A 72,089-nucleotide genomic window follows, 5' to 3' on the forward strand; every position below is an offset into this window, starting at 1 on the left:
CCTAGCTCAAGCATCTAAGTAGAAGTGATAGTTGAGTCAAATAGCAAATATGAATAGGAGTTAACTAGGCAGAAGGGATGGGATGTAATTAAGGAGGTAGAACCTTCCAAACAATAAGTGTTTAGGATCTGGAATGGAAAGGAAAGCATTTCTTTGGATGAACTTAGAAAGCAGGTCATCGTGGCTGGAGTGCAAAGAGCAAACTTCAGAGCAGCCTGAAGAAAGGGTGGGCAAGCAAAGGCTCACTGTACGAAGCCTTCCAGCGCAGGGGAAGGACTTGCTTTCTGTCTTCAGAGCCATACAGGATTTTAAGTAGGTCATTTTAGTTGTAGGTCCGGAAAGGAGGGAAATGGTATTGATGGTAACTTGTTAGGAGAACAATAGATTTACTATGCAAGAGATGATGGCATGATTGTAGGTTCTGGCAGTGAAGATAGAGAGAAGTGGACAGATTCAAGGAGTACTTAGGAAGTAAAGCTATTAGGATTTGAATATTGAATGCATATAGGGATAAAGGAGAAAAATCATCACAGTCATCAAATTTGTAAAACTAGGTATTTGATGAGGCTGTTACTTAAAAATAATAGGGGAAGAATAGATATATCAAGAAGACCATGAATTTAATTCTGGATACACCATCCATGGAGTGACAATAAGTCACTAGGGGAGACATCAAATAAATGTTTGGATTTGTGTGTCTGGAGCTCAGAGCAAGATGAGCGACAGAGAAAATTTTGCGAGTCGTCAGGGCAACTGGAACCACAGGTAGGAGGGAAATTGCCTTGGTAGAGAGATTAGGCTGAGAAGAAAAAGTACTTTGGAGTAAACTTTGATTGGAGCACTCTAATATTTAGTGGTGGGTAGATGAGAACAATCCAGCAAAGACAGAGAATAAAGAGTTACAGAGCTAGGAGGGAGAGGGTATGGTATTGTACAACTGAACTGAAGAGAGCAATTGAAAATGAGGTGTAGTCTTCAGTATTGAATGTTACTTTGTAGTCTTGGAGTATGAAAACTACTTACCAGCAAGAAAAGTCTTAGAGCAGAGTGATCAGAAGCCATATTAATATTGACTATAAAGTTTGTGGGGAACGTGGGATTGGAAGAAAAGCCTTGAGACATCTTATTTAGGAAGCTTGGCTGGAGGGCAGGTGAATAATGGTAACCAGGTGGAGAGGTTAGTGAAGAGAGGATTTATTCCCATTCATGGAAGAAGATGTGAGAATATTTAGAAGCCAACTAGGAGGCTTTAACAAGAAAAAATGGTCAGGAGGCAGAAGTGAGTAGGGAATATTCCTAGTGACAGAGCTGAGACAGTGGTAGCGAGCAGTTTTCAGAGCTCAGAGAGAGGACTGTCCCCACCACCTCCTACCTGGGAGGGACATCTCCTCTAATTTCAACAAGAAGCAACTGAGTCATGAAACAGGCCACCAGTTTTTATTTTTGGTGTCCTAAAATTGAGGGAGAAGTCCCCATCTAAATGGCTACAGCTATGGGACTACATCAAGCTATAAAGCTTCTGCACAGCAAGGGAAACTATCAACAAAATTTTTAAAAGGCAGCTTAATGGAAGAAAATATATTTGCAAGTAATTTATCTGATAAGGGATAATGTCCAAAATGCAAAAAGAAATCCACAACTCAAGAGCAAAAAACACAAACAATCCAGTTAAAAAATGGGCAGAGGATCTGAATAGGCATTTTTTTCCAAAGAAGACGTACAGATGGCCAATAGGTACATGAAAAAGATTTATCAGGGAAATGCAAATCAAAGCCACATGGGGTATCACCTTATACCTGTTAGAATAGCTATTATTGAAAAAAAGAGAGATAATAATTATTATAATAATAATGTGTCAGTGAGGGTATGGAAAAAACAAACAGGAATCCTCACACACTGTTGGTAGGCATGTGAACTGGTGCAGTTACTATGGGAAACAGTATAGAGGTCCCTCAAAAAATTGAAAACAGAAATACCATATGATCCAGCAATTCTATTTCTGTGTATGTATCCAAATGAAACAAAATCACTATCTCAAAAAAGTATCTGGAGCCCCATATTCATTGCAGCATTATTTACAGTAGCCAAGATATGGAAATAATCTTTGTTGATCAATGGATGAATGGATAAAGAAAATGCAGAATGGAATATTTTTCAGCCATAATAAAGGAAATCCTGCCATTTGTGACATGGATGGATCTTGAGGGCATTATGCTGAATGAAATAAGTCAGACAAAGAAAGACAAGTTCTGTATGATTTCACATATATGTGGAATCAAAACAAAACAAAACAAAATAAACTAATACAGAGAACAGGTGTTTGCCAGAGGTGGGGCATACATGGTGGGTGAAATGGGTGAAGGTGGTCAAAAAGTACAAACTGCCAGTTGTCAGATAAATAAATCATAGGAATATAATGTACAGCATGATGAATACAGCTACCAACACTGCACTGTAGATTTGAAAGTTACTAAGAGTAAATCTTAGAAGCGCTCATCACAAGAAAAAAAATTAAGTATGTGAGGTGATGCTAAGGGTGGTGATCATTTTGCAATATATGCATTTATCAAGTCATTATACTGTGCACTTAAAACTAGTACAATCTATACATCAGTTATAGCTCAAGAAAACTAGACAAAGATGAAAAAAATAAAATATTTTTAAAAATTTAAAAGGGCTTTGGTTTCGGTTTCCCCATTGGAAAGATCATATCCGAGAACAAGGGAAGATCAGGTGGTTGTTTGAGAAACACAAAGAGCGTTTGGAACAAACTTTGCAGATGGTAGGAGAATAAGATACTATTATGACTGACACCAGACCATGGGCTTTATTTTTGGTACCGTCTTGGTCAGGTTTTTGTCTCAGAATTATGTTGGGCACAAAAAATAAATTGAAAGCTGTCTGCCTTTTTCTCTGCTCAGGAATGAGGGAAGCAACCTAGGGAAGACTGAATTGTTGAAGATTTTGTAACAATCACCTGTAAAATGATCTGAGCCTTCTCTTTTTTTGTTATTAGCTGAAGCACGATTATTTATTTCCCTCTAGGTTATCTTTTCCTCCAGGAATTTTGAATTTTGTTTATCTGACATTTCCTTGAAAATCACACAATTCATTTTAAATTTATTATGTGAAACTGTTAATTTCTCATATTAACAAAACATTTTGGAAAATTTATTATAGTCCTTTCACGTATTTAATGTCACTTGTCATACTCTAGAATTTATTTGTTTTATATACATATATATATATATTATGAACACATACCTGTGTTTATGAATATTCTCTTTTTTCCTTATGGGGGCTTTTTGAAGCTTTTATTGGTCTTTTAAAAACAGTAGCTTTTTTTTATTATTTATTGATTTTACTGTTTTTTGGGCAAACATTTTATCTTTGTCATTATTAATATCTTCTTCCCACTTAGTTTTGATATATTTTGTTGTGCTTTTCTTCAGGTGGATGAAGGCTATTTAACAATTTTTTTCGTGTTTAATACTAAAAGTATTTAAGGCTAAGGAATTTCTTTAAAGAGTTTGGGTGCATCAATATATAGTGGTCCTATTTTCATTGATTTTTATGTAAACTGTATATAGAACTGTAACTTCCTCTTATAAAAAAGATCATTATTGTTGTACAGAAAAATAGATAGAAATAGGACAAGGGGATGGAGGTAAAGGAACCAGGGGAGCTCATTGCCGTAGTCCAAGCCAGACAGGTAGCATTCATAGAGACAGGGGAGACAGGGAGAGGAACAATTTAGAGAGATTCATAAGGATCGCCCACTGGATCAATTTTTAATGATAACAAACTTTTATCACCTGAAAGCAATCACCTTCTAGAACTTTTATTTACTATGCTATATAAAAATAGACTGATATATCTTTCTAAAGCCTGATGGAGATTTCTAGGAAAGCTTTTGTTTTCCTAAAGTAAGAGGACAAACCTTTACTTCTTTTTCCTTCCTTGGAAATGAGTGCAATGCCTGGAGATTTAGCAGTCATTTTGTGACTGGGAGGTGAGAAGGCTAAAGATGATTACCAATACCTTTAGAATGTCAAAGCAGAAAGATTGCCAAGCATCTGAACCTAAACAGCAAATACCTACTGACAGATTTCTTCCTATGTGAGATAGATTCCTATTTTTGCAACCCATGGTTGGGATTTATATTACTTGTAGATGCACACTATTTCAACAAATGAAGATATTTATTGCCAATTTTATTACCTTCCAATGAGCCCCCTCCATTCAGTGAGACCTGGTTTTACCTGCTGAATTTTTACAATGACCCTCTAGGTAAAGAATACAAACCCTCAGAATGTATGAGATATTTCTATATGCCCTACATATGAGTGCTAAACCTGCCACATTCTCATAACTTATTCACTATTTTCTCTACCTACATGTCATATACACTTTATCAACTAACTCCTGAGGTTCTTTCCTCTTTTGTTTTACTAATCACCTCACACTTGGACCTGGGTGATAGTTTCCCCACTGGTTCCCACACTCCAGTCTTTCTGTTCTCTGGGCTACCCTGTATTCCTCTGCCACCCAAGGCTTTCCAGTGCTGTCATTATTTGATTCCTCTGCGTATAACACAGCAGAGATTACTCAGTATGTGAGAAATAAGCAAGTTCTTTAGCCCGGAATGCTCTGTCCTCTCCAACATCTTCCTGATCTCCTCTGACAGCTTTGATTTTCACTTGAATGCTTTATTCCAATCAAATTGTTTTCCTGACCTAAAAATAGTTATTAAGTATACTTTTCTGTATATTAAACTCACTCTTATCCTCCTCAAATCCTTCTCATTTTCCAAGATTCAACTCAAATCCCACCTCCTCTGTTAAACCTTTCTTGTGCACCATGACTAGATCTTCTCTTCCTTTCTCTCAAATCCTAGTTCTTAGTATCAGCATTGCTTTCATCTTCCATGACATCTGTCACCTATGATGTGTCCCAACTACCTCGGGTTAATCAGCCATTCTCCAAACATACATCATCTGCTTGGGCTGTTCTTCCAGCCTGCGATGCTTTCTCTCCATTTTCCCTGCCAGAAATCCTACTTATCACTTAAAACCCAGGTCTCATCGCTCTAAGTCTTTCTTTATTCCTAGGTTAAGAATGCGAGCTCTCCCCATGCACAGTTCTGTGACACTGCTGGTTTTACTCTGTCTTAAGTGCTGTGTGTTTCCATGATTTTTACAAAGACCTACAATTACTACGACTCAATAGAGCAGGTACTGTGTCCTCAGTTCATATTCACCATGTGGCTCTCTTTGTGAGAAGAAATCATGCTGATCATCTCATTCAAACCTCCAGTTTATAAAGGAGGTAATAAGCCTAAGACAGTGAACTGCACTAAGTGAGGAGTTGAGTTCCGCTCAAGGCCCCGTCCTATGTCAGGGCTCCAGATCAAGCGATGAATGAGAGACAGTTCCATCCCACAAAGAACTAATAATTTGTAGTTGTCAGGCATATTTTATTAATAAGTCACAGCTTATGTTTTTAAAAAAAATTCTGAACACCATGTTATATTGTATATTTTCTAAAGCTTCCAAAATGTGATAGTAGATCAATTTGACTTGGAGAGAATAGAGAATTTTTAGATGTTAGCAAATAACTGAATTTCCTACTCACTGAAAATTTAAAAGCGATGACCCATAAAAATGAGCCACTGAGATCATCTGAACTGAATTATATTGGCTACATTATTTTAATGTTGCAAATTTATATGATGTTACATAAGGAAAGTGGTACAGAATTAAACAGAATGAGCAAATGCATATCTTCACTTTAATTTAATGTGAATAACATTTACCCATTGCTTGTTTGTTTTAAGAATGAAAAGAAAATAATTTTCATTCATGCTTTGATGCATGTGCTTCAGTCCATCTACTCTGCATTTCACAGGACAGACCACAGCGGGAAACATGAAAACATTTGCCCAGCACCCCTTACCTATTTAGTTCTGCCAGTTGTTTTCCCTGAATGGATTGGTGAATTGTTCCTGCAAAGATAATTATAATTAGGGGACATTCCTTTCTACAATCAGAATTAGATAATGGGCTCTGAGTGTCAAAATCAAATTTCAGCTTCAATAGTTTCCTGTTTTTGCACTGCCTACTTACAGACTCACTATACTTACTTATTTGTGTAAATGTGTATACTGTATATGCTCAGTATATTACTGTTAATAAAATAAAAGTTTTCTTATTTTCTTTCATAATTTTATGCATGTCAGTTTAAATTAGGTACAAATGATGGTCATTCATAGAAGGAAAAAGAATCGTCATTAGATAAATTCAGTATTCTATGAGCTACTAAATGGAGAAATGCTGTTAAAGCTTAAAGAACAGAGCTTGATGCAATTAAATATGATTTTGCACTTTCTTAGCCTGGTTCCACCTTAACTGAAACACACACTGATTCAGAAGCTAAACTTTGGCCTTCAGTAAAGACTGAAACTTGAACTTCTTTATCTTGCATTTCTTTTAAACTTTGACTCACCACAAATCTGCAATAACTTCTTTTTATCAGTATAACAAATGCTGATTGACTTTAATTTGCATGCTCCTCCAAATAAACCCTCTAGAGGGGAGGTTTTTGCTTGGATTGCCTGGATTTCTTTATTTAAAGATAAAGCAAACTTCTTTTTCATTCCCAGGCATGTAACGTCAGCTAAACAGGCAAATGGATGTAAAGTGCCAACTGATCCTTGAGTCCGTCTCTGACGACGGAGTTGTATTTTCGTGGTGTTTTGTTTGTTTGACTCTCAGCTGATACCTCCTGTAATCTGTTTTGTCTGTAGCAGCTGACAGTTTCTCAGGGAACCTGACTTGGTTAGATTAATTGGAACCTCCAACTTCGCCATTTTCTTGCAGAATGGCTACTTCCCCACCTCCACCACCTTCCTTCTCTGTCTTTCCCCCCTCCCCTAATGATGAGGCATTTGTCTTGCAGGTGATGTAGAGCCCGCTGCAGAGGATGAAGGGCGGGGCTCCTGTAGCTCCTTTTTTGACAAGTCTCACACTTCACACCAGCCCTCCTCAGCACCATTATTATTATATATAGATACCCGTGTCGCAGGTTTACATTCAGTGATCTGAAATCAGGACGGGAGAGTGAAGAGCACGTGGGGAGGGGGCAGAGGAAAGCCAGCTGATTTATTGTGGGGAATGTTAGAGAATGAAAAGGAGGTAATCAAATTTATATGAGTGTCCTGACCTATATTCTTAAAACTGCTTTTTGCTCATTTCAGTGCTTAAGCATTTTGCTGCCTGAAGCCAGAGAGGAAAAAGAGAAAGAGAAAAAAGGTAAAAAAAAAAAAAAAAAAAAAGAAAGAAATAGGAAAAGGAAACACTGTGTTGCTTTGATTTATTTATTCATTCCTTCTCTTTATGTACTGGGAAATCATTCCAGTTATCATCCATGTGAGCTCTTCAGTAAAGAATATGGAGATGGATTATTTCCACAGATTCATAAGCTGCTTGTCTCTCCTTTCTCACAGAAGCAGACAGTAGATGCAGCTGTGGGAGAGTTCATATGCCATAGTTTAAGCTGACTGGGAAGTTTTGTGTGTCCTGGCCTGAGCTGGCTTAACATAACCCAGAAAGGCTGCATAGTAGCCCAAGACTGCATTTCACATGGGTCTTATTCTGAAGGTCAAGGGGAAGATTTATGTTTAAGGTACAGAGATAACATTTGCATGATCCTCCAAATTTTCCAAAATTACTCCTAGTATTTTATGTGTGCGTTTCTATACATTTATATCGGTCAGTCTGCAAAGTATTTGTCAACCCTACAAAGAATTGACAGGCTTTCAGTTCCACACTTAGACCCAGGTGAGAGGGTCCCAGGTCTGCCTGTTGGAGGGCACTACACGTCACAAGTCACAAACACTGAAACTCATGACCAACCTTATCTTCCTAAGAAACTGTTTTGAAGAATCTGTAACTGCTGGAGCACACGGTTATTACAGGGGAGGTACCCTCCTGAGGAACTGATTCTGGGTGCCCCAGGCCAGGAAGCAGAGGAAGAGACGCTGACTTTGCTTAACCTTGTCTGCTTCCGTGTCCATGGTGGGTGGCTGCCTAGGTCAGGTTCTCCAGGATTACATTCTCCAATACTGCACTCCCTCCTCCCTTTGTGCTCAAGGGTTTAGTTTCGGGAGGCATTTAGAACTGCCTGAGCATATTGAATGGGAAAAATATGGAGAAGGAACCCTCCTGGTCCCCAGAGGAGCTCGACTTGGTCTCTGTCCAGTCTGGGTCTGAGCTGATCCCTGCCCCAGGGCCTTGGTCTAGGTCCAGCCCTGCTGATCTGGGCTCCCCCGCAGGCTAGCAGGCAGCAGGGCAGCTTCATGAGGTCATCCCCTGGGAGTGGGCTGAGGCTCCCAGAGTGGGAGCGCCTGGGTTGGGACAGTGAGCCAGGCCTCGGACAGAGCTCGAGTTATAACTTTAAAACACAGGACAGATGGGATGTGTGCCTCTATCCATACTATTGTTCTGGGACCCACAGATTTGGGGGTGGTCCTGGGTACTTTCCCTGCCCAATCCGTATACCAATATTTCTGTGTCTTTGGTGACAACATTTATAATTTGACTCTGATCATGTTCTTGGTTTTGCTCCACACAGCATCCCTCCTCTTCTCATATTTGACCTTTGTGTTTCTGACCCAAGCTTCCTTTCCTTTGATTAATGTTTTAATGTTGCTTATACTCTCCTTCTTGCCATGGCCAAGAAATCACACCTAACATGCCCACTCAAAACGGTTGTGCTGCGGGGACCTATCATCCTCTTACTGCAATTATCTGCACATAAATAGTCTTTTGGAATAAATGGGACACTAGGGTATATTAGGTGAGGATTAAGGAAGGAAGAAAGAAAAACAAAAAAAGAAAAGGAAAAGGGAAAATAACAAGACTGCTCTTCAACTGCAGCTACGTGCTTTGACTGTAACAGTGGGTCACGTTAACAGAGGCCCACGATTCACTATTCAGGTCCCAGAGTAGAACTTGGCTCATCCTACCCTGACACTTACTTAGAAGTTAAGTGCTAAATAGCAATGTAATATTAGGGGCGCTATTCAATTTACATTAAGCTGTCCTCATTTGGTGGCTGTTCAGTGGTTGTTCCCTGGGTGATTGTAAATGCAGGCCGCTAATGGTGCAGGCATCTTAGCCAACGTGTTTGCTGTGGAGACAAAAGTTGCATGTACAAACTGTTCACATTGACAGTAATCCACTTACTCCACAAAATCATTGCAAATTAAGTCAATAGTTTTCCAGACAAAATGAGGGAAGCGTCAGCAGGGGGAAACACCACCATTGCCCCCTGCTTATCGCTTGCTTTTCAATGTGATCATCACATTTGGGGTCTCCATCTCAGAGACTAGAAAAAGAAAATCAAATTCCCTAAATTTTTTATTTTAGCAAGCATGTAAACAAGTTTAACAACTTTAGTGATGGGAAAAGATGGTGGAGGCGTTGGGTCACAGATGGCTCTTTCTTTGAAACATCACAGCTTCAAAGCATTCGTTCAAGCTCGCAGGAGGTACTGCTTGCTAGAGTAGACCTTGCCTTCTGCTAGAGCCCACCACGAGAAGACCTTTTCTAAAGCAACTACCTTAAGACTGAAGAGAGAAACTGATAGGTTGGGTTTGTGGGGGGAGAGGCTTATCTACATCTATCTACCTCTTTTAAGTGTTCATTGCCCATTTTCCATTTATCCAAAGTTTCTTTAGCAAAAGGGACTATTATTTCTGGGGGAGGCAGTCTTATAGACAGACCAGGACTTATGGTTGATTCTGCTTGTTACTAGATATGTGAACTTGTGCATCCTCCTTACCTTATCTAGATTATCAGCTTCCTCATGTCTAAACTCGGGATGCTAGGACTTTCTTCATCAGGACAATGAGGGGAATAAAGGAGATAATCCGTACAAAGCAGTGACAGAAAACAAAGTATATTAAAGTTAACTGAAGGTAGAGAGCTGTGGAGAAAGACACTAAGTTGTAAGAGAGCACAGGTGTTGCTGAGATGCTGCCTCAGCTCTGTTACTATAGATTATGATCTATACCCATTACTGTGGCTTTTACCTTATTCAATTCTCTTTACCAGTGGGGCAACAGTTCAATGTTACGTATGCACCGAAAGAGATCTTATCCGCTCACTGTCAGGACCTTACCTTATGCTGATTTAATTTAGTCTAGATGAATATGCCATATAACTGTTGTCTTCATACACGAGAGCAAGGACCCAGTCTGTCTTGTTCACTTCTGAATGCTCAGCACACAAAACAGTGTCTGGCATATTCTCAACAAGTATTTTTTACAAGAGTCAAAAAATGAATTGAAAAATTTGTGACTGGGAGTGAGGTTTAAATGGCAGAACAAACTACAGAAATTGGGAAATTTCCACCTTGCATTATGCTCTTCAATTGGGACTGGCACCTTTTGGTATTTGTTGGAAAATAGCTCTAAAAAGTTTATAATATACAAGTGAGTTTAAATGCATAGATCTTACCTGTAAATAAGAAAGAGGAGGAGAAAGCCAACATTTCATAACAAGATGTGAATTTAATTGTTCTTCGGAGATTAAGTGATTATTGTTAATGCAATTAGAGATAAATTAATTTCCTACAAGTTTTGTTCATAATTTTTATAAATGTCTTTTAATGTTTTAAATGTTAATTTTGTGATGAAGTCAGTGTGCTCAGATTAGGGAATTAAACCAAATTACTTTCAATGCCCAAGATTCTTAATTGCCAATCACATAAGTCTCTTCTTGGCCACTTTATAATTAGCCTTAATTATAGGTGTATAATGTGCTTACTTAGTTATTAAAAACTTCTTGTGCTTTGATGTACAAAACAATATAAGGAGCATTGAAACTTGTTGCCAATGAAAATTTAAAAACATTATAATCATGAAAGTTGCTCTTTGAAGTACCTGGGCCACAACCTCCCTCTCTAGAAAAATGAATTCCTCAAATTGATGAAAACAAAAAAACAAGTAAACATTTAAGTTGCAGTATTATTATGTTGTATATAAAAGAAAATAAGGCAATCATCCACCTGCATTAGTGCTCATAACTATTTACTTAATGAGCTATCATGAAACTGGAGAACCACTTTCTCATGGTCCCTTTGGCATTCAAATTCATGGACATGGGAAATATGGGAAGGAGACAGAATCATCGGTGGAATTCAGAGGAGAGTGAAGGGAATTTAACTGTATTAAGAACACAGCCCAGTAGATTATTTAAAACAACAAAAAAGGGCATTTTATCCCCTGACATAGAAAAAGGAATAGGGGGAGATTTAGAGATATTTGTTATGGAACGGAGGGAACTTGAGAAATTCTAAAATGATCATATTCTCCTTACTGGAAAGTTTCTTGTGAATTCATAAAGTTCACGGTAGCTGCTGTGGAGCATTGACAAGGAGCAGGAGATGGTGCAAAGTATTCAGGGGTGAGTTGAAGATGATACGTTACTTTGTGGATTCAGCTTGGGTTTGCACAATTAGCCCACAGTGGATGCAGCCAGCGCAGTTACACGCTTTAGCCGGAATCCGTAATGGATCAGGATGAAGGGACAAGAAAACGCTGAGTCAGATAAATCCATGCTTAGGGATGGACATATGCCCTAGCAACTTGAGGTTGGACTCATCTAAATTACTGCTGATGACTGAGTTAAAAGGGTGTCTAATAGCCAAACTAGGGAGGAAAACAAAGGCAGAATGAGCTTGTAGTATCTGAGAACAGGAAGTAACAAGAAATGGTGGTGGGGGAAGAGGCGTCATCACGGAAAGCCATAAACAGCGCTGAAGTCCTTCGAAGAAAAGTAATTCACACCTATTAAAATAGGAAGGTTAAATGACTGGAGAACAAAGAGTTTGTTCAGTGGAAATATGGCAGGAAACCTGGTAAAACAACATGGTTTTAGTAAAAGGTGAATTTCAGAATTTTTCATCTTGGAGGTAGGCAGTGTACATATCGTTGATACAGTCGCTGGGACAGAGATCTTAATATGTATGACCCCCTCCATTGAAAATAATGCCTGGGGATGAGGGGTTGGTGGGATGAGATGGTAGCAGTCATCTTAGGAACTGACTCTTTTAGTTTAGTTTGTATCTTGCCACAAATGTACATTTCCATAGAATAAATCGAACTGCACTTACATTCACAATTTAAGCTACCAAATCGCATGCTATCATGTTCCATGTTTTGTACAAATAATACTTTTTTTCTTTTTATATAGCAGGATAATATGTTGGGATGTTGAGGGTTATATCATGTTGGGAGAGAAGTGCCTGTCCCCCAAAACAGTAACTACACCGAATCCAAGGAAAGTCACTGGGATTATTTCATTGTTTTAAGCTCCTTGAGGGCAGAATCTGTGTCCTATTGATCTCTGTGTTCCTGACACTTAGCAGAATCTCTGACACTTCATAGATAAAGCTACTGTGGAGCATGGGTGAGAGGCAGGAGAGGGTGAAAGGGGTGAGTGAATAAAGGGGTGAATGAATTAACCAATGAGAGCAAGGATAGGAAAGAAAGGAAAAGAGTAAGTCTTTTGGAGAAAGTGAGAAAATGAAGATGGAGTTCAATGGCTGACCCAAGGATGGGAAAAAGTTGGTCTAATTAAGTGACATTAACTTCAAATAAATATAATACATATAAATCAGATACTGAATCATATCTGGGCAGTAGCAATGGGAAATGAGAAGAATTCAAGTTCTTCCCTTTTGTGTGAGGAGAGGAGACAAACAGTAACAAGAAATGGTGGTGGGGGAAGAGGTGTCATTAGGGAAAGCCATAAACAGCATTGAAGTCCTTTGAAGAGAAGTAATTCACAGTAACACTTCACACCTATTAAAAGAATGAGACATTTTCCTTGGTGCTTGGCAAGGCATATATTTTAAAGTTTGTTTGAGTGTGGCTTTGATCTTTCAAGAAGCCTGAGGGAAGATTAATGCTTATTTACTTAATATTTCTTATAGAATTAATTTTTCAATCTTGTTCTGTATATTGCCACAGTCTGCATAACATGATTTAAAATTCTGATCTTATGTGGCTAGTTCCATAGTACAGTTCTGATTCATCAGAGGATTGGTTTAATCATTTGTTGTGAGGAATAATAAATTACTACAGCCAAAGACTCTACGGCTGTCTCTTGAACTAGGTCTGCTTTGGCCTGCTTCTAAATTTGATGTACTATATACCATCTCATCTTGTCCCAGTAGGACTGAATTATGTATAAGCTCTGAAATGAAATATAAAACAATGGTCTGGAGATTAGAAACAGGAAAACGTATGAATTCTATTTGGTTGTTATTGTTTTACGTCATGAAAGAAGAAAAAACTGCAAAACAATGGCCAAATGCCAGAGGGACTGGTTCACGGGTGGGTAAAACTGCACCTGGATCATGAAACTGAAATCTTGTACAGTTCAAAAGTAAGCCATAGCAAGTTCACAACTCACGGGTCTACGACTCTTACATTGGAGTTTTTAACTTGTAAATATCCATTATGCAAGACATAGGCCATGCTCCCATCCCTACCATATTCTATCTAACAGGATAGGTTATTAGGTGTTTAATTGTAGCCTAACGCCAACCACTATAGAAAAGAATGAAGACATAAATACCACAGAGCATTAAACAAGTTAAATAGCAGAACTGATGTATAAATGAAATATTCATGAAGAGGTTTCATTTGTTCCAAACGAAGCTGCCAGGTAAAACTCACCGCGAGTCCTGACATAGCTCTCAAATTTCCGGGAATTCAGGAAAAATTTCACAATTTCTGAGAAACTGGGATAAGTAATTTTTATTTTTGCAGGGAAGTTTCACCTAAATAAATTTCAGCTGTCAGATCCTGGTGACTTGCAGCAAAAATGAATACCAAACTGATGTTATATATCACAGACCCTTTTACAAAGAATTTTGTTTCCTGTGATGGGTCAAATTTGTAGAAAGAAAGGACAGGAAATCAATGCCTAGAGTAAGAAATGCGATAAAAGTGGGCTTTGTCTGAAGTATGTTGTTTCCTCCCATTTTATCTGTGCATCAATAGACTTTATTTCTTTTTCTTTCATCACAGCAACAATAAACATTCTTCTTATTGTTCCCAGGAAATGTCCCAGCCCCAGAGTTGCTCACCAACATTCCAGAAGAACTTGTGTTGCTCCTGACTCTGAGTATTACCCACCCCTGTGGTTCTGACCTGGGATGGGGGGGGCAATCCCACCCCTACAGGGCATTTGGGTTGTCACAGTGGTGATGGGGGGCGCTATTGGCATTTAATTAGCACATCCAAGCAGGTTAGTTATAGTAAAGGAACTATCAGTTTGCCTGTTTGTTTTCTGCATAATTCTTTGAAGTTAGGACCTTATTATTCATCTTTGTTCCTCCAGCCCCTAGCTCAACGAATGTTTGTTGAATGAATGTGAAAAGCAGGATGTATGTATACTTAATTATATACAGTATTTCATGGAACCAATGGATTTTTATTTTTAAACTTATTTTGTTAAAGAAAAGATTTAAGGGACAAGTACGAATTTAAGATTTAGGGGAGTCACAGACTTTTGAATGGATAAACAACCATTTTTTTCAATAGCCTTTCAGATCTATGTACTTAGAGAATCCTTCCATTTTTGAGAGTCTTCATGATCGATGCAAATGACCAAGAAAAAAATTGTCTTATAAAAATAATCAAGATTCTGGAATTTCCTGTTTTTTAGAAAATCTCTTTTCCTAAATGATAAATATCAGGATTGGCCTCCATGACCTGAGACCAAACATGTTCAGAATCTTAAAAACAATTCAAAAGAAAGCCTTTCTGGAAGCCTATTTTTGTCAGAATGGTGTCATTTCCTTTAGAAACTCCAGCTGTTCCACAGCACGCAGTTAAATTAAGTGTAAGCGCTGTTAAATAGGAGGTAACCATTAGAATATTAAAAATAAATGACTAGCATCCAATGTTTTAATGAAATAATTTGCTCATCACTCAGTATGGCGTGGCCTGCCGATCAGCGCTTCCCTCTTCCTTGCTGCCTGAGACCCGAGTTCCTCCTTCTCCTCCTTCCCTCTGTCGCCAACTGGACCCTTATTTCTTTTTGGAATACTCCTCGGAGCCCATTAAGGGGTGCTTTAATCTAAGAGGATCTAGATGATCAAGAAAAATTAAGCCCCTAATAACAGCAAAATTGCAAGAAATCTGGACAAAATGACTCTCCGCATCACAGATTTTGTTTACTAGTGGGTAATTAATTCTCCACATATGTTGGGAACATCTGTCACCGTGACCTGCCATTGGATGGGCGAGATGACTGCTGTGCGGTCCCCCCACAGGTCATTAGCAGCGCTCTGAAAGGAGCCGCCTTCCCCCTGCCCGCAGCCCCCGCACCTTTCTCTTTAGCGGGGAGGGTCTCCATCTAAGTTCCTCAGGAGAGATGCTCTCCGCCACTTTTCCCTCTGTCACTGGTGGGCATCTCTGGCCACCTCCTGTTCTTGCCCAACCAGGCTGATAGCAGGAGGAAAGCAGCTCCTGGGCTTGGGGAAAAATAACCCGGTGGGAAACCTTTCTGCCGCGGGCCAGGCTGTCTTGCTCCATCCAGGCCAAGGGCTTCGGGCGCAGCTGAATGGGGGCCCGCCAAACTCCGGGCATTTCTGACTTGTGACTTCCCAGTATAACTGGTGAGCAATTGGTCTCTGATTTCTAGGGTATGGTTGCCAAGAGACCTTGTCTTGACAGAAAGTGAAGATGGCAAAGGAAATCTGGGAAGGGACGTGGGCAGGTATGAAATGCCATTCATTGCTCGGCATTCAGGCAATACAAAGCAATGGGTGGGAAGGCTTGCGGGAAACGGGGAGCATTTGTCCCCTCCCTAAGGTTCTGATAGAAGGTCTCCTCACAGCTGTAGGGGCCACCATGAGCCCTGCTAAACCAAAGATTAAAAACAGGAACTTCTACAGTAAAATGGTGGTGGAAGTGATCCTATTGACCGCCATCTGTGGCTATGAAGTCTGCATACATTATAGGATCCCTCAGTGTCCTAACTCAGCTCTGAGCACGCTTTCTTGTTTGTTTGCTTGTCTGTTTCATCAAGCGTGCAGCAAACTTGTGAAAAACACAGGAAATGTGCCTTACTCATGGTATTTAGCTCTAGCATCTTACTAGTATTATCTCTGGCAGGTTACCAGTCACAGAGCTCAAAAAACACGTGTTAAATGAATGGGTGGATGTAATAGTCACTCCTTACTATCATCTTACAAAGTCTTCTAATAAGAAAGCAGAAGCTCAGGGGGGGTCAAGCTGAGCCAGTGTTCCAGCTCAGCCCTGTCTGCTCCCAGCATCTCCCACCAGTCGTGTTGTCCAGGAATACAGCTCTGCTTCCTGGGAAGACTGGGTGGTGTGCTCCCAGAAAAGAGAAAAAAAAATGCACCTTCTAGTTAAATGATTGGGTTAAAACGAATTAATAAATTTTTTAAAGACACTTACTAAACTCAATGGTGAAGAGCCCAGACCTGAGTCTCTCCTAGAATTTTATTCCTGGTTCTGCCATCGTCTTGGGCAAATACTTGACTCTTTGAGCTATAGTTCCCTCACCTTTTAAAATGAGGCTACTGTTTCCAGTTGTTAGGGTTGCTGTGAGGATCATGTAAACCATGCACGGAAAGCACTGAGCACAACTGCATGGTTAATTGTGCAAAAGAGAAACCAATTGCTTCTGTGCTGCTTTTTAAAATTACACTAACCGTACCTGTACAACTGGTATGTGTCACCCACTAGTGGGTATGGCTCTTGTTCATAACTAAGCCTCTTCCTGGTTCCTAGAATTGCACTTCATACCTTTATTGTCAGGTGGGTAGTTTGTTTAATACCTGCTTTCTTTTGCAGAGAATGCACTCCTTGATAGCAGGGGCTGTTGTGACACTTGAGTGCCCCTTGCATCTGGCTGAATTATTAACGGTCTTACAAGCCTTGATGTTGAGTGATGAGAAATGACTGTGTAAATACTCAGTAAATTCTTAAACTGAATCATCTGGTTGTGTCCTCACAGAACAGTTTCCTAGAGGGTACCCTGTAAAAGGTCTGCCCAGCACCTCAGCCAACTTTTTTCCTAGCCAGTTTTCAAGCTGATTTTTGTTTCCAAACGGATGCTTTTTGAGCAGGGATAGAATCTGAAGTTTGGGATATAGTTTAATTTACTTTCATAGCAACTAGACAGGAGAAATTTTGGACAGTAGAAGAATCATGAGCTTTGGAAATATGCACCGCAACAGGGCGCTCCTCTCCCAGGGTGTCCCCATGTAGGCTTTGCGCTACTTTGATGGCAAAGTCTATCTATAATCCACTGCTGGCCCCCTGTGCTCCCCATAGTGGCTCTTTGTTAAAAAGGGTAAGAAAAATGGGTTATGACAGCCAATATGATATGCTCGGGGGCACCAAGTTCAGACTAGGCTGAGGCTGCCCTGGAGCAGTTCTATTACTTGTGGGAGCGTAAGAGAGATTTTGGAAAGTTGAGCAGCAGGGACCCCTATCCATACAAAATGAAAAATGTAGAGGCACTTATGAAACAGCTGATGTAGAGGTATTAGTACAGGACTTATTGGGCTCTCCAGTCCCACTCATATGTGCCCACTCACTTTCAGACGGCTGGGCAATGACCGCCAGCCAGGGTCTAAGGGGCAAGTAACCTTCATTTGTGGGGGTGCCTGTTATTCCTCCACCTGCTAGTTTGTTTACTTAATGAGCAGTTACTTTGGAGGTTGCAAGTTGACATTTGTTTTATTAATTTGGTTTGTGTTTCGTGCTTCCTTTTAACAATATTTTTGAGCCCTAACAACATGATAATTCATCTAAATTTAACTCAATTCAACAAATGCTTATTGAGCACCCACTGTGTTCTAGACACTATCCTTAGGGGGAGGGATACACAGCTTCGTAATATAGCCTCTGCCTTTGAGAAGTTTACCACAAATATAGACAAAATTAAAATAAACTTTTATTTTAAGCTAGATAATTTAATTGAATGGTACAGTGGAGGTATGTTCAGGCCACCGAAGAGGAAACATGTAACTCTGATCGATGGCATTGAGATATTCCATATAGGAGGTGACATTTGAGTTGAGTCTTGAAGGATGAATAGGAGTTCACCGAGTGGTATCATGGTTAGGAGTATGGACTCTGGAGATGCCTGGGTTCAAGTTCTGGCTCTGCCCTTCCTAGAGTAGGACCTTGAGTAAGTTGTTTAATTCCCTCTTTCTCAGTTTTCTTACCTGTAGAATAGATGTATTAATGGTTAACTATTAATAAACAATTAATAGTTACACTGCCTTCTACTGTCACTATGAACTTTAAAAAGTTAATATCAGTAAAATGTTAAGAACTCTCCCCAGCACACTGTGGTGCTATAAAACTGTTAAACAAATATAGAGGAAAAAAATTGCTGAAGTAAATCAAGATGCGTAAAACTAAGGTGTGTCCAGGAACCAATGAATAGTTCTTTGAATGTAGATGTCTTTTCTTAGCTGGTCCTTTCTGGACATTAACTATGGTTTACCTAGAAAAGATATTCTGCACTGGGATTTTCTTCCCTGCACGATCTTGTTTCCTCTCACGCCCGCTGATGGGTGTACCTTACCTAGCTCCTGCAGGTGGTCTCTCAAGTCAGACAGCCGTACTTCTTACTCAGTTGCACAACTTCCACCCAGTCTCACTGTGTATCCTCACAAGCAGCTCAGTCATCTCTGCTGAAATTTCCATTAGCTCATGGTTTCATGGGTGCACTTGTCAGAAGTTTTTACTCTTTTCTGACATTCCTGATTGGAGAATACTGGGGTCAGCCAGGCTTAAAGCTTCTAGAGTAAGACCTTCAGTTGCACAAGTTCCACCCAGTCTCACTGTGTATCCTCACAAGCAGCTCAGTCATCTCTGCTGAAATTTCCATTAGCTCATGGTTTCATGAGTACACTTGTCAGAAGTTTTTACTCTTTTCTGGCATTCCTGATTGGAGAATACTGGGGTCAGCCAGGCTTAAAGCTTCTAGAGTAAGACCTTGTCATAACTGCATGTCCTAGAACAGTATATTCAAGGCTCTCCACTCTTCCTTTCTTGTAGGGACTTCTCTGTATCCTGTCCTTCCACGTAGAACAATGGCCAAAGCTCAAGTCTCCACGCTTTTACCACCCAGACGCCATCACCACTTGGATTCCAAACCTCAGGGTCCACTGATGGACAGCTTTCAATCACAAACTGAGGGATTTACATTTAATTCAACCAACTATGCAAAGCCGCTAAAAGTGTTCATGTAAGAGAGTGATGGGGTAACTCAGTAGCATTTAAAGTTAGAAACAGGAAAAGGTACTAAGAAACAAAGTTTCAAAAGGCAGGATAAGAATGGAGATACTGTGGGAGCCAGATAAGGAGGAAATTCAAGAACAAAAGTGTGGACACGAGTACCAAGACTATTTTGAGAAGCTTAGGTTTGATGCTTTATATTAAATGAAGAGATATTCTTCTATGACAATAATTTCAACAGAGTGGCAGTGGTGGAGAACAGATTGTAAGGGCTAAGAAGCTAGCGGATGTTGAGGAAGTGAACGCAACACCCGTAGATAATTCAGAGAAGCAAAGGGGTGAAGAGAATGAGCTGTACTAGGTGGTGGCTTGAAAACGTCACTGAATTCAGGCCCTGGGTTTTCTCCCTAAGATATAAGCATACTGATAGACTGAGAGGAAGGTTGCAATAGAAAAGAATGATTGAACAAAGAAGTAAGAAGTAAGATAAGGCATAACTGAAGGGAGATCGTCCAAGAACAGGAAGCATCAGTTTTCGGTGTCCTGTGATACGCGTCTAAAGCAAGAACATGTTTTTGTGACCAAAATGTCAGGATAGTTAGCCAAATGACGTTTTGGCCAGTTTACTCACCAAAGGTAGCACCGTAACTCTCCTCCAAATTCATCTAGAATACAAGATTAAAGGGATTCTGACTTTTTAGAATCCAGCCATTCTCTAGGGCTTATTTTTTGTGAGTGTCTATAATTAATACCCAAATGTCTTGATGGATAAATTGCAACTGTTTTAATTTAGTCTTTTTGTAATCATTCAATCCATTTCATTCTTATAATTATGAGGGGGCAGGATTAACTGGAAAATCCTCTCCTTTAAGGATTAAGCCTGAACTAAACAAAAACACAAACACTGCAGGACTAAGAGGAAGTTATTTTCAGCAAATGCAGGCACTTTTGTAATGCAAGCCAGGCTCTGTGTTGGAGGGAGGAGAACAGTAATGGAGAATGCATTGCGTCAGACAGGCTGAGGACAACGGCTTCCTGATAAGATGAATATACTCCCTTTCATAAAAGGTAAGAAATACTAATGTTCTGCTTTGCTGATTTCCTCAAGAAAATTAGTCACTGGTGGGAAGACTGAGAGGGAACGAAGTGTCTGCCAGACAGTCGTGGCAGCACCAACTGTCCGTTACTCCCAGCAAAGTGACAGTTTGCAGAGGCGAAAGCCTTATCCAGGGGACACCACGTGTGCACCTTTTTTCAAAATTAACCAAACCATAGGATGGTGGTTTACCTTGTAGAAATGGCACTGTCAAAGAAGGTAAGTAGCTGCCAGATACTATTTTCAAATGAAGATATGCCTCCTTAAAAAGAAAAAAATAAATCTATTTACGCCTCGCGGGCAGTATGACAGACACCATAAAGCAGTGTTGCATGGTGAACTCACAATGTCCAAAACCAGTTTTCTTACCTTCTACCCCAAATCTCCAGCAGTCCTGTCCATTCTAATTAATGGCAATTCTTGTCTTCTAATGGATCATCTTTGATTCCTCTGTTTGTCTCATCTTCTCATTCCAATCAGAGACTCCTACTAACTCTACTTTCAAAATATACCCAAACCCTTATCGCCACCTCTACTACTCCTTCCTTGGTCCAGGCACCAAGCGATCCTTGCCAGATCTTTGCCACAGCCTCCCAGCTGACCTCCCAGCTGCCAGCTTGCTCCCACATAACCTTTTATCAAACCGACAGTTATCCTTTTATTAAGTGAATCAAAAGACGTCCTCTGTGAAAACTGTCTGCTTATTAGTAAGCCTACTCGGACCACCTGTTTCATATTCTAACTCACGATTCCTTGTCCTAAACCTGGCATTAGCAGTTCCCTTTATCCGTCTTCTTTCCATATCACTTACAACCTTCTCACATTGTCTCCCAGACTAGAATGCAATCTTTGAAGAAGATATTTTGTCAGTTTTGTTACTGATGCATCTTTAGTATTTACCGTATATACTTTAGTATTTACCATATATATAGTATTTAGTATATACCGTATAAAAGCACACTGTAAATACTTAATACCTACTTGTTGAATAAATGAATGGAGGTGGACTGAGCTCTCAGATTCAGTTGCCTCATCTCAACATATGGAACAGCAGTCACTATTTTGGTGTTGTGAGAATTAGATGAGTTAATACATATCAGGCACTTACAACTTAATGGTGCATAGAAAATGTTCAAACAACATTTCATTGATTACATATATTTGGGTATACTGTTCAATCAGCCTTTTAAAAATTATTTTATGAATGTTACATTCCATAAGTGAAATACATTATTTAACCCTCCCTTCAGTTTGTATGAGCAGTCCCGTTTCATGGAGGAGGAGACTGAGGCTCAGAGGTGTTGGGGAACTCGACTGAGGTCACAGAACTGGGGTGAGGTGAGGAAGCGTGCCTGACCCCATAAGACTCTGCAGCTTAGACTTGTGATGAGCCTTCTCCTCTCTCCTCTTCTTCCAGTCCATGTACCTGGATACATTTCACACTTTCCAAGAAGTTTTTCACTAGCCTGGGATGATTGCAGATGTTTCCCTGTTACTAAGGACATCTTAGTTTTTAAAACAACAGTTACCTCCTCACATTTGTGTCCAGATCATTCCTCTCACTGTCTCCTGCCAGATCCCCTTCCATCTGCCGTGAAACACATAGGATATACTTGGGCTCTATCCCTGGCCCTCTCCTCTTCTCCCTCTAGTCTTCTCTCCAGGGCCACTCAGCCATTTTCATGATTTCCAATACCTGTGGCCAACAACGCCTGCGTTTATATCTCCAGTCTACTCCTCTCTCCTGAGATCCATACGTACCTCACCATTTCACTGCCTCTTCACAAATCCACAGAATACGTATAACTCATTGGCTCCTCATAGGCCCCATGCCCAGAATGGAAATTACAGTTTTTCCTTCCAAATTCACTCTTTTTTATCAATATCTTAATGACTTAATTCCCTCTCCAGCAGTCTAGGTCCCAATAAGTGGTAAACAACCAGAAACCCAGAGGTCCCTCTGATTCTTACATCTCCTTCATACTCAGTCACTCATCATGGGTAAAATTGTATTATTTCCAGAATCTCTCCCCTGGCCTTAGTGCATCTCCGTATCAATAGGTGTTTCCAAGGGGTGGAGAGGAGTAGTCTATCTCTGTATCAATAGCTCATTACAAGGGGGATCGAGGGCGTATCTGGACTGGAGAGCTTGGGTAGGGTCCCTTTTTGCAGCTGGGTGGCAAGAGACACAGCTGAGCAGAAGTGGACAACTGCTTGTAAGCAATAAACGGGTTTCTCCCACTTTATTTCTTCCTTTGATTTCACTTTCAAAGATATTTTGCTGGGAAAATATTCCCCCCCCCCCCCCCACCGAGTTACTCTCACTAAACAGAGTCCTCACTGGTTCTTGAATTCCCCCCGCCCCCGACCCTTTTTTCCATCCTCACTGACTATATTCATTCAAGTCTTCATCATCTCTCTCCTAGGTTACTGCAATAATAACTCCAAAGATTTTTCTACTTTCCAAACTCACTCCCCTTCCAAGTCACCTTCCACAGGTCAGCCACAGCGATTGCAGATGTAATCATGCTACTTTTCTGCTTAAAAATCAAAGGCTTCCCATTGCTCTTGTGATAAAGTTTGTGTGATAGCTTTTGACATTTCAAATGGGGATGACTAAATTCAGTTCTCAGTCATTCGATCAAACACTAATCTGGCTGCTACTGTGGGAGGATTTTTACAGATATAATTAAAATCCCTAATAAATTGAATTTAAATTAATGGAAAAAGATATTGTCTTGGGTGGGCCTGCCCTAATTAGGTGAGTCCTTTCAAAGCAGAGATAGGTCTTTCTGAGCTTAGAGATTCCAAATAGTTCATGCCTGTGCGGTTCCAACCTGCTCGTGATCTCCTTTTCCTGACTGCTTACTTAGCAGACTTCAGACTTACTTAGTAACTCCTCACTATTGTGTAAGCAATTAATGTGTGCGTATATGTATGTGTGTATATATACATATATATGCTTACAGGCATGCATGCATGTATGTATGTACACACACACACACACACACACACACACAGTCCTGCGTCTCTGATTGAACCTGACTTATACAATCCTTAAAATGACCTATAAGACCTGCCACTATTAAATCTTGGTCTACTTCTTCAACTCATCTCTCCTGTCCTGTATCACTTAATTGCTTAGCTGCAAACAACAAAAAATCCAAATAGCTTTAGCCTAAAGATGGGGCTTTTTTTTTTTTTCTGAAGCAAGACGTCTGCACGATTTGTAAAAGAAGTCCAGGTTTGGGAAAGCTGCAGAGTCCTGCGTCAGGAACCCGGGCAGTATTTCCTCCTTTGCCATCCTTTAACTCTTGCTTGTCATTTCCTTGTGCAAAATGGCTGTTGTACTGTTAGGCATCACGTCAGTGTACTAGACAGGAAGAAGGGAGAGGTTAATTAAACAGAAAAAGTGAAGAGAGAAAGGTGCAAGGAGGAAAAAAGTTCTCTCATCGTAAGGCTTTGTCTTTCTGTGAGGGAAGGAACTACACTTCTCAGGGATTTCTACCTGTATCTCATTAGCCAGAACTGTATCACATGGCTACCGCAGCCGGAAGGAGGTCTGGGAGATCATTTTTAGCAGATGTTCTATGCATAGGCAGGCAAGAGGAAGGGGTTGAACCAGTAGTTGGGTCTGCCAACTGACAGTATTTGCCAAATGTCCTCTCCTCTCATTTCCACGGATGAACTCACATCTCATTTTTCTATTTCAGCATAAATATAACCTCCTCACAGAAGCCCTCTCTCATCTCTCAGAATATGTTTGAGTCCCACTGTTAAAACCTCTTCACCTTTGTAATTCCTACCATACCAAAGTCATCTTTGGCGGACTGTAAGTGAACCAGCAGGTCAGGGACTGTAGCTCTGGTATTCCTAAGGTTTAGCACAAGACCTTAATATAGGGAACATGTATTTGCTTCTGGCAGGCCTGATCAGCCCTACAGGCTATGACATAATGCCATCTGCTCATCCATCAGGAATTGAGAACCTAGTGGGATTACCCACAGGGCTCCCTTGCCTATGACTAAACTTTTCATTCCTGCAATGCTAAGAAAGCAGCATCACTGATTTCAGTGTTAGGAGAAGGGGAGTCACCGGTAGAGAGATACCCCACACACGTCTTCAAGGCGACTCTCCTGTTACAGTCTGATGACAATACCCAGGAGGCCTGTATATAATTAACTGTCATGCTTTACCAGATAGGTTTCTATACCACAGACAAAATATACATAATTACAGCTCAGGAAAAGAGACCTTGCACGATAGTTACTCATTAGTCAGTCTTTTAGGTTTCATGGAATGCAAACGTTTGGGCTATTATCTTGGCTGCTTGGATACTGGGACTGAATTGAAGATGGCTTTGTTAGAGCCCTGGAGGCAAAATCTACAGGGCAAACTAGTTGACTCACAAAACCACCAATCTCCCAAATGTACTCCTGCCTTGCGTCTAGCTACTCCTTATCAACTGGACTAGTTTGCTTGCACAGGAAATTTTTAAAAGTCAGAGTTCTTCATATCCTGAGGAAATTAGAAACATAGGAAAATAACTAAATGATATTTTTATCTTTACACAGCAGGAAGTCTGCCACTACCATTTTATGCATTGAAATACCTGAGAAATAGCTTTATCCTAATTTTTCCCGTAGATGCCAGATTCGGATGCATAGAGTGTAGGCTTCCTAAGAGCAGGGACTTTGGCAGTGCTGTGTGTGTGTGGGTTTGTCCCACTGCTGTGCTCCAGGTATTGGGCAGTGCCTGGCACAGGAGGCGCTCAATACATATTTATGGAATAAATGATTATTAAGTTATGAGATGATATTATGTTTATATTTGTCACTCTTATTCTACTTATATGATGAATCACATTAATTGATTTTTAAAATGTAAAGCAAACTTGCATACCTGACACAAAACCCACTTGGCAACTGAGCTAACACAGTGAGCTGTTTCACATGATCAAGATTTACTAATATTTTTAAGGATACAAGTAATCAATAATCAGGAGAGGTCTGTGAAAACTGCTAACTCCCAGGGGTACTTCCTTCCTGCATTGAGTACATGCTCTCTGGACCACAGTGATAGCTGAGGTCCCTAAGAGAAGTTGGCGAATCATCTTACACAGTGGACAACGTTTACATTATGGAGTATCTCCATTTTATATCTCAGATATCTGTATAGCCTCGGTGATATTCTGCAGGGGTCATGCCTCAATGATCTCTAGGTTGTAAATTGGTTTGTTTACCATCAGCAGCCCTAAATTAAGGGACATCATATAAGAAGCATTTCACAGATAAGGAATTTACTCCTACCAAATATCATTAGTCTATTTAACTAGGAGTTCCATCTACAATTCTCCTGTTACATGGAGATTAGATGGGGGTCATATGCCTGATTTCCCTGAAAATGAGATTCCCACCCCATCAGTAATTTAGAGGTAAATGGATCACAGTGCGATTGCTCTAACCTCCTTTCCAGTCATCACACATATGTACAGAGCTGGACCAAGTAGTTAATATTTTATTAGAGAATTTTGCATTTATATTCATGGTATGAAATTGTCTTTTTTTTCAAAGTCTTTGCATCAAGTTCATACTGGACTCATGAAATGAGTTGTACTGTATTTCTTTTCTTCTATAGTTTGCATGAGTTTATGTAGCATTTGGTGTTATATATCTTTCTTAAATGCTTGTGAGAGTTTCCCAGCAAAGCTATCTGGGTATGGCATTTTCTTTATGGGATGGCTTCTGATTACACATTCAATTTCTTAACTGCTATGAAGTTATTCAGGTTTTCTATTTCTTCTTGAGTTAGTTTTTGTAACTGATGTATGTTAAGGATTTTCTCCACTTCATCTAAGTTTAATTTGTTTATAATATTCTTTTGCTGTCCTTTTAATGTCTGTAGAATCCATACTTGTGTTCCTTGTTTCATTTTCAGTATTATTAACTTGCATCTCTTTTATTTTTCATTACCATTCTAGCTAGAGAAATACTGATTTGATTGACAGTTGGAAGAACTGACTTCTTGTTCCATTATTTATCTCTATTGTTTGTCTATTTTCTATTTCATTGATATCCATTTTCATTTTTATTTTCCTTCCTTCTTATGTTGAGTTTAATTAACTCTTTCTAATTTTTTAAGATGGAAGCTGATATCATTGGTCTAGGTTTTCCTTTTTAATGTAAACATTTAAACCACAAATTTCTCTTTAAACACTGCTTTAGCAATATTCAGTGTTAAAATGGCTTTTTGGAAGGGAAAAAAAAGCCTTGGTGTGTAGCATTTGTCAATCTTTCTAGGGTAAATATTCCCAACACAGATTCAAGTCACCAATGGTATGTCCTTAAATGCAAAGTTGGGGAGAAATGTACGCACTGGTTCTCCTGAGCCAGTATGAGCCAGTGTGAACCAGTTCCAGCACATCACTGCCGCATCCTCACATTTTTATATGTTGTCTTTTCATTTTCACTCAATTCAAAATGTTTCTAATTTCTCTTGTGATTTGTTTGACTCAAGAGTTATGTAGAAGTGTGTTGCTACTTTCCAGTTATTTGAGGATTCTAATTACCTAGCCAGCTTTCCATTATTCATTTCTAATATAATTCTGTTTGAGCTAGAGAACATAATACATTTCAATACCCCCTTTCATGTTTACTGAGATTTATCAATTAAGACTTTTGATATGGTCTAGCTTATAATCTACCTTAGCAAATGTTTTATGTGCACTTGAAAAGAGTGGGCATTTTCCTGTTGTTGAATGAAGTGCTTTGTACTCCCCAATTAGATTGAGTCAGTGACAGTGTTGCTCGAGTCTCCTCTCTACTTAAAGATACTCTGTCTCAGGGGTGAGCAAATTATTGTTATATGATCTGTAAGCTAAGAATAGTATTTACATTTTCAAGAGTTATTTAAAAGAAAAAAAATACACAATAAGAGACTGAAGGTGGCCTGTAAAACCTGAAATATTTGTTATTTGGCATTTTAGAGGAATTCTGCCAATCCCTGTATAATAATTCTTTATCAACTACCATCAGAAGGGTGTTGAAATGTTCAACTATAAATACAATTTTCAGTACATATTTATAGTTGATATACTTAAATTTTCTCTCTTTTTTCCCCATATATTCAGGTATATACTCATTTAGGAATGCTATATATTCTTGCTGAATTAACACTTTGTCATTACGAAATGTTCTGGTTTTTAATGCAGACAATATTCCTTTCCTTAAGATTACTTTATCTGATATTAATATATCCACTCCAGCTATGTTATTTACATTTTTTTACTTTTATCCTATTTGTGTCTTTATATTTAAGGTGCGTTTCTTATAGACAACATTTAGTTGGGTCTTGCTTTTTTTATCCCATTGAGAATGACTAGCTTTGAACTGGAGTATTTAGATCATTTATATTTAATGTAATTTTCAATATGATTGGGCTTAAAACTAACTTATTTTTTATTTGTCTCATCTTTGTTGCTTATCTTCCTTGTTTTTTGCTTTCTTTTGGATTAAATAAACATGGCTTTTTTTTCAACATTATTGTGTCATTAGATATAATTTTTTTTTGGTTGTTGTTATAGAATTCATAGCATTCATCACAGATACTACTCAAGTACTGTTGAAATACTATTATGCTACTTAATATTCAATGTAAGAACTTTACAATTGTATACATTAATTTCTTCCCTGTTGTTTGTGCAATTGTCATACATTATATTTCTATATGTGTTATGAACTCCACAATATATGACTTTTGTTTAAAACAGTCAATTCTTTTTTAAAGAAATGTAAAAAGGAGAACAGTTTTTCTATTCTTACCCATATATTTGCCATTTCTGGATATCTTCATTCCTTTGGTTGATGCAACATTCTGTCTGGCATAATTTCCTTTCTCCTGAAGAATTTAACATTTCTATAGTGCAGATCTATTAGAAATATGTTTCCTTAGCTTTTGTTGATCTTAGAATGTCTTTATTTTGGCTTAATATTTGAAAGATACTCTCACAGATATAGAGGTCCAAGTTGGCCATTTTTTTAATTTAGTGCTTAAAGAGTGTTCATTGCTTGCTGGCTGTAGAATAATGTGCTGACATTCTTATTTTTATGTTTCCAATTTTCATTTTTCTCTGGCTTCTTTTATGATTTTATCTTTAGGACTGGTTTTCAGTCATTGGTTATGATCTACTTATTGTAATTTTATTTGTATTTATCTCGCTTTGGGTTCATTGTGTTTCTTTGTGGATTGATATTTTTCATTAAATTTTGGCCATTATTTTTTAAAAATAAATTTTTATCTCTTTTTTATCATCTTTTAAAAAAATCTCATTTGGCACTATGATATCACTTATATTAGAACACCACATATTAATCCCAAAGATCACTAATGCTTTAGGCTGTTTCTTTTTTTCCACATTTCTTCATTGTTAGTTTTTGTTACTTCATTGTCTTCAAATTAACTGATATTATTTTTCCTGAAACATGCAATCTGCTATTAATCCTGCCTAGTGAATTTCTCATTTTAGATATTTTATAATTTTATTTCTAGATGTTCCTATTTTATCTTCCATTTATCTCATGTTCATTTTCCTTTAATTCTTTGAAGATATTTATAATAGTTGATTTAAATGTTTTGCCTGCTAGTTTCATCATTTTTCATTTCTGATATCTTTCCATTGGCTCCTTTTTACTTTTTTCTGCTTAGAATGGATCACATTTTCTTGTTTCCTTACATTTGATATTTTTTGACTGGATGCTACCAATTGTAAATTTTACATTGCTGAATACTGGCATTCTTTTTTTTTTTTTTGCCTTCTTTAAATAATGAACTTTATTTTGTCAGGCAGTAAAGTTGTTATTTGTGCTCTTTCAAGGCTTAATTTTAAGCCTCCTGGAAGGGTCTTAAATGTCCTTCATTTAAGGCTAATTTAGCCATACTATTAAGTCACTAGTTTTCTGTGGTTTCTACTGATATTATCAAGTAAATTTCAGCCACCATAACCTACCCAAATTCCAATTTCATTCTCTTCCATAAAATGAGTCTGCATGCCATATTCTATTTGAATTTCCTTTGCACAGCAGCAGAAAGTGTTAAATGATTACAGGGCTTGCTTGGCTTATTTATTTTCTATTAGAGGTCAAAAATTATTTTCTTACTGTTGTTCAATGTCTAAAAACATTTTATTTCATATATTTTTTTCAGTTTTATAATGATTTATAGTTATGCACAGTGGGAGATCAAGTCCAGTCCCAGTCACTCCATCATGTCCAAAGGAGAAGTTGATCCCTGCTCATATTTATATGACTGAACAGTGCCTGTGTTGTTAGAGAAGAGTCCTTTATATTTTATATCTTCCTTAAACTATTACCTAAACTAATCTCTCTAGGTAAGTATGTATTTAACTACTTCATGTTGATGTTATTTTGATTGTTTGATGCTTGTTCAACACTAGATTTCTCAGGAACGTCTCAGGTTATTTCCTAAAAACTTTCACTGTGGCTTTTATTCTTAAAAGTAATATAAAATCCTTGGATTACATATTTAGCTTTCAGTATCTTAAATATTATACCATTGTCTTCTAGAATAAAGCCTTAATGTTAAGAAACCTAATAACAAAACGATGTCTTTTCCCTATGTTCTTCTTGCATGCATGGACAAGGTATTTTTTTAAATTTTGTTATCATTAATCTACAATTACATGGAAAACATTATGTTTACTAGGCTCCCCCCTTCACCAAGTTCCCCCCACAAACCCCGTTATAGTCACTGTCCATCAGCATAGTAAGATGTTGTAGAATCACTACTTGTCTTCTCTGTTTTGCACAGCCCTCCCCTTTCCCCCACCCCAAGGTTTTTTTAAGTTTAATATCCAAGTAATTTTATTAAAACATTTTTCAATGTTGGCGAATCTGGTTCAGTTTTCTCAGGTGCAGTTTCCTCTTCCAATATATATATATTTAAGCCATTCTTGTATTTCAAGAAAGTTTCCTCGACATAAAAATTCTGATAATTATCCTGTTCCAATAATATAATTTCCTTTTGTTGGAATTCCTATGATATATATTTTGGAACATCATTGCTTCTTTTCCATAACTATACTCTTTTTTCAAATCCTTTCTTATTTAAAAAATGTTTGACATTTTACTGCTTTTCCTTTTTTGTTTCTCTTAAGGCATGGTCTGTTGTATTTATTAACTCTTATATTCCTTCTATTCTTCATACTGAAATTATTAATTTTATTTCTAAATATTATCTGAGCAGTCACCTTCCTTTCTGAATCTATATTTTCATTAGGAACCAAATAAGTCAGCACCTTGATCTTGGACTTCCCAGTCTCTGCAACTGTCAGAAATATATGTGCGTTGTTTAAACCACCCAACATGGTATTTTGTTTTGGAGCCCAAGAGCACTAAGACAGGTTTGTGGCCCCTTTCTCTTTTTTGTATGTATTAACTTGGTGTTCTCATCCATTCTCACAGCCTTAATATATACTGATGCCTCCCAGACTTATATCTAATCCAGATATCTCTTCAGATTCAAGGGTTGAACATCCAGTTACCTAGACAAATCTTTTGAATATCTAACTTGAATCTTTTGAATCTCAAACTTATGCCCCAAACTGAACATTTGATAACCCACCTTACCCACTAACTCAATGTCCCATTGTAAGTTATGGCAGCTACATAATATTAGTACTCAGGCTAAATCCTTGAAATCATCGATGTTTTTCATTCTTTCACAACCCACACAATCTCTGGGAAAATCCTATTGACTCTATTCTCAAAATGTATCTAGAACCTGACCACTTCTCATTTTCTGCACTACCCAAATCCAGATCAAGTTAATGCACCGCTTCTAACCATTACAACAATAGTAAAGGTCTTCCTTCTTTCACCTTTGCTCCCCTACACACCAGCCAGGGTAACTCTTTCCAAATTTCAGTCCCAAATCATGTTTTTCAAAATAGAGTAAAACCTATAGTGCTCAATGGTCTCCAAGCCTTCTATGATCTCGCCCCCACTGCCTGACTTTGACCCCTCCTCCTCTCCTGTTGCTCCGTCTGTCCTAACCTTATTCCTATCCCTCCAACATGCCAGGCATGCTTCCACCTAAATGCACTTCCTCTGCCTGGAATGCTTCTTGCCTAGCTAATGCCCTTACCTCCTTCAAGTATTTGTCCAAATGTCACTTCAAAAAACTCTTCCTGCCCAAGACATTCAAACTGTCATCCTAACCTGATCTGTACTCTACCGAGCTATATACACGCAACATCCATTTTTTATTGCCTGCATCCCCTTATGATAACATAAGCTCCATGAGGACAGAGATTTCTGTTCATGTGTTCAGTGATGTATTCAAAGTACGTAGAACCCCTAGTAGGTATAAATTAAATTTTTTTTTGAGAGGGCATCTCTCATATTTATTGATCAAATGGTTGTTAACAACAATAAAATTCTGTATAGGGGAGTCAATGCTCAATGCACAATCATTAATCCACCCCAAGCCTAATTCTCGTCAGTCTCCAATCTTCTGAAGCATAACGAACAAGTTCTTACATGGTGAACAAATTCTTACATAGTGAATGAGTTCTTACATGGTGAACAGTACAAGGGCATTCATCACAGAAACTTTCGGTTCTGATCACACATTATGAACTACAAACAATCAGGTCAAATATGAATATTCGTTTGATTTTTATACTTGATTTATATGTGGATCCCACATTTCTCCCTTTATTATTATTATTATTTGTATTTTTAATAAAATGCTGAAGTGGTAGGTAGATGCAAGATAAAGGTAGAAAACATAGTTTAGTGTTGTAAGAGAGCAAATGTAGATGATCAGGTGTGTGCCTGTAGACTATGTGTTAATCCGAGCTAGACAAGGGCAATAAAACATCCACGGATGCAGAAGATTTCTCTCAAAACGGGGGGGGTGGGGGTGAGGTTCTAAGCTTCACCACTGTTGATTCCCAATTTCTCACCTGATGGCCCCCCTGCAACTGTGCCTGTCTTAGGTTGTTCCTCTAAATTAAATATTTTTAAATAAGTGAGTTTTTCCATTTGCTTTGTTCATTGATTGCCATCTATTGTCTTCATTTGTCTTTCTTTCTTTCCCTAATTCAGTCTTCTGTTCTCACTTAGTAATCTCTGGGCATTATTCCTTCTGTTCCTGATATTTTCTCCAGATTTGGGTTTTCTTTTATTGCTTTGTTTTTCTGTCAACTCGCCTCATATTCATGCTTTCTTCTTTTATGGAATTCCTGGTTCGGTAGGAAATCTGATGAATTTATCATTGTTTCCTTAATTTCAGGATCCTTGGCTACTATCCTTCAAGGAACACACAGATAGATATTAACTTTTTCTTTATATTTATCAGAAACACAAAAAATGTTACTTTGAAAATCACCATGCAGGGAATTTATCTGTGAGACTTAATCTCTAACTTAATAATTCATCTCATCTTTTATGCTTGCTATCATTTAAAGCTAAAAAGGCAGATTACCAGCTTTCTATGCCTTAGTGGGATAGGAGCCCTCCTTAGTGGAAGAAATTTTTATCTTGATGCTTATTATACTTTTCCTACAAGGTCTGCGGATAATACATTCTAGGATATTCAGCAAGTCATCAAATTGCTTGCATTTCTGCTTCAGCTGAAAAATAAAGGCAGCATAAAGGGTACACAACAAACTTTATACCAATCCTATGTTATAAGTTCTATACATTTTCTCTTTTTCACTCCTAACCACCGCCTATTGATAAAGGACTGATTTAAGACCCTTCTAAGCCCTATATCCTAAAAAATTTGTGGTGCTCACCTTTCCATCTTCTACTATGTGAAACGTTTTTAAAATTCTGAACAGTAAAGTGAACATAATGTAGTTCAATGAAGTTCCCATTTCCCCCATTTTGAAACTTAAGAAAATATATATATATAAAATAAAAATTTTTCCAAAAATTTTAGTATGTACCCCTGCTTTGCTTAAGCCCTTTGCCAACCTTGTTTACATGAAGGGTTATCTAGAGCACTGTGGCGTGAGCACCCAGCTGAGACTTAGGTGGGAAGTAACTTGATCAGGGACATACTCCTCACAGGTGACAGAGCTGGAGTGGGGACCCAGGCTTTTCTAACACCAAAATCCATGAATCTGTACTATCTTATACCATCTGATGATAAAGTAAGGTAGCAGAGAGGAATGTAGAATATATAAACTCTCAAAAATTTAATATCGGTATGTATGAAAGTGGACAACATTGGACATCTTTCACTTTCTGATTAGAGTTCATAGCTGTAAATCAGCATACATTATCAACAATAACTACCTATGATATTGCATCAGTTCTAAGAGGTGCTTTTTCCAGGTTAATGTCTCTGAAATCAAGATCTGTCTTATAAGAGGTAGATCTTATATTTGCAGAAATCTAGTAATATTTTAGGGTGTTTATTACGCATCATACGCTATTCTAATTGCTTTGCCTAATACTTCTATTGTTTAATATTCCCATTAACCCGAAATGGTGGTGATACTATTAACCCATTTTGCAGGTTAAGAAGCTAAAGTATACAAAGATGAAATAACATGCTCAAGGCCACACCTGTAATAATATGTAGGAGAAAAGAGATTTGCACGTTGATAGTCTGGCTCAAGAATTTGTGTTCTTAACCAAAAAAGGCATACTGTCACTGCTCCCAGGAAGGAGGGCAGACTCATGTCTGGAGAAGAGTTGGACTCATTAAGGATTAATGAAGGTTGACTATGTTATATGGACATAACTTTCTGGTCTTGCTCTCAGGTCTCCCTTTCAAAGCTTCTAGCACTGTTTCTTCACCTAGGCTATTGGGCCAGTTTCAACCGTGTCCAACTTTATGTGTAAGAGGAAAGGGAGGTGGGGGCAGATGTCGCTAGAGTGTAATCCTGGAAAAGCTCTGACTGAGGGTTATGCTGCCTGGAGGCAACTTGGCAGTTTACCACTCGACATCTAGAATATGCTACAGGTCGGCTTCCAGAATTATTTTCCTTGCCACATACTTTTTAGTTGTTGTTCTGAATTCATTAGAAATTTTGTTTTTGATTTTGTGCTAAAAGCAGAGAAAGAGAACTGAAAGAGAGAAGGAGAGAATCATTCCAGTCATCCAGCTATCCCTTCCCAATTGTGGTCCAATGAGCATTAAAAAAAAAAAAAAAGGAAAACCAAAGTCTATACAGTCATAGTTCTTATGATAAATCACCTTTTAATCAGTCATAATTTCACACTAAGTGCCGAATAAATGTCCTTTGTTTCATACTTAAACTGTCAGTGACTAACATTGGGAGGGCAGACTAGTGCCTATCATTATAGCAGAGAAAAATCAATACCATTTTTAATTAAATGCAGGCACAGCCAAGCTTTGAGACAAGCATGTCTCCTTGTCAGCTCATCTCCCCTTTAAACTCTTTCAGGAGTTCAGTTCAGAAGTTAAGAGACAGTTAGTGCAGGAAGGGACAGACACCAGTGCTTTGGTGCGGGGGTGTTGGGTCAAGTAGCAGGTGTCAATAAAGAAGACAGAGGGAAACATTGGGAAAAGTACATTTTCATTTGGCCAGTCCCTATGGAACAATCTGAGGAATGATAAAAGGTGGATACTGGCTTATGCTGCAGAGATGATCTTGTCACTTGTAGACCACAAGATAATCAAAGGAGAGTTACATGGACATTCTTGTCAGTCATATTTTATTGTGGTTTAGAGGCCAGCTCATGGCTTTTTTATGTGCGTTATTAAAGAAGTGATTCCTTTCCTATTATGTTTTACAATTTTGCGTATTCTCCCTCTTTTGAGCAAGAGTCCAGCAAGACAGAAGTCACAGACTTCTATAACCCAGTAGCAGCAGTGGTGTTCCTTCACTTTTGCTGTATCTTATATGTTAGAAGCAAATAACCATGCTAGCCCACACTTGAGAGGAGAGGGTTATGCAAGGTTGTGAATGAAAGGGCAGGGGAGTCACCGAGCCCTCTCCCTGACAGCTGTCTACCACAGACCCTTTAATCAAGATTATAATCTATTAGGAGAAAGAACACAAATAAATTGGAGCAATATGAGAAAAAGAAAAGGTAACATTTAATCAAATCCCTGAATATGATGCAGTCAATGAGTCCTGAGGACATTCAGGAGAGATAGAAATGACTTGGAAAGGATTTAATTAGTGAGGCTGGTGGCACTTTGGTAAAAGCACAAAGACAAGAATAATGCTACTCCATTTTTTTCCTGGTTTTGTCAGAATAACTATGTAAAGGATCCTCAGGGTTCTATCTATAGTTTTCAGAGATGCGGCAGGCTGCCTGTCTAACTTCTTGTAATTGCTAATTCCTTCCTAGCATTAGAACTGCAGTTGAGGCTGTTTTTGTAGACACTTTGTTTTATTTTTTATTTTTTTGCCAGTCAGAGTCTCTATGGTTCTAGGTAATTTTTAAAAATTTATCTCAGACTGGCTTAAGGATAAAGATGGATCCAGTAGCAGTTCACCTAATTCGAGACACCAGCTCCTGTTTCTGGAATTTTCTGAGCTTTACCCTCCTTAATGTGTTGGCTTTATGTTTAAGCAGTTTCCTTCCTGGGATCAATAAAGCTGTTGACCATACCCCGGGCAACATATGTGCTCACCCACATCCGGGGAATCCTTGTATGCCCTTCGCCGCACATTCAATGTTCCGTTTTCACATTAGCCTCTAATTTCTGCCCGAATTCCAAATGCTTCTGTGAAACCCAGCAAAAATTGGCCTTATTTATGGGGAAAGTCATCACTTTCATACAGGTAGGACACACAAATCCATGATGAAATCAGTAAAGCAATAAGGCATTTTTTGTGTGTGGCTATTAAACCATGTTTTAAAAAGGATAGGTGCATGTTTCCTGTGTTTTCTCCTCAGATCCAGGCAAGGATCTAGGGTAAGGGGAGTCCTTACCCTAACCCAGAGCTCAGTGTCTAGTTCCCCCTGCCCCATCCTCTTAAAATGTTCAAGGTCTGGTTCCCCTGTCCTGAGACCAGGCAGTGGCCCACCTGGGCTTGGCTCTTGCCCTCCGACCTCCTCCCATGAGGCTGGACCAGAAACACGGTACCCACACCGGCTTGGGGTGGCTCCCATTCACTTTGGACACAAGTAGGAGCAAGGGCTCTGGGCCACCATGGGCAGCTGCCTGACTGCTCTGTGCTAAAGGACAAGCTTGTCCTTTACCCTGGGTGTCTCCCTGCCACCAGCACCAAGGGCGGTGACCCACCCTGCGCAGGCTCCGGGCCATGTACCAGGCAGTCCTGGGGTGGCCGTTGCCCAAGCAGGCCAACAGGCTGTCCCAAGAGCATGCCTTTAAGATGGACAGATATTCCCTCCGGGCAGGGGATCACTCCTCCTGTCGGCAGTTGTGTGCAGTGTGGAAGGCGGGAGTGTGACCACACTGAAGGGCCACACTTCAGGAATGCAGAAATGATAGTTGAGGGTTCTGGAGAAGTCATGGCTAGAAGGTCTGTGTTCGTGTGCACAGTTCCGACTGATACATTTATATGACCAGAAAATGAAATCTTGTTCACATGTTCCTGCACACTCTGGAAACATCTTGCCTTTGTGGTCGCCCTCAGTGAGGCACAGTAACAACCTCTGAGAGTCCCCGCTAGCCAGGATTCATGGGTTGTACCATGGCTGATGTAAGGAGCATTGAATAAATGGTATTAAGGAACTGCAAAAACAAATATTATCTATATTGTTTTAACAGATTTTGAAGAGCCATTGCATCATGAATACTAACATCATTGCCTGTTTTTAGACACAGAATTTGCTGGGAAAGGAGTAGTTCACAGAAACAACAGATGGTTCCTGGTCTTGGGCAGGAACTGATAATAACTATACACTAAGAAGAACCTCCACGGGCATTGATTAACAGTTAACAAAGAATGTAAATGCTTCCTCGCTACCCATTATTCTAAATCTTCATTGATAAACCATTCTATCCCACATGGGTTCATACTTTTTTATTCGAATTGTTTATATAGTCAAGAGTTCCATAAAAATATTTGTTCCAGATCCTGTACACTGTAGGGACACCCTGTATATCAGATTGCTAACTCTGGTTTATACATGGCCCAACCGAAGAATTCTTAATGGTATAGTGTTGATAGTTGATTGATTCACAACTTGCAATTTCCATTTCCTATAAAATCATCAGAACTTCTTGGTGGCCTCCATGGTCTTCCCTCAGCACTAGCTCTAACCACCCATTCTTGCACATAGAACCTCTACTCTTTTCAAGTCAGATAGTCACTGTTTGATATGTTACCCCTTTCCCAAACCTCTTTGGCATACCTTTCCTGAGTTCCCAATTTCCTATCCTGTTCGAATCCTACATTCTTCTAAGACCTGGCTCCAGTTTTCTTTTTTCTGTAAAGCTTGGTTTAAGAAGTTGGCATGTCCCTGAACAGCCTTTAGAAGTGATTATATTTACAGTTTATACTAGAAAGTTGGAGATTAAGCACACAAATGTTGCAATCTCTGTTTCGCCTTACATTTTTCTCTACCTTTTAGTGTTCTGACCTATTCTCTTTTATATGGCTCTTAGCAAGTGTGCAAAGTTGATTGTCAGTATGTATCTTGATTTGTAGATGAATGCAGTGCATGGATTTTCAGAAGGGCCTTTGACCCAAGAGGTGATTGGATCAACTACAATTATCTCCACAGCGTTGGGTGAAGGAGCTGAGGAATAGGGTATTATATATGTGTGCGTGGGGAAGGCGGGGAAGAGAGAGAAATGAATGTGACCACTGGATAGTGTTATGCATCAATTATCAGCCTGTGTAGAGTATTAATTAATAATGACACAGTGAAACAAGAACTACCTCTCAATTTAAAAGAAAAAACCTGTTTTTTTTTACAACCTTTCTTGTGCAAGTATAGATTAAACAATAGTTTCAGATGATGCGAATAGTAAATATTCCCAATTTTTTAAATCTAGAAATAAAGTTCTGTGAGTTCAATTTGGCATACTCTGGTGGCTTGATTTTCTGATAAGCACCAACTCTCTACATGGAAAGGAATGTATTATACAGGTCTCTGGATTATTTCCCACTTGACTGAAAGCCCTCTTAGAGCAGAGCCTTATTATTCACTTTTTAAAATAGACTACTTTTTGAACAGTTGAGAAGATAATAGAGAGTTCCCATGGACTCAAACATTCAATTTCTCCTGTTATTGATATCTTATGTGAGGATGGTTTATTTGTTAAAATAAATGGGCCAACATTTATATATTATGATTAGCTAAAATCCATACTTTATTCAGATTTCCTTAGTTTTACCTGATCTTCTTTTTCTCTTACAAGACCTTACCTAAAACACCTCATTTCATTCAGTCATTGTGTCTCCTTAGCTCCTGTTGTCTCTGACTGTTCTCAGACTGTCTCTGTTCTTGTTGACTTTGACAGTTTTGAGGAGGATGGGCCAGGTATTTCATAGGATGTCCATCTTTTGGAATATGCTTAGTATTTCTCTCATTATTAAACAGGCTAAGGGCTTTCCAGGATCGTCACAGAGATAAAGCACTGTTTTCATCACATTATCCTGTCCACATGACATCTCTACTAATGTGGACCTAGATCAACTGACTGATGAAGTGCTTGTCAGATTTCTCCACTGTGCAATTAGTCCTTTTCCACACGTTCCTTACTGTCTTCTTTGCAAAGAAGTCACTATGTGCATCCTATACTTAAAAGGTTGGGGAGTTTGTGTGCCAGCTCCTTGCAGATGGAGTATGTACATAAATTATTTGGAACTCTGGCACACAGGAGATGTGTCCCTTCTCCCCCAGCATGGACTCCTGGATATTTAGATATTTATTTTATACTTTGGGTTATAATCAAATAGCACTTTATTTTGCTGCTCAAATTGCTCCAGCTTGATCACTGAGATCTCTTTCAGGTGACTCCTGTACCCCTTTGGTCTGCCTCCATTATTTTGTTGTATTCTTGCTGTTTTGAGTGCTTTCTGACTTTCTGGTACTTGTTAATCACTTTTGTCCACCTCCAACTCTTAGCACCTCAATGAACTCATTATTAAATACTGTATTGAATTACAGTGCAGCTGATCTTGCTCTCACATTTATCCACAGTTAAATTTTCAAAAAAGCAAAACTGCCTCTAGTTGTAGTATCTCTCCTGTAAACACACACACACACACACACACACACACACCATTTATTTTCTGACCAAATACATTTACAATTCCCTTCCTGAACATTTCTCCCTCTATAGGTCAGTTATTGTCAAGAAGTCTAGAGACATTTCAGCAACGATTTTGTGCATTCCCTTAAATAAGCGCCTTTGGAAATGTAAAGTGTAAAAGCAAAACTCATAGCTTTTAAATGACCTGACGGCCAAGTTGGAAGTCAGAGGCTTGTTTTCCCTCTTCTCACTTGAGGGCTCGCTGCTCCATCTCCCACAGCCAACATGAAATAAGACGTTGACCTGGGAGTTGAAAAAGCAAAGAAAAGGGCCCAGCATGAGTGTGGGTAGATGTACTAAATTTATGTCTTGGGTCAACACAATTTATTCCTGCCTCCTCCCCTCGATTCTCCTCCGCCCCCTAGTCCTGTTTCAGACAATGATTTTCCAGGGAGTTTTTGCCTTTTGATCTCCTCGCTGATATAATGCAATTGTCCACCCGGCAGAAGCGCTGTGAGGTGCAGAATAAAGTAATGAAGCTAATTTGATTTGCACTCCACCCCCACCCTTAAGATCTACATGTCTTTATTGTATTAGATTCCTAATGAGATTCTCTGTCTGCACTCCACCAAGGGACCCAGGGAACAGACGCTGTGGGAGGGGTTCATCTCAGGAGATTTTTCCCCATTTACATCCCATCTTTAATGGATATGGACCTGCCTGCCCTTGAGTCATAAGGTGACCATATTTCCCTTCCTGGACTATCCTGGGCAAGAAGTGGGGAAGCAGCCACTGCTATAGAAAACTGTGGGCTTCTTTCCAATTCCAGGGGTAAAAACGGGACTAAAGGTTAGTGCTGGACCGAACGGCATGTGGAAAGAACTCCAGGCAAATTTCCAGCCTCAAATCATGTTTCTGACAGAGATTTGCTCCTGTGCGAAGTGCTCTCTTTTCTGTTTTGCTGCCAGTGCTATAAATAGTAAGCAATAAAAATAACATTTTCAAAGGGCCTTCCCCGGGTGCCAAGTTCCCCGAATCATTTAGTTGCACTTGAGGTTGTTCCATGGATTTCAGATTAAGTCTTGGCCAAAGTCTAGCTGGCCAGGGACCATTTGCTCAAGTCATAAATACGAAGTTTATTCTGGAGAACCCTGTCCCTTCCAGTTTAACATTTGCTCACCCCCTCTACTCTCCCCACCACCCACAATGAGCTTCAAACCATTTGATAAATGCCTATCTATCTAGCCTTTCTTTACATCCTTCAGGACTTTTTTTGGGCTATTAACACGGCCCTTTTCCTGTTTCCCAGATCCAAAACATTTGATTTACCTGTTTCTAATGTATAGTGTGATGCAATTTTGCTTTTTTGAGTACCAAAGCTGCTTTTGAGGTCAGCAGCATCCCTGGGAACTAATTTAATTAATATAATTCACTTATGTATACCGTTCAGCAAATTATTTTAAGACCCAGTTGGGGAGGGGAGGAACATTGGTAATTCACAAGTTCATTGCTTCAACATCAAAGGGTTTTTGACTGTTTCAGAAAAATGTAAAAAGGAGAGAAACTGGAGTGTTACTCGAAGAATCATTTTATAAAACAAACATTGCTCCGTTTGCTGTAGGCCTCTCTCAGATCCCTCAAGTCTTGAGGGAAGGAGAAGGCGAGTTGATTGGCATCATCACGACTTTTCTAGGGGGAAAATGGTAGTTTATATCTAATCTAAGTTCTTTAGGAGGAATCTTTCGGCTTTGGTTTGGCTCTCAGTGGACAAGTGTCTGTATCATAGAAGCACCATACATAATTCACCACCAGAGAGCCCCAGAACTTAGCAAGAAGGCTAAATTACCTGTCACTTCCAGAAAAGGTGTTCCCTTCAGGTCAAGGTTGAAAGCTCCAGTAAGCCCGCGTGAGGAAGAGCGCTTCAGTCCGTATTTAAATGTCAGAACTGCTTGTCAGTTGTCGGAAATTCAGGCTGGCTATTTACCCCTCCAATTTGCTACCTCCTTTACAGGGCCAATTAACGAGTCATCATTCTGAAATAAGATCGGAAGGAAGCAAGGATGCTTGTTTTAATGATCAGAGACCACTTTGTTTGCTTATGTTGAATCGATGTTTGCCAGTAAATCTTACTCTCTTCATGGAGAGGATGGGCTAGGAGGTCCTGTCAGAGGTGTGAACCATTACAGCTTACACTGAATACAAAAAAATCTCATTATTACCCAGGGCTGGAACACTGAGCCTAGTCCCAGGCAGACTCTGACTTCAGAACACAGTTCATGAAAGGCAGGTGCCATCTGGCTGTCATTAAGCTGCTGATTGTGCCTCTCTCCTTGATTGACTAGTGATGGATTGACAGGTGGAGCCGGATGGAGCCTGCGCCAGGGAAACGGGGGAAGCTTGTGTTGTATTCCTGTGTTTTGGGAAACCTGTTTGAGGCATCATGGATGGATTTCCCTAACAGAATCGTCACCTGTACTTCAGGAACTTTTTTGAACCGATACAATGCAAAACAAGAAAGAAACATAAAGCACAGGCAGAGCACACAAATTTGGGGTGGTGGTGGGGAGAAGATATTTATTTCCTTAAAGAAATATTTTCTAGGTTTAATTCTGAAGGCAGTGAGAGAAGGCTAGTTGTATCGTATTTTTAACTCTACTGTTGCTTAACATTTCTTTTTGATGCAAATTTGAAGTTTCAATTGAAAAATGGTTGTATAAGTTCTTTATTTCTAATAAAAAGGATGGATGCTTAAGATTTCTGAGATGTTTGTATATAGAAGGATGTTTTGTTATACCAAAATACTTTAATCAAGTATGTTAATTAAATTAATACAATCAAAATTGATGATCAATCTGCATTATCTGAGAAATTTATTGTGTTTGGTAATGTAGCTGGTGATGCAGGAAGGAGAAAAATCATAATCACAAATATTTCTACAAGCCAGAGGCAAAATGCAAGGTAACTGAGTGTCAGAATTATCAGATGCTGCTTAATAAATATTTGATTGCTTGAGAACTGTTTATCCCAATTCGGAAAAAAATTTTAGTGCTCAAATTTAGGTCCCTTTTCTCCAGAACATCTCCAATTTGTTATTTCTTGTCTTTTGGGTAATAGCCATTCTATCAGGTATAAGGTGATACCTCATTATGGTTTTGATTTACATTTCCCTGATGTTTAGTAATGTTGAGCATCTTTATGTGCCTGTTGGCTATCTGTATGTCCTTGGAAATATATTTATTTAGTTTCTCTGCCCATTTTTAAATTGGATTGAGATCTTTGCTGTTCAGTTGTGTGAGTTCTTTATATATTTTGGATATTAACCCCTTATCAGATGTAAGATTTACAAATATTTTCTCCAATTCAGCAGGTTGCCTTTTCATTTATTTATTTATTTATTGTGGCTTACCTTGCTGTGTAGAAGCTTTTTTAGCTTGCTTTATTGCACTTGATTTTGGAGTTAGAATCAAAAATTCAATACCTAGACTGCAGTTACGTTTTCTTCTAGAAGTTTTATGGTACCAGGTCTCACACTGCAATCGTTATTCCATTTTCTGATTGTGTATGGTATAAGATAGTAGTCGACTTTCATTCTTTTGTCTGTGGCTGTCCAGTTTCACCAGCACCATTTATTGAAGACTGTCCTCCTTTGTTGTAAATTAATTGGCCATGTATGTGTTGGTTTATTTCTGGACTCTGTATTCTGTTCCACTGATCTCTGTGTCTTTGTTTATGCCAATACCATACAGTTTTGATTCCTATAGCTTTGTGTGTATAGTTTGAAACCAGGAAGCATGATACCATTGGCTTTGTTCTTTCTCAAGAGTGCTTTGGCTTTTGGGGATCTTTTGTGGTTATACACGTTTTAGAATTATTTGCTCTAGTTCTGTGAAAAATGCCTTTGCAAGTTCTATAAGGATTGCATGGAATATGCAGATTGCTTTGGGTAATATGGACATTTTAACAATACTAGTACTTCCTATGCGTAAGATGAATATTTTTTCCATTTAATGTGTCTTCTTAAATTTTTTTCATCTTAAAATGTTTCCTGCATAGGTTTTCCATCTCCTTGGTTAAATTAATTCCTATGTATTCTATTCTTTTTAACACAATTATAAATGGGATTATACAAATGCAACAGTCTGCATATTGATTCTGCTGAACTCATTTATTAGCGCTAACACTTTTATATGGAGTCTTTAGGGCTTTCTACATATAGTACCTTGTCATCTGCAAATAGTGACAGTTTTACTTCCTCTTTTCCAGTTTGGATGCCTTTTATATCTTTTTCTTGCCTAATTATTCTCACTAGGACACTCAACACTATGTTGAATGTAAGTAGCAAGAGTAGGTATTCTCGTCTTATTACTGATCTTAAATGAAAGAAAAGATTCCAACTTTTTACCACTGAGTATGACATTAGCTGTGGACTTGTCACAATGGCCTTTATTTGTTGAGGTACATTCTCTCTATAACCACTCTGTTGAGAGTTTTCTTCATAAATAGATGTTGCATTTTGTCAGTGCTTTTTCTGCGTCTACTGAGATGGTGATCATATGGTTATTTTTCATTTTGTTCATGTTGTGTATCATGGTTGGTTTTTGGATGGTGAACCATCCTTGCATCCTTGGAATAAATCCCACATGATCCTGGTGTATGATCCTTTAATGTACTGTTAAATTTAGTTCGCTAATACTTTGTTAAGGACTTTTGCATTTATGTGTATCAGGGATATTGGCCTGTAATTTTCTTTTCTGTGGTGTTCTTTAGGTAGCTTGTGTCTCTAGTGCAGGTCCCAAGTGTTAGGGTGCCTGATATGTGGCACAAACCCTTCATTCATCTGGGAGAGGTGCTAGACCCATAGCATCCCTTTCTACTGTGGGTCACTGTGCTGAGAGTAGGGTTTTCAGAAAGATCACATCTCTGCCTCTCCTCCCCATGTTGATGTAGCTCTTTTATTTCCTGCTGTGGAGGGAGCCATTCAAGTAGTTTTCAGTTCTCTTCCAGTGGTAATTAGTCCATAAGCAGCTATAGAGCTGGTGTGTCTGTGGGAGGAGGTGAGTTTGGGGTCTTTCTATACCACCACAATGGACCCCCCAATCCATGTTTTTGATGGTAGAAATTAATACAATATTCAGAATATTATTTGGGGATGATAGAAATAAAATAAATAAGTTTTAAAATCTAGGAAGATAGCTAATGTATAAAAATGAAATGTGAAAGTTCTTGTTAACACTGATTCAGAAGTAAAAGCTAATATTCTTTTACTTTACAAATATATCATTTTTATAAATGTATAGTTTACACAATATAAATTTTGTTTATATGTATATTCCAGCTCTCTCTATATTTTTACTTCCAAATAATTCTATAAAAATCCAAATGAAAATACTTTTAATTAAAAACTGTTTGAAGATAAATATACCATATATATATATAAACACACGCACACACATATAACACATAGATACTGCAAATTCCTAGGGAACCTCATTATTAAAGCCACTGCTGTGGTCTACTACATATGTGGCATATGCGTAAAAGGGATTATTACACAGGAAAATCCTCAAAAAGTAGAATATCAAAGGATAAGAAACTTCCATTGCTATCATTTTAAGGCTGATTTTTCACTTTCTAATTATATGTTTGGTAAAGCTAACTTTATGCTTCTTGTTGAGATTTCTGGGGATGGGGATGGGAGTAATATACAGAAGCTCAGAGCTGCTTTCTGTTCTGCAAGGGTGTAAGAATTTGGATACACCTATGGGAGCGTTCAGCTCCTTTGTTTGGGAGAATGATTTGAATGGTCCCATGGCTTTAAGTATCATCTGTATACTGAGGACACCCAAATTTATATCTCCTCCTTGTATGTCTCCCCTGAATGCTGAACTCATATGTCAAACTATCTACCAGACATCCCCACTTAGAAGCCCATATTTCAAATCTAACAAGTCCAAAAACAAACTCACAGTTTGAGCTCATAATATTCACTTCCAAATATGTTCTTCCTACAGTCTTTCTCATTACAGTTCACAGCAAGTCCATCTTTCCAATTGATCAACCCCAAAATCTTGAATCATCTCTACTACTCTTTCTCTCACACTCCACATCCATTCTGATATAGTCCTATTATCACTCATTCTGGATATACTTAGGATCCAATCACCCTCCACCGACTCTACCACCACCACCCCATCTCTTAATGGATTGCACTCATCTCTTGATTGTTTCTACCTTCTCATTCCCCTCTTACCCAAACCATCCACTCTATTTCCACACAGCAGCCAGGCTGTTGCTTTTTAAGTGCAAGTAAGATCCCACTGCTCCTCTCCTTGAAAACCTTCAGTAGTACTCCTAACACAAAGTAAAGCCCAGTTCTTACATTTACCTGGGAGGGAGGGAGGATCCTCACCTCCCTTACCACTCTGACCCCATTTCCCACTGGTCTCCCTCCCAGCCCCTCAGGCCAGCCGCATCTCCTCTTGTTCTTAGAGTGCATCACACATTCTCTCTCAGGGCTTCAGGGCCTTCACTGGTCTTCCCCCAGACAGCCACAGGTTTCATCTTCTCATCTTCAAGACTTTGGTCCATGTTACCTTCTCAGACATACTCTCCTCTCCATTCTTCATCTCTGCTTCACTTTTCTCTAAAGCACTTACCATGATCTACTATAACTTAGTTATACATTTTGCTTACTGTCTCTTCCCAGTGGAATGTAAGTTCCTTGAATGCAGGTGTTTTGTCTATTTACTGCACTAACCCCAGGATCTACCAGTACCCAGAATACAGTGCTACTTGATAAATAATTGTTGAATTAATACATATTTTTTTATTAAGGTATCATTGATATACAACCTTATGAGGGTTTCACATGAGCAACATTGTGGTTACTACATCCCCCCCTATTATCAAGTTCCCCCCACACACCCCATTACTGTCACTGTTCATCAGTATAGTAAGATGCTATAGAGTCAGTAGTATTTTCTGTGCTATACTGCCTTCCCCATGTACCCCCACCACCTTTTGTGTGTTAATCACAATGCCCCTCAATCCCCTTCTCCCTCCCTTCCTGCCTGCCCTCCCCACCCCTTTTCTCTTTGGTAACTGCTAGTCCTTTCTTGGATTCTGTGATTCTGCTGCTGTTTTGTCCCTTCAGTTTTTGCTTTGTTGTTATCCTCCACAAATGAGGGAAATCACTTGGTACTTGTCTTTCTGCGCCTGGCTTATTTCACTGAGCATAATACCCTCCAGCTCGATCCATGTTGTTGCAAATAGTAGGATTTGTTTTCTTCTTATGGATGAATAATATTCCATTGTGTATATGTGCCGCCTCTTCTTTATCCATTCATCTACTGATGGACACTTAGGTTGCTTCCATATCTTGGCTACTGTAAATAGTGCTGCGATAAACATAGGGGTGCATCTGTCTTTTTGAATCAGGGATCTTGTTTTCTTGGGGTAAATTCCTAGGAATGGGATTCCTGGTTCAAATGGTATTTCTATTTTTAGTTTCTTGAGGAACCTCTCCATATTGCTTTCCACAATGGTTGAACTAAGTTACATTCCCACCAGCAGTGTAGCAGGGTTCCCTTTTCTTCACATCCTCACCAGCATTTGTTGTTCCTTGTCTTCTGGATATTGGCCATCCTAACTGGTGTGAGGTGCTATCTCATAATATATACACTTTTTAAGCAGGGGTAAAGTTGAGACCTGATCATCTCTATGGTCTATATTATTTTGCATGTATTTTGAAATTTTCTTTTTGATATGTATAAAGTAAAATTTAGTCTTTTGGTTATACAGATTTATGCATTTGGCAAATGCCTATAGTCATGTAACCCCCACCTCAATCAAAACAAAGAACAATTCCATCATGTCTCAAAAAAGAAATCCTTCATTCCCCCTCTTTCTAGTCAAACCCTTTCCCCACTTTCAATCCCTGACAACCACTGGTCTGTTGTCCATTCTGTAGTTTTGCCATATAAATGCACGATACTGCCTGTAGCACGAGGTTGTCCTCAATGAGTAACTTCTTTTCTTTTTTCTGTTTTTTTATTTGTTTAGTTTCTTGTAAAGGACACATATTTTTATAATACAAAACCTTTATTTTGAAAAAAGATGATACATTTATGGAGATATTAAAATATCCAAGAGATATGATTTGGAGAAATGGAAAAATGTTTCATTTCCCTTTGCTTTAAGTGGTATCAAATAATCTTAGGCAGTTACACTTTCATTGAGGAGTGAGAAAAAATATCAGGTTGGACAAGAAGTTTACCTAACCCAAAGGCAGAAAACAGATGCTAATTTTAAGATTATAATTTACATTTTTTTCAGTAACAATTCATACCTGCAGTCAAGAAGGCTTCTGCTTCTTTAAGAAGTGAAGGTCTCCAAACAGTTTATGAAGTAATAGATCATATATAAATAGGTTGTTTGCTCTCAGTACAGATGCCATCATTACTAACTACTTTCAGGCTCTTTGAGAGCTAAATAATCCTGTAATGCATCATTGAACATTTAGTTGCTTCATAGCAGATGGTTTCAGGGGTCCATCTGCTCACAGCAATGTTTTCAACAAGCCCCCTTCACCTTCACCAAAAGGATCGGAAACATTAGAATATTCATACCCCACTGCAGGTGCATTCCTGGGCTCCCCTGTATTAAGGAGAGGGACCACTGTCTTTTTTCTTTTTTGAGGAGACACTGGCCTGTGTAGGCATAAGAAGCCTTACAGCGAATGTCAGGGAAACAAGTGAAAGCGTATCTTGATTTAAAGATTTTGTAAACTCACCTAAGTTATTGCACTTGTGCTCACTTGTGTGTGTGTGTGTGTGTGTGTGTGTGTGTGTGTGTGTGTGTGTGTGTGTGTGTGATGTGATTGTTTCCTGGAGCTATGTTAAAAAAGAGATAGTAGGCAGTATACCTTGTTCCATTACTCCTGCCCCTAATAGGTACCGGAGCAGTCTCAGTTTGTTTGGGTTTTGCTGGGAAAAAGAATGCATTCTCTCTGCCTTTGAGACCCGGGGAAGTCCCTCGGGCAAGGTCAGGATGAACCAGTGAAGTACATGAAGACACTCTAACTAAAAACATATGGATAAGAGCAAACTCAGTATAACATCTGAATGCTGAGGCGACCCAGGGGTGAGCGGTATGGGACACAGCTAGTTTCATTCCAGAAATCCCAAATGTCCCATTACCTGTGTGATCCTTGAAATCTGCAGGCAGACTGCCGTAGAAACAGAGTGGAAGCATGCAATGAATAAGACATGTGCAGCAGCTGCTCTCTAAATATGTAGAATCTTCTTTTCCAAATTGGAAAATAATAGGGAAAGACAAAGTTGGTGATGAGGAAGCAAAGAAGATTAAGCAGAGGACTTTTGAAAGACCACAAAAACTAACAGTCAATTTCTGTGAGTAGGGCCAATTGAGTCAAATACACCAAATACCTGGATTCAACACCATGAACTATATAAGATCTTTCAGGTATTGAATAACTAGAGAAATGATGCTCTATCACCGATTTGTCAGCAAACTGTGAACAGTGAAGAGCCTGCCGTTTTGTAGAACTGTGTATTGACCATTGGTCCCCTCCACAACCACAGAGGAGCATTCAGAGAGGAGAGTTCTCTGTGTTTTGTGGTCAAGTGGCCGTATTTTAATTTGTCTTTATAAAAGGAACAGATGGAGTCAATGGATTCAGATCAGGATATTAAAGAAAGTTACTGAAGCTTCCAGAGTCATATATCACAGAGTGGTTTGAAGGCAATTTGATTGTCTATTCTTTTTTTTTTTAAGAAGACAAAAAAAATTTAGGAAAATAATGAGCATGTCTGGCTTACTGAAACGTATGGCACTTTCTGTATGCATTTGGCCTTAGTGGGGGCTCTTAGCCTTATGCTAATCCATTCATTTTCAACAGACATTTACTAAGTATTTACTAGGTGCCCAGAATTGGACATTGTTTACAAGAGAGACCCTATTTCCAACCTTCAGGATCTTCCTAGGCTCCAGACTAAAATTCCTTTGCTACATGGTTTGTGTCAAGGGTGAATGAGTTATGACTATGTACGTGTCCAAAGCAGTGGGCTGTGTTAGAACCTGGAGAGGGCACACGTTCCCAGTATTGCCAACCATGTCATCTCAACTATCCTGTCAAGAACATCCACTGAAATGGACTTCACCATCACTCTTACTTTTGCTGTGAAAGCAGAAATCCCACAGACACATTTTCTTTAGGAATTCGGTTAATTTCAGCTTTAGAATTCAGTTACTTTAACCCAATTTTCTCTTTTTGGTATTAATTCAATACTCAAGGATACTCAGCACTATTATTAGCTCTATGAGGAACCTGAATTAAGGAAAGGACTTGTTCCATGCTCTCAAGTAGTTTATAGCCTAATTGAGGAAAGAAGATAGACCTCCCCAAAACTCTAAAAAAACAACTGTAGGAGATATATAAAGAGTATGCCATTGAGGATTGAGGGTATTATAACCAGAAAAAAAGAGAAACACAGAGTGAATAAACCAGGGAGGCATCATGACCTCTGTCAAACATTCGCCTTCTTTACAGAAGAAAAGGACAAAGAGGCATGTGTTCACTTTAAGGAATTTAGGGCTGATTTTTTTTTAAATGTGGCAGTAGTTGTAAGTCTGTGTTTGGACAAAGGCACAGCCTGAACATACAGAAAAATAGGGATAAATTGGGTGGAATCAACAAATAGTTGGGGTAGGGGGCCTGCGTGAGGCTAAAAGGCCATGTTTTGAAGCAGTGAGAAAGAAGAGTAGTTAGATAATTTGGAACCTGCAAGTGGTTAACCTTAGCTAAGGAGGTGTGCACTTGGAAGCTGAACTGTATTTGACCTGCATCATATAAAACTCAACATAGCACAAGTGAAGATGGCACAGCTGTTTGGTGCAATAAAAACTGGCTGAGACCCAGATCTACTGAAGTAGAAAGCGGAGCACTGGCTATGAATGTGTATTACACAGTCTTAAAACTTAAATAAAGAGTACAAAACAGTAAGGGTCTGACATATATCAGAACATATACTTGCAGTCTACCTCAGGAATACCAAGAGATTATGGAATCGGAGTTTGTATTGGGCACTTACTACGACCATGGTTCCATGCTAGGCACTCTGAGGTGACAGAAGGAAGAATCATTTATTGTCTTGGATTTAAGACACATGTATGGACATGTGAGGCAGACATACCCTGGGATATTAAACTCAAAAGCCCTGGCTTCAAGTCCTGATGACATCATTGAATGATTAGGTCATGAGCGAGTTATTTCGTCTCTCTGAGGCTCAGCTCATGCTTCATTTATAAAGTAGTCAGGGTCTTCCTTTCCTCGTATGAGTGTAAGGATGACACGGAATAGCCTACCTCAAGGCCTACAGGGAGCCTTCTAGAGCTTTGCAGGGACTGGCAACTGTCTTAGAATGCTTGCTTGCAGAGATGAGACAAGTCCATCTTGAGAGATGGTGACTAGCAGGAGGCAGTGTGTCTTTGAATGTACAGTGAGTGATCTGTAGGAATCAGGAGAGGCACCTCACAGGGCTTCACTGATGAGTGGTGGCCTCTCAGAGAATCCGGATAGTTAGCTAGTGAGAGAGAACATGGGCACAGCCGTGATGATTGATCTAAAACATTCAATTAAGTGATGCCCCACAGCACTTACTAGATGGGCTAACCGACAGCGAGTGAAAAAGCACTCACAGAAATAAGAAGTTTATAGGAATAGGTCCTAGAATATAAGGATTTAAAATTCTTACCAAAAAGGCAGGCTATATATTGCCATAATTTTAGTTATTTGTCACAGAATGAAGCAGAGAAACCCTGGAAAATCTACCTTTCAGCCAACCCAAAATATGTATGAGCATATGTGAATTAATCACAATTTCAAAATGATCTAACTGTAGTTTTGTGAAACACAAGGTTTCCTCACACTGAGGTCTCAAACAATGATACACATTTGAATTTCCAGAGCTATAACACATGTCATATGCAAATTACTATTTTATGTGATTCCAAACCAGGATCAAGTTCCTAACCTGCAATTTTACTACCAATAGTGAAGAGTGTCAATCCCTCTCTCCCCCTGGGATATGCTAATTGAAAGACAGTGTAACCTCCAGCTGCCCAAAATGAATCATTCATTGTCTTTGCACATTTTTGGACTCCATGTAGAGAGAACTGGTGATCTGACTCAAAACACTTCTGTTCCTAAAATGCGAGTAAAGGAAATGTGAAGCAGTAGAGGCATTTCCATTACCATTTGTATCAGGAGACATTGATTTCAATCCATCCTGAGCTCTTCCTAGCTTTGTGTAGATCCCTATGAAGACACAAAGCAAAATTAATAGTTCCAAAAAAATAGCCTAGCCAGATAATTAACCCAGCATATACTTATTTAGACCACTTAGATAATGATCACACCTCCATTCCTTTTATTGTTGTGGTGGTCACAGTAGGAGAGGTAAATTTCATGACATAGTCTGGGAATAACATAAGAAAAAGAAAATTGTGGAATGAAGGTAACAGGTTTTCATAGTTGCTGCAAACACGTAATTTCTCTTAAAAAGCACCACTTCATTCTCAATTACTAATGCAGTCACAAACTGTGAGGACTTGATCTTAAAGTCAGGCTCAAAGAACTCTTTGTAGATAGTTTTATTTGTACTGAACATAAGGAGACCTATTATATTTATGCTTCATTGAAAATTTTGTGCTTGTTTGGAATAAATTGACTGCAAATTTGAAGGTTATTAGTGAAAAAGCATGCCCTTCAAATGAAAAGCATCGCAGCCAACAAATGGCTGATCTACATTCACAAAATTACTAAATTACAGTGATTAAATCTGAGGCAGTTTAAATATTTTGTTACAATAGGAAATTGCACTTCCTCCCATGTTTATTTAGTGGCACTAGCTATTCATCTGAGCTTTTGGCTCAGTTTTTACTCTCTAAAATTAGCAGTGTTTTGTTGTCTTAGAATAAGAAACAAGAAGGATATGTTCCGCTGAATTAAAACAACACTTTCTTCATTCAAAACAAAGTTTGATTCAGTCAGATGTGTACATTCCACATTGCGAAAGCTGATTGTCTCCAAACCATCTTCGACATAAGGTGGTCCTGTGTCCCCTTTGTACTCTTTTAATTTGAAGTCACTTGGTTGCTACCATTAAGGTTTGGGTCCCTCTATAACCTCTTTCAGAGGCACGGTAAAATGCATCTACAGTAGCATTTAATCTCACAAAACCTCCCTTGCTGCTGTTCCATTTCATTTATATGTTGTGAATGTCTATAAGCTGTGACTGGCGCTGCTTGCTTTCCTAACACTCTCAGTTTCCCAACATTTGTTCAGACGGAATCAGAATCATTTACTTTTCAGTCTGCAGTGCCCCTGGTGCCAGACCAGCTGGAGAGGGTGACACGGCTGAGGAGCCTGCTAATCTCAATGGCCCTTGGGTCTTTCCTCTGAAAGACACAGCAAGCAAACATGCCAAGTGCTATATATAAAAAGGTAGGATGTCATTGCTGCGGAAAAGCACTCCGGGTGTCGCGTGTCCCCTACCATGGGTTTCGAGATCATGTACAACTCCGAAAAGCACCAGTGGCAAGATCATTTGCCACCGTGGATCACCATCCCCCTTTTTACAGTGTTATAGAAAGAGGCCTAGTAAAGCTTTTAATCTTCTCTGCAAATGCATGCAGACAGAGGTCTAAGTTGGAACAATACAAAATGTTCCATCTTAATTATTGTCTAACTGGGGAGACAGGCAAGTTCAGGAACAGGAAAAACGTCACTTTGGTGAAGACCGAGGATCAGTTCTTTCCAAAAATGGTGACAAAAATGAATTGTCCTCTTTATGATAAATATGATCTTTGGTTACGTGAGGGAAATAGAAAGCCTGTAATTGAGATGATAAAACGAAAGGTGCTTTGCAAATCTCTGAATGCCACTGATCTTTGGAAGTGCTATCTCTTTTTTTAAGGATTGTTTCTGTGAATTTGGCAATTTTCATTATAAAAAGTAGGAAGAAGAATAGCTGTGCTCTTAAATATTAATTGAATAGCTGGTGTAGTAGCTAAATTATTCTAGGAGCTGTACAAATCTTGTTTCAAAGAAAATAAAAACCAGATGAATTCTGACATTGTCATCAAATAAAGCATGTGACTATTTTAGTGAAAAATACTGTCACTCTCTTTTCCAAAAGTCACTTAAAATGAAGTTTGAAAGATTTTCATCTATGTGGCCTCTATTGTACTGAAAGAAGTATGGGTTTCTCTATTTTTGCCTTCCTAGTATATTCACAAGTTATAAAAAATGTAATATTTTAAATGAATCTAAAATAAAACTGTAATGGTTTGTAAGGATCATAAATTTAGAATAAACTTTGAAGGCTAATACTAGCTTTATGAAATATTTGATTTTTCATAATTTCATGAAAAAATCAACAAAAAAAGATATTGAGAAGCTATAAATTGGTTTGTGTTTTTAATCACTCAAAATGTTTTTTAAAATTGAAAAATTTTTCTTGGGAAATCATATGATCACACCCAGAATTCCTGACTATATTGACAAGGGAGGCACATTAAATTTGACCTTTCCTATAGCTAGTTGAAATTTTTTGTTACTGTTTTGTGACAAATTATTATTTTATTTTGCAGTGATGAAATGTGATACCATAGGATTGAATTACCAACCTCATAAAATCATTTCCTTTCAACTGGAAATGACATAATTCCAATTTTCATAAAGTTTGAAAAGGTATTTTGTAATTAATTTTTTTACTCTGCCTTTGTACTTTTTATACAGAGTAGAATTTCTAAAGAGAAGATGACTATAATCTGAATTAAACCACTACATCAATTAAAGCATTTTAGTATGTTAGCTTTAATAAAAAGCTAAGCTTTTTTAAAGTTTTGAACACCAAAATGACTTCAGTATTCTTTTTCTCTTGGATGAATGTATTTTAAAGTTTAGAATCTTTATACTAAAGAAACGATTGATTGCCAAGACACAAATACTGGAAGCCAACGTTGGTGGGGGGCGTCAGAGAGGGGTTGAGAACCCAGGGAACTCTGTTTTCATTACTTTGGGAAATACTGTTCACCTTTAGTAGCCATCACTCTAGGTCTTAAATAGTTTGGCCCAAAAGCATTTGAAACCTATAACCTCAATTTTTAAATGGTGTGCTTCTCTGGCCTAGTTGGGCTGTGACATTATTTCCTCTGCCTTCCAAGTTAAGAAAATTACTTCCAGCAGGTCATAGTAAAGGCAGGATTATTATATAATTGGAAGAAGCATGTTTCATTTTTCAGGAACCAGACAGCATTATCGGGGTGCCCACGCACCTGTTTCTCTTCTGCCATCGTTGGTACAAGTGCCCCGTGCTCCTTTTGGATAAAGGCAAGACTTCTCAGCACCCATTTCACCTCCAATTTAATGAAGTTGTTAAAGTAGCAAGACTGACAGGTTAATTATGCTTTATAAAAGGGGGACAAATTGAACTGTGTCTTTCCATCATTTTTTGATATATCAAGAAGCTCTGAGGTGCCCAGATGCGGCTCTGGTGAATAGAACAGCTAATCCACTCTGCAATTCTTCACTGACCCCGCTCTCCCCACTGGGCCCTCACTCTATTGCAGTTGGTTTTTGTTTCACATTCAACAGATTCCACTTTATTATAAATTCAGAAGGATTTTTTTTCCTTTCTCCCTCCATATGTTGGCTGACAGCTCCCCTGAAATAACTGATGGCTAAATTTAAACTCTGATGAAAATTAACCCAAGTGTTAAATGCAAACAGGAGCTGCTTGGAAGAGAAAAGAGTTATCAGGGTAGATGCCAAACACTGGAAAATGTGTGTAAATTAATGGAGCCTCGCTGGTGACAGGCCGTCAGGCAGTTTGATGGCTCTTGCTAGTGCTTTAGTCCCACTGAAGTTGGCCAGAGGGCAGTGTGGACAAGTCCTGCTTTTCAAAAAGACCGCGGGAAGCTTGACAGTAACGCTAACTACATTATTGAAAGTTCATGGTCAAATAAGAGATTTTTTTTTTTTTCTGCAAAGCTTTGCACGAAACAGAGTTTACAGACAGGAGAGCCATGAATGAGATCTCAACTGCAAGTGCAGCAAAATGATCAAAAGCAGAGAAGGAAACCAGTGCAGAACGATTTAAAAAACAAACTGACAAATTTACCACTGATTTCAAAGTTAATGTCGAGAAATTGGTTTTGTTAAGAATAATAAGCACTTGACTGGGAACATTTTCTACTTAGAGAGTAATGCTCCACTTACTCAAGGCATTTCCACAGAAATGGCATTTGTATTTCTCAATTTTTCAGGTTAAAATCTGTAATTTTAGTGAAGCTCATTGAAAAGAAATGGAAATCGAATTAAATACAACTGTTTTATATTGTGATGTATATGTGACATTCATAAGAATCTAAGGAAAATAGTTCAACCAGTCATCCATTTTCTTCCATGAATAGAGCAATATTTAGCTTCTGTAAATATATATTAATAACACACGATTACAGGTTAATGTTATCTGGGTATAATCAATAGGTCACTGAATCATGATGTACAAAAACTGCTTTCCGTCCAGGCTCACTGTCTTAGTAGACCCATGACGTTGAACAAGTAAGCCTCAGTTTCGTCATTCATAAATTGGGAGTAATAATAGTAAAATCAAATGGGATTCCGAAAGCAAAAGCTAACATTTAACCAAAGGAGCTAAAGGAAACTTCCATCAACCAAAGACAGCCTCCTGAGTGGAGGACAGTGGAAAGAATGTGAGATTTGGAGTCAGAAAAGTGGTGTCAAGGCTCTGTTGCCAAGAGGCTACATGTTTGGTCATTAGTTAAAAGGACATGTATCTCTTTCTTAGATGATTGTGAATGAGAGTGTGAAGTGCATATAAAATGCCTGCTTCTTCAACTGGAATCTTCTATTCAGCTCTTTGTTCTTATTTTGCTTCCTTCCGTCGCTTGTCTAAACCTACCCATCAGACGAAGGTAGTCCCAAAAGCCCATCTTTTTCACCTCCCAAGGCTGCAACCTCCTATTTCGTGATGCTTTTCTTCTTCAGCAGGGCTCAGAAGCCTGGGAATGGAAGTGGAGAATTTAGAAGATTGAGGTTTTGAAGGGTCACAACATCAGAAAGACAATGAAGTGTGCTAAGTACAAATTTGAGTCCCCAAAGCTGGTATGTGACAAGGTATGCATTTTTTTCCTATAATTAAGTTTACCTGGTGTCTGAGCTCCCCACCCCATTTTTACGGCCAGTAACTTATCTGTTGAATCCAGGTAAACACAGTCAAATTTGCTCACTCATCAGTCACTTTAGCTCTAAGTTCAGGCAGATTCAGGACTGGTTTTTGTCCCCCTTCCTACAGCCCCTGGGGTTTTCATGGCATCACTGCAGCTCTCCAGAAGAGGAGAGGTATCTGGTCCACAGGTGGGGCCTTCAGTCCGATGCTGTAGTACACAGAGTTGAAACTCTTCCCAATTGCTTTTCTTTTTAAAGACATTTTTTTCAGAGCAGCATTAAGTCACAGCACCATTAAGGGGAAAGTGCAGAGATATTCCATATAACCCCTGCCCTGGCGCAGGCAGAGCCTGCCAGGGTAGTTCATCTGTTAACAATGGACAAACCTACGGTGACGCACTGTCATCACCCGAAGACAAGAATTTGCATCACAGCTCATTCTTGCTGTTGTACATTTTATGACTTCAGACAAATATATTATGACATTGACTCATCATTATGATATCATGATGAGTATTTTCACTGCCTTAAAAATCTATGCTACACCTGTGCTTCTCCCCCAACTCCCAACTGTTCTTCAGGTGTGTCATCTCCACAAGGCTTCTACTGAGAGGTAATGACTGGCTTCCACTGGCTGGCCTGGGCTGTTTCTTCCTTTGCGGTGCTTCTCACACTGGTGCAAATGCCCCTGCACAGCTACCAGTAAGATCAGTTACCTTTCATAGCTCCCTGTGGAGCTAGAAGGAGCGTAGGGAATTGAAATGCTCTTTTTTATAATTGGGAGCTGCAGGAGACTCCGCACACTTGCCACTCCCTAGTAATCCTTCAGCCATAACTATTTCCTTGCCCCTAGACCATTCTGATTTCAGGGCACCTATGCAAGGCTCACACCCACCTAGGGCTCTAGACAGAAATTGGGCACTTACCCTGTGTATTCATCTCCCAAATATCTGAAGCATGGCAATTATGATCCCTACCTCTCCCAGAATGCACTCACACCTCATTTCTTTCCTTCCCCATCCTCCTTCTCTCTCCTCTCTAGCTGGGGGAATTTTTTCTCTTGGGGGTCATCAAAAAAAGGGAAAATTCTAAATCATCACATATCCTTTCCAGTCTTTCCTATCAAATACCTGGATAGAGGTTTTTGAACTAAAAAGTTAAGAACATGTCTCCTCCTGTGACAGTTCTCTAGTGCAGTGGTTGACCACCTGTTCAACTGCTTAAATCAGGGAAGGTCACAGACAAGCACATCATTTAAATATTTTATGTAGGGAATCAAGTTTTGATGTTTCTGTGCATGCATTAGACAAAGAGGCAAGGCCATAGGTGCTTGAATGAAGGAAAATAAGAACCTGCTTGAAGAGAGAAAGGTATAAAGACAATTTAGAATGAAATGAGGAGCTCTCCTTATGAGCAGGGTCAACTAAGGAGAGGAAGATAGGAAGACAACTAGAGGGATTGAAAGTTGTGTGCAGGGGCGTGGTGGACTTTTGCTGACACTTCTAAGATGGAAAAGTCTTGAGTATTTCAGGCAAAGTGGGTTCCTGAAATGGAGGGGAGGCAGACGTCATGAAATAGGAGTGGCCAATGACTATGAAGTTAGAAAGTTAGAAAGTTTACAATGCTCTCAATTTTGAGAATATCTGACTTATCACTGAACTCTTTTGGCACCACATATCTTCACACATACTTGTGAACTTGTCATTTCTTATGCAGTTAGTGCCATTTTATGTGAGGTAGGGAGTTAAAGCCTTACTCTTCAGGGTCAGGAATTGTGCCTCACTTGTCCTCCAGAGGACAGAATCTGAGGTACATAGCAAGAGAGAAAAAGGGACTGAGAGAGTGAGAGATATTCTTGCTCAGGAAAAAAAAAAAAGAGAGAGAGCATACATATTACATTCCAAGTTGCAGCATGCAGCATTGTATTTGGATAGTCCACTGTTTTGAACTCTCTCCCTCCTTTACAAGGACTTTAGAGGTTTTGCTCTCTGCCACCATCCTGATTTTGCTTTCTTAATTTTCTAAACCGCCTCACCTCCCAATACAGCTGACACGTATTCATAAGTTATGTTTTTGCTTAAATCAGATCATAACTGGGAAAGGAGTTTGTCTCTTGCCAGAGCATGCAGTATATTCTTGAACTTGAAAGAAGGATTTTGAATTCATGGCTTTGTTGGGTTATATGCCCATTTCTTAATTCAAATGAAATTAACCAAATTGAGTTGATTAAAGAAAAAGAAAGCACCATTAGTCTTCTGGTTATGTACCTGTCTGAAAATACTGTAGAGTCTTTTGTACGCAGCGAGTTCTCCTTAAAGCAATTTTTTATGTGTATGAAATGTTTCCCATCTCTTGTACCCTGTAATTCACCACAAAAAATGTTGCAGGACCTGATAACCTACGCATATTTGGGAGAGTTATAAAGCGGTTTCTTTTTCAGATGCATAATGAATTGGCACATGGGCGTTCTCTCACTCAGAGGCTCTCAAAACAAGAAGCTCCTGAGTATGTAAACGGCATTTTCTTCTGCAAAATGACCAGCAAAGAGTACGTTTATTTTCTTGAAGGGCTTCCCTTCCCTTTCAGTCTTCTGCCTTGGATTAAAAGAGCCAGATGTACCAGTTAGCCAATCGGTTCCACATCCAAGAAGGGATGTGAAAGACTGTCGGGCATGAGGGCGGTGGAGACCCTCGGGAGCAATCGCTGCAGCCGGGCTGAGTCTGGGCCAGGTGCGGGGAAGCCCCCCTGAGCCGGGACGGAGTGATGGAAAGCTATTGACATCTGGTGGCCCTTCCAGTGGCCTCTGCCAGGAGAACGAGGAGGGTTTTCGTCCTCGGAGGACCAGCTCCACATCACAGCTTGCACTAATTGGTCCTCTCGCTGGCTCTCACGGCGGGGAGGCCGGAGATTGGCAGGGCGTCTGTGCGGCCGGGCAGCGTGCGCCCAGGGCCTGGGGCCGGCCGGGAGCGAAGCGCCCAGCTGACTCAGCTTTCCAGCCGCTGTGCAGGACGCCAAGCGGCGGGAAGGGGGCCCCTGCTGTGGGTCTGGCACCAAGCATTATCAGGCAGGCTCTGTTTTTAAAACCACAACAATGATTCCTCGGGAAATGTGGAAAGGGAACCTTTTAAAAAGAAATCTGCATCCTCTACAGGTTTTTGTAAAGATTTTCTTTCTGTTGGTGCCTTTGAATGAAGCATCTTCTTTTTGTCTCAGAGTTAGCGATTTTCTCCTGGGAGATGCTACAAATAACCTTTAAATATTTATTGCATACAATATAAATGTCTAGTCGCATATTCATTTCAGTTACTTATGTGACCTCTATATATTTAGTGACATCAAAATGTAAGCTCTTAGATTGAGCTCTCATGTCCATCCTGCATGAGATTCACCATCTGGCTTGGATTCGCACCCCTTTCTGATGAGGCATAAATAAATCATGTGCTTTAAATGTTCACCAGCGTTCATTAGGTTGGCTGGTAAAAATGATAGTAAAGCTGCTGAAAGGCTGTGAATTGTGGCCCACCCTTTCTGTGAGAAGCACGTGGGCATTTTCGAATGACTCTGGATCATGTAAACATCCTTGCGCATTTCCTCTTGCACACTCAGGCGCCCACACTTAAGATGCACACCATCTGAGGCTGCAATTATGAGGAGGTGGAAACCACTTCTAATCACTCATGCTACTGACCCTTCCTCGAGGGTCTATCCCATTCAGAGAACTTAATAAGATGAAAGAAATAAATCATGATGCAGTCACACAGTGGAATATTATGCAACCATTTACAAAGATTTATTAGGCTTATATTCATTCACATTTTAAAAAATCCATGATGTATTAGTAAGTGATTACCAAAGAAAACCCAGAACACCACTGTGTAGTATGATTTGTTTTGTAGCCAAGCAGTTTTAAAAGGTCATATACATTTTATTTGTAAAGGAAAATAAAATCTGGAAGAAAATGTCTTCAAATAATAGCGGTGCTCTTTCTACTTTGTTGGGGATGTCATTAATTGTCTCCTTCGCTGGTAACAGAAGTTCCCTCTTCTGAATTCCAGTAGGGCTGACTTTTCTCACCACCTCCAGTCAAGGAGGAGAATGTACGACCTTCGCCTTTGCGGTCAGAGTACTCAGGTACTCAGACATGTTTGAGGTTGAACACGAAACTCAGGATGGGCCATTCAGAGGCTTTTCAGTATTTTTTGGAAGGCTATTAGAGAACAAGTTCTATGTCCATCTGAGATTGCTCCCCTGGTGTTATGCCCATCTGAGGCCCCGGGCAGCCACTGTGTCCCCTTCTGGAACACAGCTGGTTAAGGATACAGAAAGCGGAGTCCTGATGAAAAAGATTCGGTTTCTGGATCCAGTCCTGTATAACATGAAGCCCTTGATTGTCTCAGTGACATAAATGAAAATACGCCCTTTTTACATAAGCTAGATAGATTTGAGTCCAATAGATAATTTGTTGCATGCAATATACCTCTTTTTTTTCTTTTTTTTTTTGTACTGTGCACGTGTTACATTTATAACCAATAATAGGTACATGCATATATGCATCCATGCATATGTACTTAAGCTATTCAAAAGAATGTATAAAATATTATCTACTGAAGATTTTACTATGTACCAGGAATGGACATTATCTGACTCTTATAACAATCCTTTGAAATATTATTGTCCCCATTTTATAAGAAAACTGAGACTCAAAATAATCCAGCCAAGGTCCTCAATAGTGAGACTTACATGAAAATTCAGGTGTGCACGATTCTAAAGCTTATACCCATTATCTTTTACTACTTCCACTAACTGAAAGAAATAAACAAGCCTAAATCTCATATGACAAGCATTTTGTTTTTGTGGTAGCCATGTGTATGTGTACATCTATCTATCCATCTGTCTTTCTATCTACCTACATATACATGTGATTGGATGTGCATGTTTGTGTTAAATGTCATGTTTGTTGTGTCTGTGTCTGTATACATTTAGAAGTGAGTTGATTTTTCCTGTTATGTCTCCTCAGAAAACTCTTGTCAATTTTACATCAATATCTGCTCTTCACACACTCCTCTTCATTGCCTTTTAGTCCTGTAAATATTTAATCTGATCTAGCTGGTTATTTGAATACAGACCCTACATTCTACTTTGCAAGGCTGTCCTGGCTGAAGCCTCATGGCCTAGTGTATTGGTGTATTACACCTCCTTTTCCTCCCAACACAGTGTACAGTTACAGCAGTTACCTGTTCATTTGACTGGTGTACCCATGAGGACTGACTCGGTTTTGGACTGAGCAGGTAACAGTGTGTTAGTCAATGCCCAATCTGTCTCTGCAACATAACTGGATACACCCCCACCCCCACCCCAAGCCATGCGATCCCTCACCCCAGCTATGCCAGCATGTCCTCTTTACTTAGACTACCCATTCTCCTCCATCCGCAGGTCCAAATTGTTCCCATCTTTCTCAGGTTCTCTCTCCTCAATCACAGTTACCAATCTAACTCTAACTCTAGCTGAGCTCCTATGTTCTGTTAGCTTTCTACATAGGCCTTTTAGGATCTACCCCGCCTGCGAACTCCCATGCATTCAGGGCCCCCCTCTGTCCTCACTCCCTGCTACCTGCTCAGAGCTTTTGGTCCCGCCACACAGACCTCCATGTCGTACTCTGAAGACTCTTTGCTGGTTAGCACTGATGTGCATCTGAACAGGACCTTCCAGCTCCAGAGAAGAATGTTTTCCCCTCTCGTTAATCTGATTAAGACCTATTTTCCTTCCAGCTCCACTTAAGCATCCTTCCTCCAGGAAGCCTTTCCCAGTCCCCCACTGTGAGATGCCCAGTCGTAACCCCTTGACGGCGCCTTCATGCCTTCCCTCACTGGGGAAATGGTTCGGCAATTGCCCGATTCTTCTGTCTCACCTGAGGAGATGTACCAGCATGGGCCATGATTATAGGCTCAGATCTTTAATTCTTCAGTTCCTACCTCCTGGGCCTGGCAACAGTGCCTCCCACATCACTGAGTATTGTTTGTTTCCTGCCTTGCCTGCTTGCTGCGCCCTGAATCCATGGTCAGCTCTGTGGGTAAGATTGCTGTTTTCTTCACCATTGCATCCTAGTGCCTGGCATGGTGCTAGGAGTTCACCTACAAATTTGGCAGGGACCCAGCTGAACCCAGGAGAGTATCAGGGCAACGCAGCCTGTGTGTCCCCCACTGTGTGGCACAGTAGCAGCCAGTTGGGCAGGAGGACTCTCAGGGGGGCCAGGCCAGAGTGGGGTCAACTCTCCCTGCAGTGGCCTGAATGTGCATACCGACTACTCCATAAACCAATGGCCACACTCTCCCTGGGGAAGCAGTAGGCAGGAGAGAAGGCATAACAATAACGAAACTTCACATCCCACCCAGGGAGGCAGCAGGGGAGAAGTGAAGAAAGAAATGGTCCAGCTGTGGAGTAATTCCCCGATTCTCCACTGGTGGGTGTGAAATATGCTAATAAAGGATGAGGATTTAAAATAAAAGATGTTGGGTTATGCTTATGAGTACACATTTATTTTCTACATTACTGTAAGCTTTTAGAGGAAGAGCTTGACTTCTAGGTCTGAAAAAAGTGTCTAGCATGGTGTCATGAACACAGTAGGTAAACACACTAGAGTGATTAGAAAAAATGACCTGAGTTCAGATAATGGCCCTGCTGATTTCTAGCTGTGTGACTGTTGGGATAGGCAGTCACATGTGTGCAAACTTTCAAGCTTTGGACCCAGAACATTTCCTTACAAAGAGATTAAGAGCTCTCATGGCCCTTGGCTGGGCATATGTCTTGTGGGGTGGGGGTACCTTTACTGTTCTGGACTTTGTGCATGCTTCTTTATTCTGCTCAAGCATGTGTGCCACATGGCATCTGGTCATTTCCATTGCTCTACCTGCTCCTGGTAGGGAGAGGATGAGCTCCTTTGCCTGCAAGATAAGAGGGCTGTGTGCAGACCATCGCTCTGTGTCAGCTGCAGGGTGAGGTTCAGTGGCCATGGGGGACTAACTCTTACCACTAAAGCTGAACTTGCTCTGTCTTTTCTCTGTAAGTATTGTCCCCTCCAGTGCTTATATGAGTTGTGTCTTTCTTGGGGACTCTGATGTCTGAAAAGCATGCTGTAGGTTGACACCCTGGGGCTGCTCTTGGTGACAGGCATTGTTGTGATATTTGCCTCCCTCCATCAGCAGGAATCCCCCTCTGGAGGAGACAACAGCTGTCACTTACTGGACAGTGACCTTCAATAAGTTGCTTACTCTTTTCTATCCTCAGTTTCTTCATCTTTAAATTGGGAAAACCATAATCACCTCATGTGTGATATTAATCGTCATAATAATAGCTAACACTTTTAAGTGCTTTATAGATCAGTACTCCCATTTTACAGGTCAGGAAGCTGAGGCACCGAGAGGTTCAATGACTTGCCCAGGGTCATGTAACAAGGAAGCGAGAGAAAGCATGGGGACACGCGGTTAATGCTTAATAAAGGGCTGGGCCCGGGTGCTGGTGGTTATTCATGTCATCATTGTTATGAAGATGTTGACGATGGGAAAAGGGGTCAGATCATAGCACCTGGGGCTGCCTTAACCAAGTGCCACAAACTGGGTGGCTCAAACCACAGATGTGCGCTGTCTCGTAGTTCTGGATGCTAGAAGTGTGTGATCAGGCGTGAGCCAGGCCACGCTCTCTCTTCAGTCTCAGAGGAAAGATCTGTTCTCGGTCTGCCTCCTAGCTCTCATAGTTCCTTAGCCTGTGGCAGCATAACTCCCACTTCTCATGGTGTTCTCCCCGGGTCCAAATGTCCCCTTTCTCTAAGGCAACAGTCTTACTGGATGAACTAATGATATCTGCAATGAGCCTAATTCCTAATAAGATCACATTCTGAGATCCTGGAGATTAGGAGTTCACCTACAAATTTGGCAGGGACCCAGCTGAACCCAGGACAGTATCAGGGCAACGCAGCCTGTGTGTTCCACCCTGTGTGGCACAGTAGCAGCCAGTCGGGCAGGAGGACTCTCGGGGGGGCCAGGCCGGAGTGGGGTCAACTCTCCCTGCAGTGGCCTGAATGTGCATACCGACTACTCCTTAAACCAGTGGCCACACTCTCCCTGGGGAAGCAGTAGGCAGGAGAGAAGGCATAACAATAACGAAACTTCACATCCCACCCAGAGAGGCAGCAGGGGAGAAGTGAAGAAAGAAATGGTCCAGCTGTGGAGTAATTCCCCGAACGGGGCAGTCCTTGCTGGCATCGCAGTAACCTCAGTGTTGGAAAAGTGCGTGAGTGAGAGTGAGGACCTGCCAGCACATACTTAGCTCACTGTTACAGCGCAGTGTGGCATTTGCCTTAAAAATCACGTGGAAGTGGCTAACAAATTCCGTAACAGCATTTCCAGAACATCGCCACAGCTGCTTTTCCCTGAAGAGGCGGTGCAGGGCCGCTGAGCCGAGCTCAGAACGGGAGCCCGGGATGCAGAGCACGGGCAGATGAATAGGGCGAGCAGCCGCTGCCGGCTGGATCCGAGTCACTTCACCTTTCGGAGCTTTACTTTCCTCCCCTGCAAACAGCAGACAGTGCTAATGCAATAACACATGTCAGCATGCATCAGAGGGCAAAAAGAGGTGTAAGAAAAGAAGAAGTGTTGTAAAATGAAAAGGTACTTAAACGGAGGTGATCGAATTTAAAAGCTCTGGCTTTTTTCCATGACTCGTGACTTTGAGCCAAAACATCTGCTGTACCTCAGTTTCTCCTTCCCCCAAATATTATCAGGATTAATAGAGATCAAAAGCCTTTTCTTTCTTGATGGGAGATGATTTTGGAGAAACTGCAGTGTGTGAATAGAGACACCAGCCAGCATTTATTTACACTTGACTCCGCCCGTGCTCCAAAAGGATGTTAAAAATGGGATAATTTCTACACTGTTCCTGCAAAAGACAGAATGATGCTGACATCCAGCAGGCAGGTCAGTTTATCAAAGGCTAGAGTCACTGAGTGCACAGGTAGCAGGCAGGAAGAGCTAAGGGCGCTTTAGGATTTGACGTGGGTACTGTGCAATTGGTGTCCTGTGGGTCAGGGATCAAGAACCAGGAAGGACTTTCCCCCTTGGCCGGTTTTGGGGTGAGATAAGATCATGTCAACACAATTCGGTACAAACCAACTAATGCAACAGGGACAGGAGAATGTTTACTGGGCCTCAGGGCGTGGGGTGGTCGAGGCACGGGACAAGAAGGAAAGCCAGCCCAGGATCCAGGAGATTGGGGACACCCAGCTGACCTACTGAGGACTGGCCCTGGGCCTTTTGCTTTGTTTCTGGCCTTTAAAACAACATCTTGTTTTACAGAGGTATTGTGAGTACAAAGCAAGATAATCAAAGTGTTATAAAATGGAAAAGTCCCCGTGCAATTGAAAGAAATGATTATGGGTCCCCAGGAAGCCCTCTCCTAGCTTTCTGCAATCAGTGGGGATGATTTGAAGGCCATGATTAAATCTGTGTGTGCAGCTCCTCCCCCATCCCCTTTCCTCTACTTTCCCAACAAAGTTGTCCCTGTGCTTTCAGCTGTATTCAGTATTTCCAGGATTGTAGGTGCCCATCCTGGTGTAAATGTGACCACAGAAGTCCCAGTCTGCGCATCGGACCAGAATGTCATGTAAATTGCCCAGGAGGTCTGTGGGGCCTCTGAGGCACTGTGGGTTCTGGAGATGGTGGTGTCAACAAGGGTGGCCTTACCCAACGTAAAGTGTGCAGTCAGTTAATTGAATAGCTCATGAACTGGATCCCAGATCCATCCCAAATAGATCTGGTCGGAGGCTCCCATCTTCCATGCTCATCTTTTCTTCTTTTCTGTAGATAAGTAAATATCTTGAAAATACTAACCATTGTTTTCAGGGATCATTTCTTGCTTTTTCACTGGGCCTAGGTTTTGGTTGAAATCTTGGGAGAATACAGAATGAGCAAGAAGCAGATTTCTGGCCCAGATTAGAGAAGGGGTCTTAGAGGAGACTTGTGAGGGAAGTGAAGGGTGTGTGGGTGTCAGTGGAATCCAGCGCAGCCTTGCACCCTGGCAGAAAAGATGCAGGAGCAAAATGATGGTTCTGAGAAGGGTAGATGGAGTCTGAGACAGCCGATGGAGGTGCCCTGGGCTGGCACAGCCCTGGCCCAGTGATATCATGCCCAGTTGTCACTGGACTGATGACTGCGTGCACCAGAGGGCCTGGAAGTAAGGAGAAGAAATGGAGCCGATGATGAAGGCCCCCTGTTCACAGCCTTCTGTGGGGACCAACCTCCCGGGGCCGCCGGGGGTGATGGCTGTCACAGAGAGGACAGAAGGACTTAGTGCATCGACCTGGGAACTTTGTAAGTCTCCCCATATTTCATTGAACTCTAGAGGAAGAGAGGATAATGAATAAAATATACTTTACATCACTTCAGCAGGGTATGATCAGTAAAAAAAACTAAGTTGGGTTAAAGGAAAAAATAAAGTCAGACATCTTGCACATTTGAGTCTGCAGAATGAGATTCACTCAGGGTGAAAGAAGTGGGCTCTCACTGCCCTCTCCTTTATCTTTATCTCTACGAGATCTCCTTCTTGGCCAAAGCAGATGTGCAGGGAACAGAAATGGGAAATGAAATGTAGGCTGGAGCAGAGGACTGCCGTGGCCCTTGGTAGACAGGGCCTAGAGTCTGCACCACGGCCCCCTGTGGCCTGAAGTAAGGGGTGGCGTGGCAGGTGGAGGTGTTCAAGGGTTGGGAGAGCTCTGTCCCTGTGCCGAGCGCCCCCTGTGACTGCCCGGGCAACTACCGCCCCACCTTTCCCCAGCCTCCCCAGCAAGGCCGGCTTCTCCATCTTCTCGCCTCCCGGCCATCTGTTCCTGCTGCTCCAGCAGCACCGCTCCACCCCCCCCACCCCGCCAGGGCCTGTCTGAGCAGGAGAGTGTGAGGGCCTCTGATGAGGTGGGCCTCGGCCCCTCCATCACTCTCAGCCGCGAGGAAAGCACCAGCTGTCTGGCTTCATTTGCATTTCTCTCTCCCAAATAATGAAATTAGCCATGAGTTTCCTGAGGTGATGCAAGACGCAAATTTAGGCTAGATGTGTCAGTGTGTGATGGAGAGGGAAGGAGAAGGTCGGGGAAGCAGTTTGATAAGTTTTACAGCACCAAAACAGAAGGAAAAACAGTAACACATTTCACTCGGGATATATTTGGTAGCTCAGAGGAAAGTGCACTGTTTTAGCTCAGAGGACAGTTAGATGAGGCCTTTAAAAGGTAATTTTCCCCCTTTGGGCTAAAGACACAAACATTTTATGATGCAAACGGAAAAATATGTCAGCCAAGGCTGAAGCAAATCTCGATTACCAAACATTTCTTTGGCCACATACAGTCTTAAAAATAATAGCATTTGCTGAGGTACATAGGCCAGAAGGCCAGACAGTGCTGCTAAATCTTGGGAAGGTGCAGAAGCTGCTGCTCTTTTCTCTAAACTGTCATTTGAACCCTTCTGATTAAATAAAGCAAGCATTTTCCTGATGTCATGAGGGTTTGGTTATAAACTTCTTACACCAGTTTTTGAATGGTTCCTAAATTTGTCATCTTTTTTCATATTTTTAAACTAATTAATTAGTTATCATCCCTGAGGCAAATGTGCAAACTCTTGGCTTATATATATCTGTGTATATTCTTGTGTATATGTATATTTGTATGTGTGTGTGTATATATATGTAGCATATATTTCTATATAATACTTATTTGAAGCAAGTTCATATATGAGTATGTTTCAAGATACTCTAAGCTCTCAAAGTTCTTCAAATGACCCTGTTCAGATGCAGAGAAAATTGGACCATGTTAACTAGTCAGATAGGTGAAGGCAGAATGAAATAAATACTTCACCCAGGTTAACACTGTTAATTCTCTCACTCAGAGTGAAATGTACATCCTTCCCAGAGGTTATCATCTATATAGTCTCTGACACGTCTCTACCATCCTCACCTATTCTCTTTCCCTTGTTCATTCATTCATTCATTTATTTATTCATTCAACAAATATTTTTGAGTGCCTTCGTTCCAGGTGCCCTACTAGGTGCCTGAAATATATTAATGAGCAAAATAAAGATTTGTGCTATAAAGGAGCCTTCATTCTAGTGTGCAGGGAGGAGGCAGACAAGAGCTGTTATACATGATAAGGAATTGAATATTACGGCATGTTAGAGGATGGTAACTGCTGTGCAGGGGGTGGGATTTAAGCAGAGTAAAAGAGAAAGGAAGTGAACGATGCGTGTATGCATGTGTGGTGGTGGGGGGTGCTATGCCAAATAATTGAGCAGGGGACCTCTGATAGAGGCCTGAAGGAAGTGAAGGGTGAGGCATGAGGATACGAGAAGGCTGCCTCATCCGGACAAAGGCAGCAGCCAACGCAGAAGGCTGGAGGCAGGAACCAGACTGACACGGTGGAGGACGAGCCTGGAGGCCAGCTTGGCCAGGGCAGGGAGAAAGGGAATCAGAGAGGGATGTGGGCCAGAGCTGAGAGGGCTCTGCGGGCTCTCGTAAGGACTTGGCAACGTAACTCCAATCTCCGCCTCCATTCACGTGGTCTTCTTCTCTGTGTCTCTGTCTGTTCTCTCGCCCTCTCATAGTTAGCAGTCTTCGGACGTGGGGCCCGCCTTAAGGCTGTAGGATCTCATCTCTACTCTTAACTAACTACATGGACAAAAACCATACTTCTAAATAAGGTCACATTCTAAGGCTCAGTGGGCATGAATTTGGGGAGACACGATTCAGCCCACTACAGACAACCAGACAGGGTGAGTGAAAGCTGTGATGGGGAGGCCGGGATCAAAAATGATTCCCAGGTTTGTAACCTAAACAATTGAAAGAATGGAGTGGCCATTTACTGAGAGGGAATGGCTATAGGAGGAGCAGGTTTGCAGTGGAGATGGCACAAGTTTCCTTTGGGCCAAGTTAAGTTTGAGACACCCTTGGACATCCAAGCAGAGAGGTCAAGTCTCTTGCAACTGGATATGCAAGTCTCCCTCAAACAGCTGGTCCTGATGTCATCAATGACTTAGCATGTCATGTCGAATAGACCATTTTTAAAACTCTTTATATTTTAAATTGCCAGATGTACAGGGTGTCTTTGAATACTCTGTGAGTCATGCCAGCCTCTGCCATTTTCACAGATTGCCAAATTTACCCACAAACTTTAGATCTCCTGCCTCTGGCCACTTTCTGCATCTGCCATTAACTACACGACTTCAGGCAACTTATTAATCTTAGACTCAGCATCCTCATTCATGAAGTGGGATGAAAATAATACTTACCTTACAACAGTGTTGTCAGAATCATATTAGACAAAATAATATGTGCAAAGTGCTAGGGGGTGCTAAATAAAATGTTGTCTAGGATTACACACTCAGACAGCAGAGAGATCAGATTTTTTTGCCAACTCCTGCACTACTAGAGGGAAGTGTCTGGACATTTTTACCTCCAGAAGTCACTCTGTGTGGTGGACCTGTCTAATTTCCAAGTGGAAATACAGTACATATCTTGAGACTATGGTGGAGGGGGATGTATATATTACAGCCCCATTTGGCAACAGCCCAAGAGATGGTATGGCCACACAGGATATTTATAAAGAGATTAATCACAAAAGTATGATTGGTTGTGAGGACCACTAGAGGTACCTTAAGAGTCAAGGCTTAATAGTGGCACAGTTCTCAGCACCTCTAGGCTGAAAAGGCTGAGAAGAACTGGGTACCAGAGGAGTCCTATACTGCTGCCCTCCGGGACAGGAGCAGTGACCTTTCGGAGAGGTGACTTGTGGGAGGCCAGCAAAGTTCATACTGTGTCTTCATGTCCCTCCTTCCCTTGCTTTGTGCTGGCACTGTCTATTGAGGGAAACCAGCTGGCCACGGAGGGCGCCGGAACCCATTGCCGGATCCCTAGGGGTCAGAATTACGGGACAGAAAGCAGGGTGGAGAGAGGGGCCGTGGAAACTATGCAACACAGGCCTTTCTAGTTGCCCTTAACCCAGGGTTCTGGGGCACCCGAATCCCCACTCCCCTTCAAGCCTGGGAATTTTCTGACCTAGTCTTTGTGCTCCTTTGTGATGTTATACGGCCTTTCTTTCCAAGAATATTATGTTTACGAAATGATAGCAGAGGACTGAGGATTTGTGCCTGTAGACACAGGACATGCCCCAGCCCAGCCTTGTCTGTCTCCAGGTTGGTCTGTGCTGCTGTTCACATAGGAAGGCCTCCCGAGGTGACTGACAGCTTTGTTCTCTTACATGACTCTTTTTGAAAGTTTTCCTTCTGGTGAATTCTACAAATAATTTTACTTGTATGTTCCCGAATGTGCACATGTCACCAAAGGCTGAAAATAAGGGAAAAATGAACTGAAACCTGGAATGATTCCTCCTGCACAGCCCTCTGCTCCCCCTGCATTGCTGTGCCCCCACTCACACTCACGCACAATGAATCCTTGGTTAGTTAGGCTTCTGTAATTCCTTGGTGGATTTTCATGAGAAGCTGCCTCTGTGGGTGATCAGAATCTGAGTGTCTTGAAAGCTGTTTATGCTCCGGTCTCTTGGCCTTTCCATTTGAAGGCCAAAGTGGGGGGACAGTGGGGCAGATAAAGAGCATGTATCATCAAGGATCAAAATATACTCAAGACATAAAACACGGTGGGGCCAGTAGAACACCCTTGCTGACACCGCCTCTGGAACCCTCAGGCCTAGCGCCCATCAGTTAAGCTCCCGGCTAGTCTTCTCCCCGCAGGACTGTCTCCGGCAGCTTCCATACTGCCACTAGCACAATCTCTCTGAAATAAAACTTTGTGTCGGCTCCTGATTTCAATCTTTTAATGGTCCCCTTGCTGCTATGCAGCAGAGTCCAAGCCCTTTGACTCCTGTCCCCTCATCCTACCCACAATCTAAAGAAACACACTGGCCCTTAACTGCCTGAACCAGTTAGGACTCATTCTGTCTCAAAACTAAACAAAATGACTTGTGGTTGAAAAGTCCTTGGCAGTTTTCTGGGAGAACATGATCTAGGGTCAAATAGCAGCACCAGGACAATTAGTTTTTCTCCAATCATATTTCAGCTCCAGTTCCTGTGGGCTGGCTTCTTTCTTGGCCGGGCTCCCCTCTCATCCGGATAAGAAGGCTGCAGAGGCCCTTGACTCTTAGTGTTGCAACTTCAAGAGCAAGGTTAGAGTCCCTCTGTCAGTTGGTATCCCGT

The 72,089-nt window shown here is 40.3% G+C and overlaps 1 long non-coding RNA gene across 2 annotated transcripts; it reads right to left on the reverse strand.

The window, feature by feature from the left end:
• Positions 1–18,095: 18,095 nt before the first annotated feature.
• On the reverse strand, positions 18,096–57,253 carry LOC140846195 (uncharacterized). 2 transcript variants are annotated; one of them, XR_012125130.1, is made up of 7 exons: positions 56,916–57,253; positions 56,588–56,687; positions 51,853–51,915; positions 50,964–51,181; positions 41,425–41,611; positions 39,784–39,881; positions 18,096–18,282 (listed from the first exon to the last, which is right to left on the reverse strand). It is a non-coding gene; the product is annotated as an uncharacterized lncRNA (long non-coding RNA). The 2 variants fall into 2 exon arrangements; XR_012125129.1 differs by lacking the exon at positions 50,964–51,181.
• Positions 57,254–72,089: the final 14,836 nt, after the last annotated feature.

Source organism: Manis javanica, chromosome 14 (assembly GCF_040802235.1).
Source record: "Manis javanica isolate MJ-LG chromosome 14, MJ_LKY, whole genome shotgun sequence".
Lineage (NCBI taxonomy): Eukaryota > Metazoa > Chordata > Mammalia > Pholidota > Manidae > Manis > Manis javanica.